Source organism: Phragmites australis, chromosome 5 (assembly GCF_958298935.1).
Source record: "Phragmites australis chromosome 5, lpPhrAust1.1, whole genome shotgun sequence".
Lineage (NCBI taxonomy): Eukaryota > Viridiplantae > Streptophyta > Magnoliopsida > Poales > Poaceae > Phragmites > Phragmites australis.
In genome coordinates, this window is record NC_084925.1 from 6610398 (window position 1) to 6681457 (window position 71060).

Here is a 71060-nt window from a genome sequence, read left to right on the forward strand (position 1 = left end):
TAAAAGTAGTTTTTTTTTGGAGAATTTTAGTTTTAAATATACAAAGGATTTTTTTGGTGAATCTAATTAAAATGAATTTCACATAGATTATGGAACACGTAAAAAAAGTTTTAAATTTTTTTAAGTAACAAAAGACCACTATTTTGAAAAAGAGGGAAAACGAAATTCGAACTACCTACTGTCACTGTTCATACGTGTTACTGTTTATGACCGGTACTGTTCATGTTAGGCACATGTGTGCCGAAAATGGCACACCGTGTGCCGAATACGGTGCTACAGTGCCATATTCAGCACGCCATATACCGAATATGGTATTTTCGGTGTTCAGTGTACGGTGTATCGAAAGTCAATTTTTGGTAAACGAGGTGCCGAATACGAATACTAAAATTGTAAATACGACGATATGTTGTCCATTTCGGTAAATACGGTCACATATATTATCTAATTTTATATTTTTGCCGTATAGAATGCACTGCAATACGTAGAGCTCTTGTGGAAATAAACATAGTGTATGTGCCATTGTTTTTGATGAAAGGTTTCCATGTGATGGATCAGAATTGGTTGCCTATATCCTTGCCTTTGATTTATACATGCTTAAATGCATATCAGGCCCGCGCTTTCTTGAGCTCATCAGTTTTAGTTATTTTTCTGTGGTTTGGCCAAACTGAATTCGCCTACAAGCCAACTTACATTTGGGCGATTTATCTGGACAAAAATTTAACTATTTCTTCCTGATTAGCATTTAAGTCTGCCTCCCCTCGGGAAAAAACTGATCCAACTTGGATGCTCAATTGAAATCATTGACGAGAAATTTAAGTGTTTTTCTTAACACAATAGGGTGTTCTCTCAGTAACTATCACAATTGACAATGACTAAAGCACATGCTCATCTTGAGATCTTCAACGGTTGCTCATTTTATCATGTATCACTATCACAGCTGTGTATTTCGTTATTCATATGTCTCACTTGTAGGAAGATATACAGACTAGCGCTTTCTAGAAAACAAAAAGACACCATAATCTCCCTCCTATACAGACCACCAACTCATCTTGCATGAACCCAGCCACCAATTAAAAAGGCAAAAATCAACTAGTCTTTTATATAAGGGCGATGTTATATTTCAACAATCTGATTTTCAATTTTTTTTAATGATAGTTGTAAGTCTCTAGATGGACAGAAATATGCTACACACCCATCTTGCTGGCGGACCTCGCACTCTGCCGCCCTAACCCTCCTCCTACCGTCTCCGATGTCGTCCCACAGCCGGATTTGCACGTATAGCCTGTTATCGCGCTAACCTTTCTGTTTTGAAGCTCCGTCATCCTAGCATCAGCCTATCTGACGGTGCTCTGTCGTCTGCGACTGATGACGTCCCCATCACCACACCCCCACGCCCATCTCCTCCGCCGAGCCATCCTATCGTCCGCCTCATCCGCTAGACTAGTCCATCACTCACCGATCTTTTTTTTTAAGTTAAAACAAAAAGAATCCTACTAAAAAAATCTATTGACATAGAAGACGTGCATTCACACCCATCACCTCAGACGTCGGTCTCTATCTCAGACGTATGAGATTTAAGATGCGTGTTTCTATAATCACCTCTTGTCGGTGATTAGCACTTCCAGAAATCATTAGCCAGCGAACCCAAACGAAAACTAACCAGAAATCGCCGAAACAACCCACGACCAGCTCACCGCGCACCGGGCAACCACCAAATACGCACCCCAACAGCCTATGCCATGCGGGCCCCATAAACCCCGGCCCCACCCTCCCTCTAGAAACCGCCTCCCGGCGACCGGCTGCAACCGGTCCCCGCCCGCGGCTGACCGGCAGCCTTCGCGCCCCCTTCTTCTCCCTTCCCGGTCACCTCCGCACTCCAAACCCCACGAGAAAAAAAAAAGGTTCTGTGAAACAACACGCGCAGCGAAGCGACGCAGCAGCAACAAACGCCGCCACCTCGTCGTCTCGGCCTCCGCACGAGCGCGCGCGGGGGATCTCGCGCTCGCGCACCCGCGCGCGCGCACCGAGGAGGCGCATCCGCAGGTGAGGGCTCGCCGATTGGTCGTGGTGATTCGGGGGCGGATCTGGCGGGTTCCGCCGGATCTCGGGCCATTTCGGTGGGTTTTTGGTGTGATTTTTTTCCTACTTCGGTGGCGGTGTTTAGGGTTTGGAGCGGGGCGATCCGGCGGCGATGGCGAACCGGGTGAAGGAGGACGAGAAGAACGAGCGGATCATACGCGGGCTGCTCAAGCTGCCCGCCAACAAGCGGTGCATCAACTGCAACAATTTGGTGAGTCTCTCGGCTGGGTTTCTTGAGTTCTCTTGCTAAATGTGGCCGGGTTTTGGGGACGGGGAGCTAGGGGGCAGGGAGAAGCGGTTTCGAGCTCGCTTTGCTTGACTTGGCTCCATCCACCACAATGCTTCGTTGCTAGGAATGCTTCGGCAAAAAAAAAAAAGACATTCTGGGACTACCCTTCTGCCCTTTTCCCTTTTTTCCCTGTCCAGTGTCCACAGCTCTGTCATGCTGGGAGGTGCGAGGCGCATGTTTCACTTCTGGCACTGCACTTTGTGAAGCTTGAGTTGTTTTTCTACTCCCTTAGTGGCCAAGTGCACATCATGTATGCCTTTGACTGCACTGCTACCTTGTATGGAGTATGACCGTGTGAAAATTTACTGTGGATCAGAGTTATTGATGAGGAAATAGATTGCCAGAGCCCATTTAGATTGGCAGTTGATGTCAACCCTGCTTTTGGAGTTTCCTTTTTTTGAGCACTGGAATTTACGTAGTGAATGCTTTGATTGATGCAAAATAAAGGTTTGCTTCACTTGAACTTTTATTCAACAGTTGGATCCTACAGTAATTTGATACCATCGGTTGTCATGAACTCATGATTGATTTATTTGCTGTTTAAAAGGGCAAATTTAAGCAATATTCACAACATTGTCCATTATATCAGACACTTTCTGTAGCTTGCTACTGAATCTGCAGTAGGATGGGGTGATTTGGAAGTCTCAATTCTTTCAATAATGCATCACAGTGAGACTACCCTAATTTTCTCTGCACCAAAGCTAAACAAATGCCAAACGCTATATTTTATAGTTCTATGGTGTGCCAACATAATGTCAAATTCTATTTTTCGAGAAACAAATAAAGAGCTTCGAAATGAATAAAACTGCATGAAATTGACAGTAGAAACTATTTGGTTTGCCCATTTTAAGTCATATGGAATATTCTACATGCTGTAGTTCTTCCTTGCAACAGGATGGATTTTTGAGCTAGTCTAGCTCAGATGTATGCCCATTGTTTTGCTTCAATCTAGTGTTCCTTGCGGAAATGTACACCACAGCGTGTTATAGGGCCCTGAGTGGCCCATGTGGTGTGGTGTGTTGGTGGGTCAGTCCCACATTGGAACTTTAAAATGAGTAGTGCTAGCATTTAATAACTCTTGACCTAAACATAGTTCCTCAGCTAACCTTTCTACGTGGAGTGACGATTTAAGTGTAAGCAGGTGCTATGCATGCGTAGACCCATGGGACTAGGTTTTGTGCGAACATTGGGCATAGGGTGTTACAGTAAGTGTCCTACGTATGTTTAGTTTTCTTTGTAAAGTGAATTAACAAGTCTCAGCTGCTGAATAACTAACTTGTCTTCTTTCCACTTTTTGTAGTGATTTGGATATCTTGTTCCCTTGTCTTGGTCCTGAGTAGAGCTGTGCACATTGGTACCAAACCGAAAAAAAAAAAACAGAACCAGTCAACTTGGTTTGACCGGTTTTCGGTTAGGTAGACAGAAATTTCAGTTTTCCAATGTTTGGTTTTTTCGGTATTAAATGGCTGAAAACCAAATGAACCGAAGAAACCGATTTCAGATTTGCTGTTGGGCTAATGGGCGCAATGTGCTGTTAGCTACTAGGCTCAAGGCCTCAAGCCCAATAGGACAATAGCCTATCTTCTAACCTAGCAGTCAGGCCCAATAAGACAATAGCCCAATGATGTGTATTGGCATGGATGCATGGGCGCATGGCCTTGGCTGCTACTTGCTAGCCTGCTGCTGTGCTGAATTGCTGAACTGCTGATGTGCAACATTCGCAAGGCTGTGCCTGTATGTGTATGCTATTATCATATTATGCTTTGCGTTGGCGCATTACGCCTTCTCAATTCGCGTCAACTTTGGTACGAATTGTATTAACCGACACCAAACCGGAATAAATTGGTATTTACCGACCGAACCGTATTTTACAAAATACCGTATTAACCGAAGTAACAACACCATATTATACCAAAATATACACCGAACCGAATTAAACGAACGAATAGCCCTAGTCCCGAGGACCTTCTGTACATGTCTTGTGTATATATTATAATAGACGATAGTAATGTTTCACTAGGGTCTCCCTACTGTTCTCAAAAAAAGAATACTGATGTACATATGTTGATTTGGACAGGGGCCACAATATGTCTGCACAAATTTCTGGACCTTCGTTTGTACCAATTGCAGTGGAGCACAGTAAGTATTCGGTCCCCTTTCAGTTTAGAATGACCAACCTCTCTAGCTTGCCTTTCTTTTTTGTTAAATCATGTGTTGTGATGAAGTAAACTAACAAGCCAACTCATCCCCAATTGAAATATGTTGTTCCTTTTCTTAATAAAGCACCTTTTCTTTTGTTCCTCCTAGTCGGGAGTTCACACATCGAGTGAAATCTGTTTCCATGGCCAAATTTACTGCACAAGAAGTTACTGCCCTTCAAGGAGGAGGAAATGAGGTAACTTGTATTTTTCGTGTTTTTCTAGTTTTCTATCAGCTTCATGTTGTCTAGCTAGCATGACATCGGTTTTGCTTGACCCGTAGCGTGCTAGAGAAATATTTTTCAAGGAATGGGATCCTCACCGCAATGCATACCCTGACAGCAGGTTAGCTTCTTTTTTCAGTAGCTCCTTTTTTTTAAGTTACAACGTTGTTACTTCATATTTGGAAGTATGACCTGTTTCTTTTGGTCTCAGTAATGCTGATAAATTGAGAAATTTCATTAAGCATGTTTATGTGGAACGGAGATACACAGGAGAAAGAAGTACTGATAGGCCACCGCGGGGAAAGGTGATATGGCTCCTTACTGCTTTAAAATTTTCTCTTCAGTAACCAATCTCTGTTTTTGGAAATGTCTTACTCTCTTCTAAATTCACTATGTGCTGTTTGATTGCCATCTTTCAGGATGACAAGGATGGATATAGTGAAAATAGGAGATCTGATGGAAATTGGGGTGGTTCAAGAAGTCCACCAGATGGAAGTTACTCTGACCGTCGGAGTTATAGTGGACAGAGTGACGACAGAAATTCCAGGTATTCCTATGGAGACCGTAGTCCTGGCTATGACCAAAATGACTATAAGAAAAGTCCCCGCTACTTTGAGGTTGTCGATGATAGATCTGGAAAAACGACTCCAGTTCAAAGGTTTGAGGACCGCAGGCTTTCCGAACCAAGGAAGCCAGATAGTGGGTCTCCAAACTTCCAGAAAGAAGCCGATGGGTCTAGTCCTGTTGTACGGCCAGTGAGGGATATATTGGGTGACGACGCTCCTCAACTGCGGGTTGGTGAACCTTCAAAGCCTGCTGTTGAACCTCCAAAGCCAAGTGTAGTCAGACCAATTGATCCTCCAAAGCCAAGTGTAGCCAGACCGATTGATCCTCCGAAACCAGATGGAACCGGGGCAATTGATCCTCCACCACTGACAAAGGTTGTTCTTGTTGCTACTGTTATTTTCTTTCTTTTTAGACATTGCTTTCAGATCTCTCTCGAAATATCAGCATATTCTTGTGTGCATGTTTTCTTTGAGCTGGGAATTCGATAGTGATCTTACTATTCCTGTTGCATGTTTATAATGTAGATGATGTCTACTGCCAGCAGTATTGCTTCTTCTGAGGGGACTTCGGAACAGACGAAGGTGGCAACTGCAGTGAGTTTAATTGATTTCAGTGCAGATCCTGAACCTACTGTATCTGTAGCACCACCACAACCAGTCCCTATGCCACAGCAGCTCCCTGTAAATGCAGCGGCACCACAGTCTGTACTTGAACAAGGGAAAAGTGTTCCATCAGTGAGCGGTGGTGACTGGGCAACTTTTGATGCTTTCGGCCAACAACAAACACCACAAGCAGGCAGCAGTGCAAATCCTCTTGAGTCTGCACTTGCACAACTGTCATTCTCTGAAACACCCTCTGCACCCAATGCATTAGCCTTTCCAGCTTCTCTTGATCCCACTCCAAAAGTGAATGATGGAGGACAGTCGTCCATGATCGACCAGTCGCATTCCTCGTTGTTTGATGCTCCCTTTGGAATCTCAGGTGGCCAGGTATTTACGTTTGCTGAAGAATTTTAAGATGTATATGCTCTACATTTTTCCTTGAAAGTAGTCTCCACTTGATTCCTTTTTCAGGCCTCAACAGTTATGTCCATCCAAGGATCTTCAGTTCAACAATCTCCTCTAGCTGCCCCTGCAGCTGGACTTCCATCTCAGGTGACTGCAAATCCACACGGAACCGATGTTATTCAAGGAGCACCATCTTCTACTGACAGCAGATCCTGTGGCCGGAAAGAACTTCCAGCGGTACGTGATTAACTGCTTGTAGAGTATTGAACATCTAGCTATGCAGCATGTCTGTATGTCACACCAGTGAGCTATTTCATGGTTCCTCACCCCTCTTTTGATTGGTCTGTTCAAATGATACCATAATATATCACTTAATGCATTAGTGACTAATTGGTTATTATATTAGGTTGCATTCAATGGGGAATAAGTAGCTATCATGTGGAGATAGAATATTCTGCAACAAATGCAGTTTCATAGAAACAATTCATGGCATGGTGGGGTCTGACTTGAAATAATGGTTTTGTTGTGATGTATTCGAATGTGGGAAGAAACCGATTGATACATTCAAACAAGTGGTTGAAACCACAATTAGGTGGCAAAATTATGATAGTTCTTGGTTCAAGCCTTCGGTTTCTGTTTGAATGCCCAGAAATATTCACTTCAACTATTTGTATCAAAATATTTTGGAGTTGAGAAGTATCCAAATGACATGTCTTATTTTACAAAAACTCATGTTTGTAGCAATGAAATACCACAACCTATCAGATATGATATATGAGAATTAGAATTCTCTATGATATGCCTTCCCTATAAAGGACCCGAAATACCTTGCTTGCATATCACTGGAAAGTGAATTGACATTAATACGGCAGTGCAAAGGTATGCAAACCATAAAAACGAGTCAAAGTGGGCCCACACTAGCACTTCCACGTAATAACTCCATTAAAGGGGATCGTATTACCGGAATCGCTTCAGGTACACCTGTCACAATTTTGACTGCATAGTAACCAATTTGATCCCAAGGCAAAGAATTACCAATTACACCAAATGATGTAGTCAATACAGCCAAACTTCCTATTCAACTCTTATGGAATAGAGTACCAGCATTTTACCAGAATCCATGCATAAATGGTTGACTGCACTTGTTGGCAACGCTCGTGTTCTCTTTGTATTATCACATGGGTTCATTTGCAAGATCATTACCTAATTGTCTGTTGAAGATAACTGTGCCATTCTCTTGATCCCGTGTTAGAAATGTTTGGGTATCTCGTGTTAGAAATGTTAAGGGTAAAATGGTCATTGTCTAGTAGTCTAGGGTTTGGGTGTCTCGTGTACTATATATTTGTCCAATTGGGGCTGTTCAATACAACTGACTCATTCATACACTCCTCTCCATCTAACAAGAAAAAATGGTGAGCTGATGGTGCTGACACCATGTCATTCAATAAAATCTTTTACAGTAGCATATTTGACACAGACCAAACTTTTTGCAGGATATCTTTACTGCACTATATTCAACAGGAGCTCCTACAATGCCTGGTTGGCAGAGAGCTCCCCAATTTGGAATGGGATATGCTATGCAATATCCTGCTGGAATGGTATCTATGTCATTCTCATATTTGTGATTTGTCATGCACCTGAATTGGCAATGTTTAGCTTACACAATGAATGCTCTGCCAGTTACAGGGAATGCAAGCATATCCTCAAACTGTGTTTCCTCAACCTGCATATCGACAACCTGTATATCCGCAACATGCATATCCCCAACCTGTGAAAGCTTCAAACCCTTTTGATCTTGGGAACGAGCCGGCTTTGGTATGATTAAAATGTCTATTCTAAACTGGGATCATTTTGCATATTCTGCATGCTAATTTTGTTAGCATTTAGCCAAAAATACTGTTTAGCTAATCATCTGGAGATATTTTATGGTGCACTCTTGACATTTGCATTAACCTGACTCTCACCATGTTCATTATTTGTTCCACTAACATAATCATTTTCTTGTCTCTGTGGGCAGCCCCTATCTGGGCCACTGGGAACATCAGCAGGCACAGCTCCCCAAGCCTTACTTGGCACCTCTAGTTTTGGTGTTCCTCCACAACAGCCTCACCAGCTGTATCAGTCATCTTCACCTCCAAGTATTTACATCTTTCCTCTTCACAATCTTTGCTTGCTGTTACCATATTTTGTATGCTGTGCTAATTTGTGGTTCAACTTCAGGCCGTGTCATGATGCAGCAAGTTCCAAATAGCATGCTCGAGCAGCAACCTAATAGCATGCATGCAACGTGAGTAAATATTGTATTTACTATATCTCGTAAGTTGGAATATGTAGTGCTATGCTTAATTATTATTAATTTTCAAATCTATATCATAAGAGAAATCAACTTTAAAATAGAAGAACTAGAATTGTTAATCCTGGCTGTTAGACCAGAATGGATGGTTGAGATCAACTGCTTTTACCTTTGAATCATTTAAACATTATTTTGCTAGCCAGTTCACCATCTAGTGGCATGGACAGTCCTTGGTTTGCATCTAAGGGCCCTTGTGCTATACTTAGTCCTTGCATAAAATGTCAATCCGCCCCGATACCCTGCGTACTGCATTTTCTGGTTTCAACACTGATGTCTGATGCGTGACATGACAGACATGGAGGTTTGGGTTCCTTCAACATGGGTTTTGATCAACAAGCTCCTCCCAGATACCCCCAGCCTAGCATCCCACCTTCCTATGGCTCTCTTGGGGGTAATCCTTTCGGGTAAAAGAACCATCAACTGTGGAAACCATATTACCTGCTCTTTTGGACTATTGTGCATCTTCAGACCAAGGATTTGCAGCACTCAGCGAGACGAACATGCATCCAAACCCTCGAGAGAATTTGTTTCATACCTGGTTGTGTATTTTGTCGGCCGTAGTCCGTTGTACAACTTGTTTCCAAAGGGATAATGATCGAATGTAACTCTATTTTGGAGGGCGTAAGTTCCAGGTGTGTGCGTGCTTACAGCCCCAATCCTTGTATATTTTGTGTTACCAGTATTCTGCTTGAATTGCATAGTATGTATTTTTTCTTCTTCTTGGTTTGGGACCTTGAACGGTAGCCGATCATGTATACTAGCTCAGAATGTCGTTTCTAGTGCAGTTGGTTATTCAGTTTAATTTGGATGATAATATCGGACTGTATACTCAATGAAGTGTATAATTGTGATCAGTCAACTTTGCGATTGCCTTTATCTAATCTCTACCCGAGATGGTCAGAAAGATCATGGGGAATCTTCATGTTTGCAACTAAAGATGCCCAATTCTAAGTTTTGCCAAAGAAAATTGACACTTGTTCTTTTTGTTCCCCCATTGTTCTGTAAGCTATCTGTTTTCCTTTTGTTGTCATCCTTGACTAACAGTACCGGGTCTAACCGTGACGTACACTTTACAACTCGTTCTTTTCCCTGTGGCGTGGCAATAACGAATAATGCTTCGACGGGATGCCACGATGTCTGCAACAGAAGTGGAAAATTTTGAATCTTGATCACTGACCCAATAAACTGTTTTCCTTGGTACCCAGAACATGTCTTCTTCAGATTTTTTTTGTACTTTTATATTTTTCTTGTTTTTTCATTTAGTAGAAAATAAATGTCTGCTTTTAAAAATTATAAAAATAGGCTCTGTCCTTCATTGAGCGGATGAGATTTAAATCTTTGCATGCTGAACAGGCGAGAAATGATGTGATAGCCCATGTGCTCGTGCATACAGAAGGTGTTTTTTATATAAAAAAAATTGTATTTCGCTCTCAAGAGATAGAAAATTTTACATAAGGCGACGATTTTTTTAAAATTTTGTGCAGAAGTTGTTTGATTATAGTAGAACCTGCTATTTTTATTGGTAGATAGATGTGGATACTAAGATGTCTAGGGTTAATACAAAGATTATGATATATGATTTAGATTAGTAGAATGATGAGAATAGAATAGAGAATCTACTACATGGAGTGGAGATATTTTCTCATCTCACACGTGTAGCTTCCCACTATTTTTCTTAGCCTGACGTATTTGAAGTAGTTTTTCACATCTTTAAAGTTCGTCCTCTTGCCTCTTTAATTTCTTCTCTGGAGACGATGTTCTTTGTCCCGTCTTTGAAGGACCTCATCCTGTTGCTTGCGTTCTTGTTCTTGATATTGACGTTCATCATGTTGCATTCGATGTGACTCGTGCCTCTGGTATGTTTCCTTCATCCTAATGACATACTCTCCTTTAAATTCGGTCTCTCTGATCCATCTCCTGTTGTACAGTGGCCTCACTATGTTGAACCATTTGCTTGGCCACAAGGCCATTATTGATAAACATGGTATAAGGAGTGTAATTCAGATTATGAAATTTAAAGGTGTGATAGAGTGGAAAAAGAAACATACCATGAAATCAGAGTCTAATCCGGGACACTTAAAGAACCTCCTATTAAAGTTCTCCACATCGAATGATGTTGTCATTTGGGCTTGTGACCACCCAAGCACAATGGATGCTAATACCAATGTGGCACTCCGAGGGGGTTATTCCTCCAGTAACCCATGACACTCGGGTAAGATGGGTGCATTGGAATTATGTGAAGGGAAGAGGAACCCCTTTTTTAGAGGACGGGTGAATGGAAGGCATATTAAATTTTATAACTTCAGTTGGCACGTCCTCTGCATAGGGTGGTAGTGTGGTACTATTAGGCCTTGGGAGTGTGAAGTGAATAGTCAGCTATTGTACAATCATTTCAACAAATATTTGGATAGCTTGCTTGCTTGGAGTCCTTTCTCGCGATGCTGACAGAGGATTGAAGTTGGACAAAGTATTATGATAGAAACAAAGTAGAAGAAACTGTCAAATACAAAGGGAACCTCATTTTTAGAGGACCAGTGAATGGAAAGCGTATTGAATTTTATATCTTCAGTTGGCACGCCCTCTGCATAGGGTGGTAGTGTGGTACTATTAGGCCTTGGGAGTGTGAAGTGAGTAGTCAGTTATTGTATAGTCATTTTGAACAAATATTTGGATAGCACGCTTGCTTGGAGTCCTTTGCCGCGATGCTGACAGAGGATTGAAGTTAGACAAAGTAATATGATATATGATAGAAACAAAATAGAAGAAACTATCAAAAATATTACAATAGTCCTTTTTATGACATGTGCCTAGAAACATCCGTACTTTGGGGCGACCCCCTTAACCGACCCAGGATTGGTGCCATGTGGCCCTGTGCTCTCACGTGGTGTTCCTCCTATGACTGTTGCATCAGTATGGGTGATATGCTGCCTAACTCGGACACACCAAGCACCTCATACGGAGCACCACAGTTCTAGAAGGCATCGACGTTCTATTGAGGAAAGTGCCGCACATAACACTCGGGGTGTGCCACCGCCTCGTCTTCCTCTTCATCCCAATCATTGAACCCTGCTTATGCACTACGGAGCAAAACATGTTACTACAGCAAGCAAATGCAAACTTTACGAAGTGGAGAATCCATTATTGATGGAATTACTTGTGTCCATGGGGGGGGGGGGTGCAACGATGACCCAGCAGAATATGTGGCAAACGGCTTGGAAGAACTAGCGTTGAACTGTTGCACCACTGTGGAAAGTGAAACAAAATTTTGTTATGTCCACCTACTTCAAATCCATGTAATGCAACATATTCATTATTTGACTTAAGTGCTCGGCGAGTACATTGGACATGGGATCGGAGGAGGCTGAGCCCTAAACATCGAGGACGAGTGAGGAAGCTGAGCAGTAGACATCGATGTCGGGTGAGGAGGCCACGGTGGAGAAACAATGTTAGTGCTGGTGTGACAAGAGGTCATCTTCAAGATCTTACTTGTCCGCTTGTAGATCCTTGTAAGTGACGCCAGCATCTATGATGCAAAGATCTCTAGCAGTGCATACTCCTCAATGAAGGTGTCAAACACTAGGGGCTTCCTAGTCAGCCAGTAGTCTATATCCCTGAAGCACAACAAACAGAGGTTATGGGGTGCATGCCTTTGGACGTCTCCCTCATTGAACAAGGGACCCATGACGGGTGCACAAAAAAGACTCATCATATGCATTAAATAAAAGAATCAATATATTGAATACATGAGACACATGGATTGAAAGAGAACTTACCCGTTGTCGGGTCCACAAAGAACCCATGGTTGGTTCATTCTCGTCATCCAGCCCGGTCATCATGGCAGGGTATGTGGAGTGGTCCAAAAGTGATCACCCTATGAAGAATTGCTTGTAGGATCACGACTGAAGAAAAAACAGGCAACCAGTGAAGATGGCGGTCACATGGGACTTCGTGTAGGCCTCGCATAGACCCCTATGATTCACGGCCATCATAGTTGAAGCTCAGTTGTACTGGAAGACCTCCTCTAGTGGGGCATTGACTATCTACTTGGCGTAGTGGATCATGTCCTTCCTCATCGAGTTGTTGTACATGTTGGTGAACATGATCCAACCGAATAGCTAGAGCTAGTAGGCCTCCAAATGCCTACACATGGTGGTGTCATCGGCCTAGTGGTGGATGTGATTCGCCTATTAATAAAAACAATGAAAATTAAGCACATAAAGCAGCACATAACAAAGAAAACACAAAATAGAAAATAATGTACCGTGAACTAGAGGATCCATTTCTTCGTAGGGTCCTACGTCTCCCTCGTGGCTAACGATCTGTACACTGGACCGTCGACTTAGTGTGCTAGGAGGTCTTTGTGCCAATTGGGTTCCACATCCACCGTGGCCTCTGCACAAGGCAAACCAATCATGACCAATACGTCATGCAGTGTAGGCGCCAATTATCTGTATGGGAGGTGAAACGTGTGTGTCTCAGGCCTCCCACTGGTATAGAAGCATTGCAAGGAGGACCCGTTCATAGGAGAATCGCCGCTTAGCCTTTGCTCACCCAATCGCCTCATCCACCTCAACCAATCTGCAGTAGGAATAGCCCCGTTGTGCGCAACCTGCAAAAAAAATGTTCTAATTTATGCATGAAGGAGACTTGACAAACAACAGACCGTAGGTACATGAAGACTATATTTTGCAAACCTAGGGATACGATTCTCATCCAACCTCATGACCTCCTCTGGAACCCGTGGACGCAACACTTAGAATAACTGCAAATTACATGATAATTATGAGTCACAGAACATGAATTTAACAAAACACTGTTTGCAACATCATTATGAATTACCTAACAATAAGTAGTCACACAACACCATCAGTCGCCCCATGTGCACAACGAGGACGTGGATGTCTCCCATCAGTTGTTGCGTCTAAAGGACCTGCTTCGACATCGTTGGCGCCTATCTCCTTTCTATTTTGGGGCAGTACTTATACGTGTATCCTGTTTTATTATACTTGATGCACCATTACACATGATGATTGGCTTTAGGCTTGTTCATGTCGTTCCGAATGCTCATAGTCTTGCGACGACCCGACTTATGCTTCATCGTGTTTGTATCTCAGGGGCGACACCACCTTTATGGGAGGAGGGTGACAGGCACCCCCCTCCCATCCAAAAGCACTACTAAAAATAGCTATAATGAACAGTAATTTAATATAGCTATAGTTAACAGTAAACACGCAGGCACCCCCTCCTTTTGATGTTGGCTTCGCCATTGCTGGATCTAGGATGAACCGTTTGTCCGGACAAAGTTCTTTTCGTGAACTTACCCATCTATATCAAACCCATATTGCTCACGGAACATATCACTCATGGTTCCATGTGGCCCTTCATGAAATACTCATATACATACATACGAGGCGTCAACCGAGTCTCAGAACAAGCAGCAATCTCATGTGAGCACGGCTTGTGAATCAACCTTGGCTTCTGGCATGAACATATGCATGCATCATTCATGAGAACACACTCCTGCACATTCCTCTCACGATTGTTGTAACACCCCTCCTCCAAAATTCGCTTACAACCTATCCCATCTATGGGGCATGCCCATAAACGCATAGCACATCTCTTACACTTTCGTCCTCACTTCGTGTTAAAGGGTTAACCTAGAGGTGCTATGTTTGTAATATAAAGGCTTATAAGCTGATCCAAACTTATTTAAACTAGCAAGGTAGTACTAAACTCACCACACCGGAACACTTAGACCACATGGATTGAAATCAAAAATACTAATGGGCCGGGGTATGACACTCTACCCCCCCCCCCCTCCTTTTAGGGTTGATGCCCTCGGTGGCTTACCGTGTACATGGCATACAAATACTTAGGATCTCTCCTCGGTGCCACAGCCATACCATGTCCACTCCATAGGCCGACACACATGCACTCATGCATTGAGAGTTAGCTCTGAATACCATCTGTAATACCCCGCCTCTAAAATTCGCTTACAGCCTAGCCTACCTGTGGGGCGGGCATGTATACGTATAGCACATCTCTTACATTTTTGTCCTCGTTTTGTGTAAAATGATTAACCTAGAGGTTCTATGTTTGGAACACAAAGCCTTATAAATCGGTTCAAACCTATTTAAACTAGCAAGATGGTACTAAGCCCACCACACCAGAATGCTTGGGCCACATGGGCTGAAACTAGAAATACTAATGGGCCAGGGTATGACATTTGCTCCCCCCGACCTTTGTCACTACAAATAATTTTAAATCAGTGCTTCGCAGTGCCCATGGGCCTAGCCTGGTGCATCTGTGACTTCTTCGTTGCATCGGTCATGTATTGAGTTACCTTAGACCCATAAATCGATCGGTTGTCATCCATTGTCGCGAACACTGCTACATAATGGTCCATGAAGTACTTGCATGTCCCATGCAGAATAAATTCCATAATTGCGACAAGTAGGAGTCCCCTCACACCATGTATGACCCAGTTATACACATCAGCTAAATCTGTCGTCATGATACCATACCTAGCCCCCTTAGTGTCATACAACAAAGCCCACTTCTCCTTTGGCTCATGCTCAATCCACTCGGCGGTCCAAATGATCAAGTGAGATCTGACCTTGTCCTCCGTAGGTTCGGATGATCAATTGAGATCTGACCAAGAGCCACATGGAGGTTCTCCTCTCCCGTCATCGGCCTTCCTGCTAGCTCTTCAATTTGCTTCACGATGAGCTCATTAAGTCTTTGCCACAGAGCATCAAACTTCCGCTACTAATTCTAACTACATAGCTTATTGAAAAGATTCATAAGTTGGCTGTTCTTGAACTGCCTAAAAAAGTTTGCACCTAAATACCTTATGCACCACCTACTCTTCAAGTCTAACCACATGGCTTTGACTCAACACGATGCTCAACCATGATGCATATCAATGATTCCTACATAATCCCTGCATGCCAGTCATGTATAACACAAACATTTAGACGATTCGTCACAACAAAAAAATTTATGCACTCCAGGGAACCAATACCAGCTATCTATGTTTGCACTCTCGACGAAGGCGAACGCCAATGGTAATATTTGGTTGTGTTTCCATCTACTCCAATTGCTGTGAGTATTTGACCTTTGTACTTCACGGTAAGGAACATGTCGTCGATGCAAAGGATAGGGAGGCAATGCTTGAAAGCTTAAATACAAGCTTTGAAGGCAAATAACGTGCGTTGCAGGACACATATCAGGATCTTTAACCGAGGGGTAGTGCATGATGTCATAGTAATTTCTAGGGTTCTTTTGACAAATGGTTGCTAGCAGATGTGGCAGATTATCATGCGATGCTTGCGTCCCCAACCTCATCTTCACTGTCTTTCTCTTAACTCTCCAAGCCATAGCATAGCTAATTATGTAACAAAATTTCACCTCAATTTCCCTAATTATTGATTTGGGCTCATAGTTTAGGATGTCCACAATTTGCACGTACATGACATTAGCAACAAAACTGGACGACAGGTTCTGGTGGTATTTCTCCAGTTACTCCAACTCACAATTGTGCCCCGTCACTATTGAGAGCTCCCAGAAATCAACCCACTTTCCCTTGAATGAGTGCATCCACCACGGGTAATCTGTCATCACGTACTTCACATCATACTCCTTGTTGCACTTGACAATCCTGGACTGCCTCCGAAGAGATGCCACCCATGAAATCACAACATCCTTAACAGTCTTGACGTCAGGGCACCTAGCCAGCTGTCACACCTTGTTCTCATTGTACTCTTACGTCATATGGTAACCTTCACTCACAACTAGGTTTGCAAAATCAGGATTGTTCCACTCCGCAAGGATAGGATCAACATCCTTTTCGTCTGAGTTGTCATCTTCAAGAGTTTGCTAGTACAGCCGATCCTCGCGCTCCATCAGTTGAACTATCTCAGGGATGAGTTCCCCCTCATCAGCCACACCTATTGGTTGCTTGGCGAAATCGAGGTCTGCCCAACAGCACCGTAGCTAGCACTGTTTCATCATCCTCCACTATCGTATTTGTTCCACCTTCGTGTTCAACATGCAATTTCCTAACTCCCTGCCTGTACCTAGCTTGAAAGCAACACAAGTGGCCAACTACGCTCAATTGCCACTTCCATATACCTACTCTGATTCGATGTTCCATTTAGCAGCATCAACTCCTAGAAAAAACTTCCCTTGCATGGCTCACTATAGCCTTAATCGTCAGCTCATGTTGCTCAGGATCCAGATTGTAACCCCTCATTAACCAGTTGTACAATCCCCCAAAAGTCCTTTCACTTGCTCTAACTATACCCTTATCTACTGACCGAAATCCTAACAAATCTACCCCTTCTGGATCAAAACCAATCTTCCCTTCTCTAAAGAAAATCTTGAAATACAATTAGTTTAACATACCTACCCACCATCGATAAAAAAAACTATACCATTATTTCAACCTACACCAACTAGATATGAGAATGAATAACCTAAACATAATAAAAAATACTAAACCCTAAGTACTAGATCAAAAATAACAATACATATAAAACATAGTTCAAATATTGTAACTCTAAATACCTCAAGCAACTAACTCTAACTATCAAATCCTAGGTCTCATTGTTACACTACCTTGCTCTAATAACCAACACTAATTTCTACAAAATACTACATCAAAAATAACAATAAAAATACCCCTAAATTACATGTTCCTAAGATCTAAACCTAGGTCTGATAGCTAGCCTAACAGGGTTCAAAAGCTAGTAACAAGATTACGTAAATTACCGGCAATAAACATCAAATCTGGCAGGGCTTCACCGCTCCTCTCATCTCAAGCTTTCTCTATTTTTTATTAAAATGAGAATTGAGACATATTTTTACCCTTTTTTTAATGGTCAGGTGTTTCTCACCCATTGGGAGGGCGAGAAATCACCCCGCCCCATTTCCACCCATTGAGAGGGGGATTTTACTAAATGCCATCGTCTCAGCGGGCGATCCATTTCTTAACCTCCGTAGCGGCCATGTAAGCAACGGTGAAAGGTCAGGTAGCCTCTCCTTGCCCTCTGGTTAGGCAATGAAATGAATCACCTTTTCAAAGGGTAAGAAATAAATCTCCCAGAGAGAGATTTTTATAAATCTCACCCACTAAACGGATGATATTTATTTCTCACCCTCTGCCTATTTTTATATTTTTTTTCAACTGGACATATATTTCTGCCAAATTAGAAAATAAAAATAGAAAATTTCTCTTCTTCACTGCCAATGTAGCAAGCGCTTGTTTTAGGCCCAGATCTGATGTCCCAGTTCGCGCAATTTACACAAGTTCGGGATATGGCCAGGTCCAGCATATTTCTCAGTAAGCCTCCCAAATGGCCCACCCAAATTAAGAGGCCCAGGAGGCAGAAGAGATCAGAAATAGGCCTAGTGTCACCCTCCTAATCAGCTCAGGTAACACTTCGTTCCATACCGAACTCAAGCGTCATAGTTGATCCACAATACTTGAACAAAAATTCCATGACTACAACTTTACTCAGAATATGAATCATCAAACACGAACCCATCATCTGAGGGCAAAACGACTACGCACAAGACATGATTAACACAAAGCAAATTACGACTACAGCAGGAGCTCAAGTTTACAAGCAACAAAGCAATCACTTATCTAAGCACAGGCTACTGGAGAATCACCACCAAATTTATTCACTTAAGTTAACAAGGTATAACACGATCATACACAGCTCCCACTAAGTCCAGTGTACATCACAGGTAAAACATTCTCAATTCAACAACCTACTACCCTATGTACCTTGTAAAATATTACGCCTCTGATCACCGCTCATACTCCATCTCAGCGAAACAGAATATCTCAAATGATACCCTATTAAACGTCGGAAAAGCCTAAGGACCTGATCTATATGTAAATAAGGAAGCAAAAAAATTCTATGGGCATAAATATGAAGTGCTGATTAATTGTGGTCAAACTTCGTAAGCGGATAAGCCAATTCTAGAGCACATCCAGTGCTTATACAGTTGGAGAAAAATGGCTTTTACATAGTCTCAGTATCAGTCAGCAACCTGCATCAGAAAATTATAACAGTTAAAAGCAAAAGGAAAAAAGGGTAAATGACAACCACAGTATACAAAGAAAAACACTTCACCTTTATAAACTAAACCAGTGAAGCAAAGTTGCTGTTCCATTGATCCACTACTGCTCAGGAGTCAGTACTGCAAAGATAAGACAGCATTAGAACCATTTTATGTTGAAGTAAAAAAAGAAACATTTTATATCGAACCGTGTAAAGCAAACACAAACGCTGATAGAACATGTCAAACCAACGGATTACATAGAATTTCCAAATAATGTCAATACAAGAGCATATACTATAACTCTTCTCTACCTATTCGGTTCAGAAAGACTCCTCTACCTCAATGTGGTTTGCCCATCGAAGACACTACTCATTTACCATATATACGCATTTATATTGCACACAATCAATCAGGAGCATCAATGGCTTTTACATGCAGTAAGGAGCAGGCACTAGTTACAGAAATAAAAATAATTTTAGTTTAATAGCCCAAGGGAGGACGAATGGTCTAGCAGGATACTTATAAAAAAAAAAGACCAAGTTTGTAAGAAACTTAATGGTATTCTACTTTGATCAAAATTCCCTCGAGTACCAATTTTCCTATAGAAAAGGGCAATTGGTGAGACAACTGAAGGATACATATCCAGAATAGATCATCCAGAAGGTGTTTCCTAAGACCATTGGTGCACTGGGAGGGAAAACCAGGAAAAAAAGGTTTTTAGGACTGTACACTTGCTCAACTACAGCTTTTATGCTGATGGTTCTTCATTGTTCGTACCCCACTGTTCCTCACTACTATTTCCATTCACAAAGACAGCACCATCAGTTGAACCATCAGCCTCAACCTCAACAGCATCGTCTTGACTCTCTTCTACTCCGTCATCCTCAGCATAAACCTCAACAGCATCTTCTTGACTCTCTTCTACTCCACTATCCTCGATTACCTGTTGAAATGGATTGGTGTTACCAGTTTTCCAAGAATAGTGAATGAAGAGGAGCAAAATAAGCAATAAGTTGTAGTGGAAAAAAAATCCTGAAAGAAAATGAAAAGTAATAACAGTCTTAAGCTTACACAGAAGCACAGAACTTTAGAAGTACATCCAACTAACCGCTGCTGAACTCAATTTAGATATTAGGTCATAAACCTTGACCAACTGGACACTGACAGGAAACAGTCTTATACAAGAACATCAGGTAACAAGCCAGCGAGGAATCATTTTTTGCGAGAACTATCAACTTTTCAACCGAGTGAATAGATTAATCAACCGGTGACTAACTGCATGAATAACTTTTGCTGCAACCCATTTCGGCAACAGTAATATCAGTACCTCGTGAACAGTGTCTTCGTTATCATCTGGTAGCACCTCTTCATGTACATGTGTATTTTTGAAAGCTTCCACTAGACTCTCATTTGACCTTTCAGCATGAATCATGTACTCCTCAGCCGGTGGATAGATACCCCTATTCATTTTTTTTTTTTGTGAGAGCATCAGTAAAAATACGATAGCTTGGGAAAAAGATGAGTATGGACATCGATTTCGATTCCATCAGATGACTCCAATTAAAGCAAAATCAAAACCCTCATCCCATGCATGGAAGAGAAAATTGGGTAAAACTTGTCAAAAGGACATAGCTATATAAAGATACAAAGAACAAAAACCTTTTGGGGGCGACGGTAGCTTCTACATTGAGAGCAATCTGCCAGTCTGGAAATAAGTTTGGGTACTCCTCAGGATCGGCCAACGACTCTGCTGCTTTTGGGTTTATCTAAAAAGCAAATGGAACAAAAAAAAAGTGCAAAATTTAATAAACATAGCCCCAGTGAAGCCAAGTATAAAAATGAGATAAATCAAATATTGCATGATTTAAGCAATTTTTTGGCACCCTAAAGCAAATAATACACAACCATCCTTAATTTAGTGTATTAAAATTATCTGGTGCATTGTGCTTATCAAATTTGAAACATCCTCATAAGTACATTCAGTATCAACTCCAGCAGTGAACCGTACCATGGTTATGCTAAACAACAATATCATGCTTGAAGTTGAATGTGTAAGTCAAAGTGACAATTTATGCTAAGAAGATACGCACTAACATCAAGTTATCCTAATGATCTGAAAGATTTAGCATAGAACTGAGTAGAACAGAAGCAAAGGAGATATATAACACAGAAGAACCTTTTGGAGATCCTTTTTCCATAATGCTACTATCTCAGGGACTTTGCTAGGAAGATAAGATCTCGCCATCAATGCTGCTTCAGGAATACGATTGCTGTATAAAGAATAGATGATCAACATAAAAAAATGTTGGATTAAGCATTGTATACAGTCTTGCCCAAATGCCTATACCTTTCTATTAACAGTTGAAGGCATTCTTCCAATTTTCCTAGCATGAAGAAACAAAGGAAAGAAACATTGTTCTTTCCTTGTTCTTTAGCTACAGATGCCAATCTTGTAATCCCTTCAGCATCCCCAAGGGATGAATACAGAAGCAATAAACCACTGAGGTCCATAGCATGTAGAAGACACTCCTCTGCCATCTCAAGCTGCAGAAAGTTGTATGACATGTAGGATACAGTATGCGACTTTAAGTTAAAGGTATACATGATTGCATCCTAGACTCATAATGCAAGGAAGAAAAATAACATGACACAGTTATCATCTTCGACACAGAATTCTATTTTTAAACCTATGGAAAGAGCAAATGATTAAGGTTAATAATGTCGCTGGTTCAAGTTTGGTGCTTGGCAATAAGCTCAGCACCTCCTTGCCATCAAAATTTTAGTATAGTATTTCTATTTACAACTGTCTTCATATTATTTAGATTGTTTTCTACTTGATAATAGCAATGAACTCATACATTATTTACAATTAAGAAACTTGAATATTATGGTAGAACAACCGTAATTTATCAGGACAACATAGATTGCACATACAAGATAAATGATACACCTGATGGCTGTACCTTTCCAGTTGACATAGCTAACTCCCCTAACTGCTTCCACTTGGACTCACTTTGCACCTCAGTAGCAATTGCCTGCAAAGTAACTCTTATTAACAAAATTTGAATAAAGGAACACTTTCTCAGAAATGTGGAATACAAATGAAAATCAACTGTACCTTTGCAATTTCGAGTCGACCAAGCTGCACAGCCAGATCAAATCTGTAGTTAGTGTCTGTTGCTATCTCAAGTGCTTCCTCCAACATTCCCCGTGATTCCAAGAAACGTGCCACACTGCAAATAGAAGATTATGTTAGTAAGCTAAACTTGATTTGCAGAGTACAGCAGTTAGAAGAAAATGGGGCACCTGTCGTATTGCTCCTTCGGTATAGATGATAACATAGAATTCGCACGATCAAAATCTCCACGCATTACAAGTGTTTTATACTCAATCAAACTAAGGAGTAAAGTATACCCAACAACACTGCAATAAGAAAATACATTAGCCACAGAAATTATGGATCAAAATTGCAAGTGAATATCAGAGCAATAAAGATGGAACTCACTTAAATTGCTTATCGATAAGATAGACACGGCTTTGGTTTGCAAGATATCCTAATAAATACATTGGCCGATCCAAGTGAAACAAGGTTGTGACCTGTAACACATGCAATGGTTACGACATGAGATAGCTCTAGTGATAGATGATTTAACTGAAAGGATACATAAGAATATCTTTTTATGTGACGAAAACACTCACCTCTCCTCCTACACAGTAATTAAGCCGCCATGAAGAATTATTGTAGATGAAACAATCACCAACCCATAGCCCAGTTCGGACGCGTTCATTGATCTCATGAAGCAGTTCAAAGGCATCTTCCACACCTTCCTCACCAACTGAACCTCCTCCATCCAAATGAGATGAAACTACATCCCTCTAAAAGGTAAAATGTGACTTCTGTATTAGTAAATTTACATTAATGTAAGAATTGCTGTTGTATTTATTAATACAATTGACAAAAAAAAGGAATATTTGTACATAAGCAGCAGATTTAACAGAAAGGACAAACTGTACAAAGGCTACAAAGATAATAACAGAACTCACATTATACTTCAAAATGTAGAACGATGTATCACTTGCAATTGTTACTAAATCACCACTGTCGGCCCAGTAGAGATTCTACAGCAAAGAAAACAGATCTTTTCAGTGGCATGACATTCCAAATGGCATGCATGCAACAACAGCTTTGAATCCATGAAGCGAAAACAATTACTCACCTTCACATTGACATCAATTCGACGTATCAACCTGCATTCCGCCCAATCGTAGAAGCAAATGAAGTCATTTGTACACATAGCCAGTAATACTCCACCAAATATGCGTTCTGTAGAAAATGATGGCCTTATGCTTTTCTTCTCCTGAAATTCAGCACCAATTATCAGATTATGTTTCAGGAACCATGGCAAAAGAGACTGACATACGGAATATAGTATGGTGGTTACTAAATGCTCGCTTAACAATTTGATCCTGAATCTGTACAGTAAAATACATCTTAATTACCAATATTTACATCGCACTTAACAAAAAGGATATTAACACAAACTATAATAATGTATATGGTAAGGATATTAACACAAACTATAATAATGTATATGGTAAGGATATTAACACAAACTATAATAATGTATATGGTCTCACTTTATTTAAAAGGATATTGACACAAACTATAGTGATGTATATGGTCTACAATTAATTTATAGTTTCTATAATTCATTTTTAGCAAATACTGAGGCCACAAATCAAATATGAGGTCCGACCAGTTTTACATTATCTTTTTATGTTATGATTCACCAGAGAATCCCACAATCGTAAAAGGAATGTTAAATATGGTACATGAAACTATTATATGGATGTTTGTCAGAAACACCTACTGCTGTATAGTAAAAACTTAACAAAACAGTAGCAGGGAAAAGTCAAACAAGTCATATTGAATAAAACCTGGAAATTTTTACTGTATATCTTTATCCTCGAGGTGCTTTCTCTGACAGCATATTCCCCATCAGTTGACCAAACGAATTCAAGTGCAGACCCAAAAGATCTATTTCTCCATGCTAATGCTGTGTATATTATGTATTCTCCATCTCCACATACAACAACAAATCTCCCATTCGGATTGTGCCTTAAGCTCTGAAACAAATATCAGTATTAGCAACCTGCTAATTAAAACCAGCACAAAAAGATATGTACGACCACAAACAAGTTTCACCAAAAAAAACAAATTCCTGACAGCTCAAAGTAACATTCAATATGCATCTACCATTACCCATCAGTCATAAACCCTCATGAACATTTTTGTGATCCCAACAAGTTACCAAAAAAATCAGTTCCACAAATGAACTATCAATAACCATGAAATGTAGACATTTCGTTTTGGTATTTGAGCTTAACGTCTGAACCGAATGCAGGTAACAGAATCTTCATACATAAAAGTTTTGTTAAACACAAAATAACCAACCAACCTGCCAAATTTCAAAATATAAATATTTTGGATGCACGATGAAATGATGTATTATCATGTCCACATTGTTTGAACACTAAAAAGAAAATCAAGAAGGTATTTTGAACTAATTTGCAAGTGTCTAATTGACTCGTGATGAAGAATATCACTATTGAAGTATGTATTCATTTAAATATCGAATGTAAACCTACTTGTGGGTAAAGGTCACAGCTTCCCAGCTCCTTCACAGCCAATGGTAATCGCTCACCATCTGCGATCTGAAAAATGAAACAGGTAAATACCATAGAAAAATTAAACAAGTCTACAGCATATTAGCATGGTGAACAAAGAAAACCTCATTGTCTGCACCAACAGTCTTGATATTAACAGTTTGGATTTCATTATGCTTTGCCCATATGATCTTTCCACTGCTGTCCATGCTAGCAACAGGAACTTCACGGCCAATTTTTATCATTATTGTCCCTTCATCATATCCAATCACGATCCTACACAAATTAAGATATTCCATATCATTAACTTATGCAGGAACGAAAAAGTTAATGAAAACATGAGACACAGCATGTTTCAGTGAGAGCGAATTCTCAAGTCCTTTTGGCAGACAAACAATTTTTTATTGTCACATCGTGTGAAATTGGGACACAGAAAAAGCATGGTAAAATACTTATTCCAGATGGCAATTGAGGACCAAATGTGAAAAATATAAATCTGTATGCAGTATGACTGGGGCTGTGGAGCTTTGATAGCAGATTATAAGACATGATATTCAGTGTCATCATGACACTTCACATGGAGAGAGAGAGAGAGAGAGTACCTTCTTGACCCCTTCATGTATCCTAAAGCCCAAACTCGCTCAAGGCCATAGTTAAGAGTGTTCTCAAGCCTGTAGAAGCATCAAGCAAATTGTTATTCCCTTGTTCTATAAGAATAAATAGAACTAGATGCTTGACAAAAGTGGAAACAATCCAAAGCATAGCAATAGGATTGTGTTTGAAATTCGGTGCCACCTAGGAATATACATGTACAGTAGCCAATTTATGAAAATACCATTCATCTAAATCATTAGCAGAATGTAATAGTTAGCCATGTATTTTGACTTTCAGAGTTTTGATGTAGAATGGTAATGTCATAATTTGGTATGAGAAACCGAGAACTCCAAGGGATTTCCTTGTATAATCACACCAATTCTGCAAAAACAATAGCTGCAAGAATTCTCTTTTTCTCAACACTTGTTAAAGGAGCTAATCACTTCGACAATCACCAATGGTTATAAGCTATTCTGATCATATATTTCATGATGGTTTATGCTCAACCATTACTATCAGCTCTGATAACAATCAGGATAGGTTTAGTATCAAGCATGTCTCTCGTTCATCCCTATTTATAGTTGCAGTGTTTTCTCTGTATGTTAACCATTTTTACTGGTAGGGAAGGACTAAGTTGTAATACAAAATCAACAGGTGTAAGTTTAACCCTGTCACGAATGTTTGTTCTACACTGAAGCATACAAGGCTGTACCAGTCGAGGATACACCACAGAATAAATCAATAGATTTTCAAATCGACATCTAAAAAATGCATATGGAAGAAAAAGAAATCACAACCAGTCAGGTCAGCACAGGATAGGACTACACTGACAAATGTTTAAACTTCTGATTTTCTTACACCCTGATACTATTGCCATACATCCAAGCACATCATAATATGAGAAAACTAGTGGTCACCCAAGTTTACTCAATCTGACTTAACTAAACTTGCTGTCACACTGTAAGCAACAAATTATGCATTAAGCTTTAAAACCTAGTGATACAATGGCACAAGTTAAACCCCGAATAAAAATAAATAAATATCAATGCATTTTTGTCCCAAGCAAGTTAAACCTCAAATAAAAAAAAATCTCAAAGCATTTTGTCCCAAGCGAATTAAACCTCAAATCAAATAACATAACAGAGTGCTATCATAGAAACTGTTGATAAACTTTGGTTCCTGCCATATTTGGCCTCAAAATGACAGCACAATTGCATTTATATGCAAACGACATGCATGCCAGGGGTACGAACTAGATGAGAAGCAATACCTGTAGGTAGTAGAGTGCCACATGCGAACTGTCCCATCCTCTGAGCCAGTAATTATTATAGGTAGCTCCGGATGGAAACATACAGCAGAGACATTATGTGTGTGTCCTTCAAGTGTTTGAACACAGCTCTTTGTTTGATAGTCCCAAACCTGATTCGACCAATAACGTCATAACAATGTACATACAGGCTCACAGGAGTATAATTCAGTGCATACAACAAACCTTTGCAGTCTGATCATCAGATCCAGTAATTAAATATGGCCGATCACCACCAGTGAAGTAATCAAGACAGTTCACACCTTTTGAATGGCCATCTAGTGTGAAGTTAGGGTCAGGAGAACCAAGACTCCATATCTGAAATATAAATTAGGATATCACAGTCAAGCTCAGAAAAAGATAATGTGGGCAAAATAATGCACAATTTTGGCCAACAAGATTTTCTTAAGGGGAGAAAACACAAACCTTAATTGTGCGATCAAGGGAAGCACTGGCAAAAGTATTGGTATCTTTTGGGTTAAGTGTGACTTGCATCACATAGTGAGAATGCCCCTCAAAGATTTGAGTACACACCCAGCCTTTGTCCCAATCCCATAGCTTAATAAGCATGTCATCGGAAGATGACAAAACAAAAGGCTGGGTTGGATGAACAACCACACACCTAATGTAGTCAGTATGAGCTTCAAAAACCTTGACCTTATCCATTGTATTGTAATTGTACACACGGATGAACATATCGTCGGCGCCAGCAACGACCCATTGCTTTCGAGCAATAAATTTAGACGAACGAACTGAAATTGGCATGGTTATATTAGCATGATGGCATATCAGGGAATACAAGTAAGCAGTAAATTGGGCAACCATACCTGGTAAATCCGTGACTTCAAATGACTTCACCATAGTCTGGGGATAAATTAATACAATTTCATAAGTTAAAGTTTAAGAACAAACCTACCGAGTAATACTTCTCAAGTTTCTTAAAAAAAAAAAAGTAGTTCCATCTCCACTGTCCCTATGTTCCCCTACAAGTCATGAATTCACGAGTTGCATGCTTCCCATCCATTACTGGAGTTTAGTTTTGTGTTTGCCTTTTTCTCGTTTCCTATATGTAGTCTGTGCACCCTTTGCAAGTTGGTTACAAGTTCTACTTATGCAACTAAAACTAATCCGCCTCAGCAATTACCTGGAAGGTGCTTGACTTTTGTCTTGACCAGTACTTTTTTGCAAATGCCATTAAACCCTTCCTCTGTGGGTTTTATGTGCGCTGGCATATCGCCAAGTTCATTATTGCGTACACCCTAAATCCCAGAATATTTTACTTTCTACAGTGAATGCAATGTACAAGTAATGGCTAGTCATCATTGCATAAACGTTCATCCAAGAACCCCGATTGGCCGATTCAACAGAAAATCAGACGCAAACTACTGTGAAGCATCAACAATCACCTACCTGCGTCTGATAGTTCCAGATGCAAACGCTCCCTGAGTACAGACTCGACAAAATCCTGCATGACAGCAGATGACAATAATGTAATTAACCATGGCTTAGTCGAAGCGCTCATAATTCATACGGCATTTCTGTACACACTATCCGCCACTCACCATGGCTCTGTCGGATGCAGATCCACGGACTTGACCCTCTCCGACCTCTGCGCGAGCTTCCTCTGATCCAACCAAACGGATAACCACCATCAGCGAAACGGCTCCAAAATACACACCATACCAAAAAAAACCAAACGGATCCGAGCGAAAGGCATCGCGATTACCTTTATATCCAACCGGAGCGGCTGCCGCACCACGCCCATCGCCCGCCCACCACCACAAACACAGCAAAAAAAAGGGGGCAATCACGTCAGTACAGAACGTCCGAAACCACCAGATCCACGCGGGATTCGACCAGCCTCGCCGCGGATCTCGCTACCTCGCGAGCCGCCGCGCGACACGAACGGCCTAGGACCACGCGGGCGTGATCTCGCGTTCGCGGCGAAGCAGCGAGGCGGGGCTTGGAAGAGGAGTTCGTCGGGAAGGACGACGAGGGAGGGAGAGGTAGAGGAACGTACCATTGTGGCTCCCCCGACGGCGGCGAGGCGAGGAGGGTGGCGGGCGGAGGCGCAGCCGTGGAGGCGATGATTCTAGGGTTCGCGGAGCGGGAGAAGCGGGGCCGCGTGGGTGGTGGCCTCTCGCCGGACGAGCAGGGGCAGGCGCGGCGCGGGGAGGCGGAGAGGAGAGGAGAGATTTACGAGTGCGGGGGAAGCGGTGGGACTTGGGAGGGGGAGGGGGAGGGGGGGGCGTGCGAGGTGGGAAAGCGGGTTAACGGGTCCCGGAGGTAGGGTGGGTTGGATCATTGGATGATTTGGATCTGGAGGTTGTGTGTTTTTCTAGTTAGCTTTTTGGATCGTGGGATGTTGATTTGTCGTGCTGACGTAGTGGTTAAGCAAAACTGGGTTGTCCTGTAAAGCTGGACAGCAACTAATGTTAACGTTAGATGCGAAAGGTCCAACATTTTTGTGATGTTCGATTGTTTTCTTCCGAAGTTACGCGTTGTTAAACCGAACTCGATTGTATGTTCCACCGGTTAATCGATACGGCTTTATTTTATCAAAAATAAAATAACTAAAAACTCTACATCTTTTACTAATTCTTTCTGCCAGTGTGTTTCAGATCTTTAGATGGGTTAGGTGGGGTTAGGCTAGAGGCAGGATGGTGGACATGGCCCTGTTATATTTGTGGGTCATGTAGGAGGACGGTAGACGGCAGTGTTAGAAGGAAGAGGGACCCTTATAGATGGAGAATAAGAGTAAGTAGTATTTGATTTATTATATGGAAATATATATGTACTAGTTGGTTTTAAATCGGAGTTTATCCTGTTGTTTGGTTTGCTAGATTAGATAATCTCATATAGGATAGATAGTCTAGATTCTAAAATATACTAAGTAGATGTTGTATGAGATGGTGTGGTAAATTTGGTGTAACCAACCGTATAGGATCGAACATCCACTTCCGAGTTGTTCCTATCACATCTGCTCTCCACCTTGTGTGCTTCACTGAATTCGTTGTTGCGCTGCTGACTGCCTCGTAGTCCACCTCTGTCACTCCTCTCAGCCGACCTTCTTGCCTGTCTGCCGTCGGTATCCCAGGAGACATCGCTGTCAAACTACGTCACCGAAGCTCGCCGCCAGAAGGTTGCCGGCAATGTCAAACCCCATGCCCCCCAGCACCGGCAAGCCCAAGCTCACCAAGCTCAGGTACACCCTGTCCCTGCACGACACAACTCGAGTTTTGTTCTAGTTCTTCTCACTTTGGTGGAGATTTGATTGGAACCGCCCCTCCGCTCTGCAAATTGCAGGTTAGTCATCACCCCTGGGACAATATTGATCCTTCTCGCGGGGCGCTTCATGGGGAGGAGAGTGGTGTTCCTCAAGCAGCTCAGTCCGCCCTGTTCCTCATTTCCAATTGGTCTGATATTGGGGGGTAATGGTTGGTGTCATTGCTTCCCCATATACCGTCAAATAGAGTAGTCACATGGATTTGTGGGTTGATTGCTAATAGACTATTGTTCTACCTTCCTGGTCATTGCTAATAAAGTAGATATTTGTGTTGCTAATATACATATATTGGTTTCATTGTAGACGCTGGATTCTGGAACCTGTATGTGTTAGCTTGTCATGATTATTGGTGTAGGTTGAGGTAAAGTAAGAATGTGAGATTGATTGTGTGCATCGTCTCTGTTGGATCATTAGAGGATTGGTTAGATGCTTTATTTGGAGAGGCTTACATGCATACATCTATTTTAAAATTACTGAAAACATAATGGATTATGATATTTGAGAAATGGAAATGGGAACTCCCCACTTAGGTGTTTGAATTTGTCATCTGTTTTAAATCACTTTGTTTTGTGTTGCCAATTGCAGGCTAGTGAAGGCAGCAACTGGAACTAGGAAAATTCTTAAATGCCTTGCACACATTGTTCACCTTCTCCATATGAGATTTGATGCTCTTCCAATGTATAGTCAGGTCATTATGCACTTTAGTTTATGATCAAAACTGGTGTCATATTAGTTGGTGTCAATTCTGAAGCAACTGGAACTAGGAAAATTCTTACATGCCTTGCACACATTGTTCACCTTCTCCATATGAGATTTGATGCTCTTCCAATGTATAGTCAGGTCATTATGCACTTTAGTTTATGATCAAAACTGGTGTCATATTAGTTGGTGTCAATTCTGAAGCTACTTGTGAATTTTCTTAATTGTTGTGATGGTGTATGTCATCTAACTTGTTCTGATTCAACTTGTGATTCATGCTTATTGTTGGTGTCTTGTCCATTGGAACTTGCGATTCATGCTTGTTCTTTCAGCCTGGTGAGTTCCTACCTGTATATTATTGTGACCTTGAGACTTCTTAACATTGTAGACTCATTTTGCATCTAAGTATGTCCCGGTAATCATCCATATTTGAGACTTTCAGTACTCATTGAACTGATGATCAGTTATCATATATTTTCATTCTGAAGACTAACTATCATTACTATATCCTTTGACAGTTGGATTGTGTCCTTCCTTGGTGTTCATGGACCCTTGTTTTGAGCTCAAGTCAACCGTTTCTTCACTGTTCAGACACTAAAAACTTCAAACATTCAATATATGCCGTATATATGATCAGAAGAAAGGGAAAAAAATAAAAGGCATAAAAGCGTAGCCATTGGTTAACCCAAATTTGTGATGGTTGCACGGTACTTGATCTGAATATTGCTGAGACCTTAAAATATGAGGTAACTTCACCGCAAGAAGAGAATAAGTGATCTTATTTGCACAAATTCAGTCAATCAAATATAAGCTTTTACGAGGTTATCTTATTCCATACAACAAACCAAACAGAAACAAATATTATTCTATATAACTAACTAAACATTTAGATTGTATTAACCCATCTAGGACCATTCCATCCACTGAACTATCTATACAGGTATGAGGTGATTTAGACATCCAAACACACCTTAGTTGGGACACCATAAAAGATGCGGCATAGTTGACAATGCTGCTCCAGAGGATAAAAGAGATATTACCAAAGCTTGAAGATTTGTGTTGAACCATCACATGAAAACCCAGTGACTGGTAATGATGGCTGAAATTAAAAGAAAATTCAGTCGACTGCTAAAGCGATGCTCTCTTGTTTCATCATTCTCTTATCTATTGCATGACCATTTAGTTAGACTTTGTTTTTTTTTCTTTCGTTCATCGTTTGAGAAACGAGGAAACCAATAATATCTAGTGCACAATAGTATCTTTTCTCATTGGTTATTATCCGACCAGGGACTACTAGTCACATCCCCTCTCTCTCTACATTATCTTTGATATACTGTCTCGAGGAGACTAAATAAAATATCCAGATCGCATCATTCTTCAGTACTTCAGTTCTTCTCCAGGCAGGGTTTGTTCTTGGCTTTGAGCTCCTTCACTGCCAAGTGCCAACCGTTAGTGCCGGTATCTCCTAGTTACCTAAAGATTTATGGCTTCATTGTGATCGTTTCTCATAAAGTCGCAGAAAAGAAAGGAAGTACTAGTCATACCCCGCAAAATTTCCAAAACAAATTATGTCAATTACAAAACAAGAAAAAAATGACAAAATTAATTAGTATGCATTCGCAGATGATTGCTGGATTCTAAGAGCTAAAGTCATGCACTGGCACCAATATATACAAAAAAACGAATTTTTTGCAGCTAACAATAAGCTAGTACACAGGCATCGATGTCTGTCTCCATACAAAAGGAGGGGAATGAAATTTTGGTACAGGGGAACTCTGCAACTCAGGCAGAAGCACAGCTCTGGCGCCGGAGCAAAAGCACAGCTCTAATGAAGCGCGTACGTGGCGACGAGGGCGGCGACCATGAGCGCGTAGGCGATCCCCCGGTCGACGGCCTGCCGGTCAATCCCCCGCCGCCCCGGCGTTGCGGCCACCGTCTCCTCCGCCGCGGACGACTTGCAAGCTGCCATGGAAACGCTGAGGATCCCCAGGAACGGCTGAGCGAGCTGCCACAACGTGCACCGGAGCTGCGGTCACGGAGACGGAGAAGAGATTAGCCAACGATGCTATGGTTGGATGAGAGCCAAGGGATCAGGGTGCGTATATATCTGCGCACGGGCGCCGTGTGCCGAGGAAGGAATACTTGCTCAAGTAAGTCCGGTGGCCGCCTCGTTTGATCGGGGAACGGGCAAGGTGTGCGCGTTTGGCTTTTCTGCGGCCGGAACTCGGACGGAAGGAGGTCGCGGGCTGACGGCAGGCCGCGTGGACGGCGACGCGGCATGTTTCTAGACGCGAAAGCGACGGCGAGATTCTGGACGATGCCGCAAGATCAGAGCGATGTGTGGTGGTCGGTCAGTGGAGCGAGCGTGTGGGGGAAAAAACTGCTGGAAATGGCGCGGGTAGCGCGGGCAAGGGGAACTGTGCAGCAGGCGCCGACTTTGACCGGCCGGCGCCGGGATGTTTCGTGATTCGACACGCCATGGTCCATTAGTCCGGCTCAGCGGAGCAAATTACCTGACGAGGTGAACCGGCCGGGCCGCCTCTCACCAGTCACCAGTCCCGCGAAGCCCACGCACGTATCATTTTTTGTGCACCCCAAGTCCATCTAATTTTGGGTTAAGCCAGCTTTAGTCATGCGATGCAAATGCACCCATCGCCGGATTTCGCGAATCCTATGTGTCAGTCCGCCGAGTGGAGCACCAGGCCAGTCAGGCCACGTGGTGGCTCCCGGTTGGTTGGCAAGGAAGGGTGGGTGGGGATTTTTAAATTAGTATTAATTTAATAGAAAATTACGAGAGTAGTATTTGAAATTATCAAATTAGTATCACGTCGGCAAGTGAGCTGTCGGTAGGGCACTTATCGGTTTTTCGCCCGCCGATAGGGATCTATCGATATTTGGAATGCTAAAAAGTGGTGGCCCACCTCTTTTATAGCGGTATGTAGTGTGATAGGATGCCTATCAGCACACTAGATGCCGACAGAGCTTATCACCACGCTAGGAGCCTGTTTGGTTCATATACTAATCTTGTCATTATTATCATATTTTTTTGTCACACTCACCTAAGTTTAGTCGATCAAAATATTCGTCACACTTTATCACATTAAGAGAATCTTGCCACACTTTTTAGTCACTAACGTGCAGGGCCATAGCAGTAGAAAGATAATCTTGCTATAATTGTGGCTACAAACCAAACAGATGTGTAAGCTAGTCAAACATGACTAACTTTTAAGTGTGACAAACCGTGCCAAGTTTTGACTATGAACTAAACATGACCTAGATGCCGACAAACACCTTTATAATGCATGGAGACTCGTGCCCATTTGTTTTGGTTCTGCGTAGAGAGAGGAGAAGACGTTGTGCGAGTGTGAGAAGAGAGGATAGAAGGAGGAGAAAGAAGAAGAAGATAAGAATAAGAGGTATTTTTTATTTTTCTTGTTCGTTGAATAGTTTAGAAATTTTAGAAACAGTTTTAGAAATTTTAGAAACTTTAGAATAGTTTTAGAAATTATAGTGTGATTTGCGAATTGTAGTGTTATTTACGAATAATTTAGAACGGTTGGAATAATTTTAGCAATAATAGTAACAATAAAACTAGGAATTTTAGCGTGATGTAGGAATAATTTTAGCATAATTTAGGAACAAGTTTAGCATAATTTAGAAATAATTTTAGGAATTTCAATAAATTAACAGATAATAATATGATTTTTTTATCAGTGATGCTAGGAGATGTGGCTTTTAGAGTGTTATTATGGGGGAAGATATGTTTAACAGTGTGATAGTGGAGTAGATTTAAGCAATTTTCAGTTTGTGGATGTTGGTATCAATAATCTTGGTGAAATGCGACACAGTCAAAGTGATATGGATGTTACATAATGTGTTGGAAATTAGCCTGTCAAAGCAGCGTTTGTCGAGAAGTGTTATGTTGCCTAAGAGGTGTGTGACTAGGTGGAAGTAGAAGTTTTTAGACAAAACAATGGAGGCAATTTATGAGGTTGGGATTGTACGGAGTTTTCGGCATGCCATGCTTGTAGAAGGGACAATGATAGGTTTTGGAGAAGATGAGTCAAGTGCCCTCATGGAGGTGGAAGAAATCATGGCAACAACGGAACAAGAGGATGTGGCTACTAAGTCGGTGAACGAGGTTAAGGCACAAGATTCAGATGATGAACAATATCCCTCCCTATTGTCTGTTGATTAGGCGAGAACGATGAGGAGGTTGTAGCGCACATGAAGTTAGACAACAAAGAGTTCCTCACATTTGTTGAAGGTTGTTGCCAAAGAACAAAATGGACATGAGAAGGATGTGCTAGATTAATATGGTAACATTTCTATGGAGAGTCTAACGGCGAACATGGCCATGATTCTTCGTGGGCATATGATGCATTTGAGGTTAGGATGGACCAGATGTTCTACGATAAGGGTCACTTATAGGATGCAATTAAGAGGTGTGCTTTCTCTAAGAAATGGAAGTTTATTGTGGTGATATCTAATAGAAGCACATACGATGTTAAGTGCGAAAATGCAGGGTGTCTGAAGGTATCTGAGAAGTCGTTAGATTTCTTCAGTCTACAAAGGACTCCACACAAACACATCAACACTTCCACCCTGGCAAGTATAGGAACCTGAAAGGACAATGATGTCGCCTAAAGGGAGGTGAATAGATGTATCCTGAAAAATTTTACAAACTAAATGTAGCGGATTAGCAATATACGGACAGTCCACAGATTTTTCTGAGTCTCCGCAAAAGTGCGGACATTTCGTAGAAATCTACGGATACTCCGGAGATTTCAGGAAAAACTCAAGAGATGCCTACGCAATACAATATGGATGAAATCCACTAATTACCCAGCACCAGTAGATGTATTCCAACATATTTTACCAAGTACTTGCAGCTCAAAGTTCACAAGAAAATAGATCGAGCAATATGCACAAATATAGAGCAAGAACTCAAGAACAAGAAACAAGAGAGGAGACACGTGATTTGTTTCCCGGAGTTAGAATACCTATACTAAAGGTTTCTACGTCTCTGTTGAGGGGCTCGGTCACCTTGAGCGAAGTCTCTCTTAACCCTTTTGCTCTCCAAACTCGGTCACTCTTGAGCTTGGCTTCCACTCTTGATTTCTTCCCTTATGGAGCCGAAATCGAAGCATTCACAAACTTTCCCGCGGCACACCACAACCTTGGGTGCTCGCCGATAACGCCTAGCCGCTTAGGAGCTCTAAGCTCCAAGAGTAACAAACGCGATGACGAACTTCTTACAGATGAACTAGAGTGCTCAATTTGGGATTTAGCTCACTTGCACTCAATCTATCAATTTCATAAGCTAACTCACTTTTCTTCTCAAATCTCACACTAGAATAAAGTGGGGAGAGCACAAATGACTTTAGCTTTGAGTTATTTCATGGAGGCATCAGCAACAACCAAATGAGGGGGTGAGGGGGTATAAATACCTACCCTCCCAAAACTAGCCGTTACACCTGAGAAAATACGGACTCTCTACAAAAATACGGAGTCTCCACAAAAATTTGCGAACCCTCCTGACTTTAACACAAGAAGTCTTTGTTTTTTAAAAAAAACTAGCTGTTAGACCTAGAATTTGCGGACCCTCAGCAAAAATATGGACTCTCCGTAAAAAGGTACGGAGTTTCCGCAGTTTAACAAAACAGCCTAGGTCATCAAAGAGAAAACGCCATAACTTTTGATCCCGAAGTCTGATTTTGACGATTTCGAACTCTATGGAAAGCTTATTAAAATGACTACACATCCCAACTTAATTCTTGATATTAAACCCATAGTATCAAACTAAGAACTCTCCAAAATCCAAGTCAGACACTTCTACACTTTCAACATCGGGCTCCTAAAGCGAACTCTTACTTTGGGTTTTGTTAGAAACTATTGAGCACTGAGATACGACAAGTTGTTCAACGTTGCATCCCTCTTAATAATGCGGTATACTTATACTCAACTTCAAAGATAAAATACATTTGAACCATTTTAAGTCTTTGAATACCTTCAAGTACCGCTTCTTGCCTTCAAACTTTAGATGGTTGCTAACTTTTATATCATCATCACTCTATCTCTTCTTGATTCTTCATGTGATTGATGTGAACCACATGTAGCTTCCTATATCCTCACACGGCATTGGCGTGAAGCCTTCACTCGCTCTTCACCACCGCCTTAGTCCTTCGGCATTAAGCCATTTGCTTGCCCTTCACCATTGGATGATCCATCGCAGCCGAGTCTTACTTTTCCTTCACCGTCATGCCATAGAAAACCATTTTGTATCTGACATCTTCAATAAATTCACTTTATCATATATGAATTCTAATCTTGTTCTTCACTCTTGGCATATATGATTTTAATTTAACTTATGCCATCTTATGGATCCTAACCCTAACTCACTCTCAAACGCAAAGCATGTGGGTTAGTCCATAAGCTTAATTGACAATGACATACCTTTAGTTACTTGATTTTTACATGTAACTTAGCATTCATGCTTATCACTAATCTTTAATGAGCTTTTCTTTCTTCTTATGAGCATTACTAAGATCTCAATGACTTCGATGCAATTTTTTAAACTCATGACATTTCTCAACTAATTCATACTTTATCATTTATGCATCTCCTACGGAATAAATGTGAGGAACCGTCCAAACAGTATTCTAATTAATCATCAGGAGGATCATTATTCATAAATACCACATCAATAATTAACCAGAATAACATCCCGGTAGTCCCGGCACGTGTTTTGTGTTCAAGATCGGAACACATGCCTTTCCAACATGTATATCGCAACATAGCTTAAGAAAGAGCGAGTAATTAAAGTTATATTACAAGTTCTTAAGCATGCAACTATTTGCAACAGTTTACATAAAGAGGAACTACGTAGCAAAAAAATAAAACTACAAAAGGAGAGTGGAACCATATGCCCTTAGGCTCCATCTCAAAAGCTACACCTCACCAGATTAGGATGCACTACTCTTGCCCACCACCTGCATAAGCGGGCACGAAGTAGCCAAACACCGTATCACCCTCACCAGCAGAACCTGAAAGTGCAGGCATAAGTACGAAGGTACTCGCAAGACTTAATCTATATAGAGCACATATACTTAGCTCGACTCCAAGGATTATGCATTGAGCTGTTAGCAAGAATAGGCCACAAGGTTAAGTAAAACGTATGCGGTAAGCAATCTAGACATATATGTGTAAGCATCTATACTTAACTCCAAAAACAACTATCTTTCAACCCTGTAAACCACAACTTGAACATGTATGTATAACAACCATAGTATCTCATCAACAAACTACCAATAAAAACCATCATACTATAACATCATCCCACATTCGTAAACTCTACAACCGATACAAATGAAACAATAGCATGCTCATGACAGAGAGCGCGACAATTCAAATTGTTCTTACACCCTATATGGGGTACAACTTTACCCACACGACTTGATGACCATTCGGCTTGTGCTACTTGTGAAAGTACACACAAGGGGGTACTCGAGTCAACCTTTCTCATACCCGGAACCACCCACTTGCAATGCCCCTATGTCACTGGGGTTACCGCGAGCGTGTCCCGGACACCTCCGGCTCCCCGCCACCTTGCTTCTCCTTTTCTTTTTCTCTTACGCGTCATAGATCCGCAAAGCAAGTGTCGGCACGGCATATGATAATCGGCTTACCTTACCATTAGATCAGCACGTGGTGAGTACGGTAAGTGCTAAAGACAACTGTACCGACGGACGGCCTTAAACAATGCAAGCGGTCTATGGCATCTGGGCTCCTCTCCCGAACTACTTAGAGGACTCCTCCTGGGCAGAAGATACTCCTAACACCGCCTACATCTTCCCTCAATCTCACACCTCAACCATTCATCTCAACCTCATCTTTGTATCTATAAACAGTGATTAAGCCCTAAGCTTGCGAACAACGATAGCACCGTCGCTTGACTTCTACCGATGACCTAAGCATTGCTAAGCATTTCGAATAACCCTTGAAGCTAGACACCAATTATATCATCAAGGCTATAAGGATAAAGATTCATCAATAAGTCAAGGTTCTACCGATACCAGCCCGACACTGGACTCAACACATGCAAACATACATAAAGCATAATTTATCAATTTTAGACTCTATTTAATTTGAACAAAGGGTGCAATATGCTTAGATGCTTGCCTTTCTGCTCTGGGGTTTGCCCGATACTTCCTGAACAGAACTCGCAGAAGTGGTGTGCATCGGTGTCACCCTCGATCACACTCGCGTCACACTCCGATTATTCGTTCACTATTGGAGAACACATGCAATGATGAGCATGAATAACATGCAATGATGGATACTCCACAATGCATGACAAGGTGGAGATGAAATGCATCATAACATGAGTTTTAAAGCCTCATTTTTTTTAATTTGGATTAATGTTAAGCATCTAATCATTTTCCTGGATTAATTAAGCTTAACACAAAGCTTAACCCTAAATAGGAATTTAATCACATCTAACATGAGGGTGATTATTTTTAATGAGCAGGGAATCAATTAACAAGATTTACAAAATTGATTTCATCAATTTTGGAGCTACCAATAATTAAATATGGATTAACGAAGATCAAACCCTATTTTATTAACCCATGTAATTTAAATACATATTTTATAGCTCCCAGTATTTTTAACATGTAGATAGTGATTATATAAACCTAATAAAATTGGTTTCATGATTTTTGGAGCTATATACAATTTTCTATGTATTTTACATGTTTCGGCCGATTTATTAGTGTAATATTAAATCTATTTCGCATTTTCCGGATTAACCAAATTAAAATAGGCCGAAAACCTTTTTGCACCAGGGGGCCTTCTAGCCGCAGTCACTGACCGTGGGCTCAGCGGTTTTGACCCGGGTCAAAATTGACCTGCGCCCGACGCATAGTGCCTCGCGGCTCGGGCGAGCTCGATAGCGACGAACGCAGGCGCGGCCAGGCCAACGAGCGGCACCAATGGCATCAACACGCCACGACGAGTTCACCTGGGCCATGTGTGGTCAACATCGGTGACTAGAGGATGGCCAGCGGCGGCATACATCAATGGAAGCACGACGGCGGCTCGGTCCGGCAAGCCGACGGCGAAGCGACGACGGGAACGATCTGGCCGAAGGCTCCTACAGTACTAACGCGTGTATACGGATCTAATAGCGCGTCTACTTGACCACTGGCCCGGCAGCAGCTCAGCCGGTGACGTGCATGGGCGGGCGACGGCGCACGATCGCGCGAGGAAGAGCACGCCGGCAATGGGCTAAAGGAAATCGGACGCGCGCAAAAGACTCACGAGGGCACAAGGAAGCTCACCGCGAGTTTGGATTGGACAGAGATGCAACGACAACTCGACGGTGAATGGTGGAAGGAAGGGCGCCGGTCTCGGGGAAGAAGGCGCGTGTGTGCGAAATCCGACTGGGAAGAATGGGGTCTCGGAGGGGAAACAACTGGGGGTGTTTTGGAGGCCTTCCTCCTCGCTTCACACGGCTCAGGCTCGAGGGAGCTCGTCGGTGGCGCGGCAGATTTGGTGGTGGTGTGGTGCTGCACTCTGCTTTGCTCTGTGCGCGCGACCGAGTGAGAGACGGGGCAGAGAGAGGCTTAGAGGGAAGGAGATAAGGGCGACGCCCAGCACCTTGAGAAGGAGCACGGTGCCGTGCTCAACTTGCCGGCGACGTGGCTGGCTTCCAAAGTCAGCAAAATCGGCGGCCGCCCAGAGCAGTGCTCGGCGAGAGAGAGAGAGATAGAGCAGAAGGAGAGGAGGAGGGGATGACATGTGGGACCGGTGAACAGTGCCAACCAAAGGGAAAATATCCCCCACTTTACTGATCTAATTGGAGATCTTCTCATAGTCCAAAATTTGTGGGATAAATTTTGTGTGAAACTACAACTCATATGCAACCCATTTCAACTAAAACCCTCCAAGGATGCTAGCTTTTCTAACTTGTGGTAATTTTTATGCCTGCAAAATAATTCCCAAAAATTTTGGAAATTTTATTTATATTTTTTACATGACATGGACTAATTTCTAAAATTATTTTTCACTCTAAGTTGTATAGCAATATTGTGAGTTGCTTAACAAGGTACCACTTAAAATAAATTTTAACTATTTATGTTTGATTTAAATTGCATGCCCAAAATTGCTCAAATCAATAAATATGATGCTACTAATGCTTAATAACTCGATTAATGATTTTAAGCTGTCACAAAACTTCTCCCCTTAAAAAGAATCTCGTCTCGAGATTCGGTGAAGTGCGGGGAAGAGAATGAGGAAAAGGAGTTTTTAGGACTGAGAGATAAAATGGTGGAGTACCGTTCGATGCCCATGTGTGTGAGGTGTGGTTGTGGGAGGCAAAGGCCGCGACCGAGTGTGGTTGGAACGATGTAGGCGTGCGGATCTACTGAGGAGCCTGAGCGGATGAAACCGGACCAGGTGGTTTCTCTTCGGTAATCGGTACAGCGAGTGATTCCATTGACAACGCCAAATGAGTGAATCTGTGCAATCAAAAACCAAGTTGAACGATCAAATGTACGTCCGTCCTTGTGGATGGTCGGCCTCCGTTCACAACACAGAAGGAGGTAAGCGACCCCTCCTGAAGAGAAAAAACATCAAAAACTGACCACACCTGCACGGCTGTACCTTGATAGAACAAAAGTCATAAAAAGAAAATAACTAGTGCACCAGCCGGGAATCGAACCCGGGTCTGTACCGTGGCAGGGTACTATTCTACCACTAGACCACTGGTGCCGTGGTGTCTCCCCAAGTTTACAAAGCCAAAAGAAATAAATATCCATGGCACTTGGTAAACATAAACTAGCCGGCACGCTGAATATTTGAGAGTGGTGGTCTGCTGCTGACCATGAACTGTATTGAATAATGCAAGAGACTGTAGTTGAATATCCGTCCGGAATGGCTGCCACAAAAACACCACCAGACGCCGGTTTTCTCTGGAGAAAACTCCATTGTTTCCCAACAGAAGTAGTCGCGGCGCGCATGTTACCTCGCCACATGTAACGTTCAACTAGTCTGATTGGCGTGCGTACGTCGCGTCTATTTTTGTTTTGTTGTGTAGAGCACGACAAAAGAAAACTAAAAAATTAAGTTCACAAATTTTATACATTTCAATATTTATTTATAAAATTATAACATGTAGGTGAAAGTAATACTAACCTAAAAAAATTTGTTTCATATTTTTTTGAGTTTTAGATATTTTTCTTTGCATTTTAGATTTTTTCAGCTGATTTATTAATGTAACTAATATTCATTTCAATATTTTTCTAGAATTTTTGGAAAAAAAATTATATATATATGTATATACGTATATATATATATATGTATACATGTATACCTATACGTATGTATATATATATATACATATAAGTATATATATACGTGTAGGTATGTATACATACTCAGGATCCACTGCTACAGTAGCAGAGCTCCTGAGAGGGCTCCAATTCCTCCACGGTTAGAATATAGTGATATGCACGATGGCCGTATGATATCTACGAGCTGTCTGGCCTCGCCTCAGGCAACTAACTTTTTTTTAAGAGAGAAAAATCTGGTTTTGTTGAAAGCCATTAAATAGTATCTAGGGACTACAACCCACAAATAAAAGAAATAGCTGGAGATGCTAGCTAACTAGATTAGATCAGAACAACAATTTAAATCAATACAACAGTTAAAGAAGCAACTCCAGAGATAGCTATCCTATTACACAGAGCTTTCAGGAGCTCTAAATCTCAAAAACATCAAACACCGGCCCCTCAACGGGAGTAGGGTTGTCAACTAGTCGAGCTCGAGCGAGTCTATCACCTCAAGCTTGAGTTTGATAGAAACTTGATCCGAGCTAAAGATCTGACCGAGTCTACAACTATACTTGAGTTTGGCTTGTTAGGGTCCCGAGTCGAGCTTGAATCGAGCATAGAGAGAGTCGAGCTCAAGTAGCTTGCGAGTCTCGATCTTTTTTTATGGTCTTATTTTTTTATGGTCTTATCTATGAGCTACATATGTATATAGTCACGTGGACTTGAGGTTAGACGATTGGACTTTGGGTTGGATGATGAGGTTAAACAAATGAACTTGGCTAAAGTGAATGGACACCTGCTTTACCTCGACGGACAGTAGTGGGAGTTGGCCGAGCTTTTGACAAGCTATTCAAGCTCTAGCTCGACAGACTCGCAAGCTTATGGCTAGACTGGAGCTTGTCTTGTTAAGCTCGAATCAAACCTATAGCGAGTCTAATTCGAATAGTTTGCGAGTCTCGAGTTTTTTTATAGCCTTAAATGGGAGTGAATCCATGCATTTACTCCCTGATCTTTGTCGTAGCGCTATCCACCTTAAGCTTATCATCTTCTCTAAGCAAGGAGCTATACTTATGTACGAATAACACAGCAAGGTGTAATGCCACCATGATTTGTCGCGCACGATCGATCAAGAAAAGAATCCAGCATGCACCGCATGTTCAATTGGTTACCTGGAAGTCGTCCATGAGGTCCTTGAGCTTCTTAACGAGGCCGGTGACGATGGAGGTGCAGTCGGTGGAGGAACTGGGCCCGTAGCCAAGGAGCTTACAGCTGGCGGCGTTGGCGTGGTCGAGGGCCTCAAGTTTGCCCTTGACAGCCTTGGCATGGCGGAGCACCTGCTCGATGTCCCCGTCCATGTGGGAGCGGAGGGCCTTGACTGTCAGGACCCCGATCTCAAGTTTTATGTATCTTCTGTATCAGTCCCTATATCAAGTAGCTAATACTTACAATTCAAAAGAATTAATTAAATACATATTTCAAATAAAATAAATATCTAAAAGACGCAAAAGATGGTATGATGTATAAGGATCCACAGTATATGGTCTGATGGACAAGGTTCTGTATAGCATAGCTCTAGTTCTATTTTTTTTTGAAGCCGAGTATTTCTGCTCTAAAAATTCGTGGAGTTGGAACTGTATGTATATTAAAGATATTTAGATGAGCTATTTTATTTATATTTTAGACAAAAATTAATACTTAAACTACTTTATTTTAACCCATGATCTCAAAATTTAATGTGGAGCTCTACCGAATATGATCTAAATTGTGTTAGCGTTATCAGCTTTGAGCAATCCTCGTCGTACTTGTTGTAGTAGAATTTTCTGTATTGACTGCTATATTTTATAGGTGCATCTAGTTTAAGGTGGCCTGGAATTTGCAAATCCCTAAGTCTGCCGTTTTGAATCTTTAGATCTAAAATCAATTGGCCTGATCAATCTTCACTCCTACCTTTCTCCTAGACCTAACACATCTCCAGGTTTTACTAGTTACAAGCTACCGGAAATTTTTTTATAGCCTTTTGGTATTGCTAGTTTGCTACACAATTTGGATATCGCATCAATTATATTGTGTTATTTACCTCAACTTAAGCTTGAATTAATATATCGCCTATATTTTCAGCGCTACACCCACGATCACGGTTGTTCTTTAAAAGATTTCTAGGCAATAAATTAATTAATTCGCAGAAAAGGAAATAATAAACTGATTTGCACTGAGGGAAGATTTATTTCCTTTTTTTGAGGGAAGATAGTTTTTTTGAGGAATAGGGTTTATTTTCTTTTTTAAAGGAAGATAGGGTTTATTTTCTTGACTTTTTCTATTTTGCAACGAGCTGAATCGAGTTCATTTACAGAACTTGGCTAACCCATCGTTAACCCAACACCCCGGCCCATGGCCTATCTCACTGGTTCTGCATCCGCCGTCGAAGCACACACGAAACCCCCAAAATTGGCGAGACGACGATGGCCGGCCGCGGTGGCGGCGATGGTCGCCGTCCTCGCGCCGTCTTCATGGCCTTTGGCACCCAAGGCGACGTCTTCCCCATCGCTGTACGCCTCTCTCTCTCTTCCCCCCTTCTCTCTCTCTCTCTCACCTGACTCCTAGAGCATGGTATTGTTTTATTTTGCTCCACTGGTTACTGAACAGTTCAGAGCTCTGAATAATGTTCACGAAGTGAATAGTTCTATTCATACTCTCTGTGGAAGTTGAAAAGAAGAAAGATGCCATAAGGAGACACCCTTTTCGTCTTCTATTACTATCCTTTGCATTGATTCCTCTTCTCTTCCTTAGGCGCTTGCTGCAGCTTTTGCGCGTGACCAACAGCAGTACACCGTGGTGTTCATCACTCATTCAGCGCACCGGGTACGAAGCTTGTATGAGGGAAAAATAATAATTCAAGCTTGCTTTACTTAATGTGGCATCATGAAATGATTTTGGCGCAGAAACTTTCGACACATCTAGCGGCCAGTAATGTCAGATACATGCCTGTGTCAAGCCCACCTGTCCTTGCTGCCGAACAACTTGAGAATGTTTCATGTAAGCACCAGGAAGCTAATCAAACCACATGTTCAATATATTTTGGTCAGTTATTTCCTGCAAAAAACGATTGGTCATGCAACTATCTTTCTTAGGTGATTCTTTTCAATCAAATCATGAGCATCGGTCCTTTTCGCTGCGGAAAAAGATCATTCAGATGGAGCACCGGGAAGAATGTTTGTCTTCTGTGGAAGAAGTTTTTGGAAATGATCCAAGCATTAATGGTGATTTTATTACGATCAATTTCTTTGCTTTGGTAAGTAATTAACTAATATATTTGTTCACGTATCAGTTGGAACTTTTATAACATTCTGTTCTATTATTTTCTTCTAAAAGGCTCTGTTCAATTGCAAGTTTTGGAGATGATATTAGAACCCTGCTGCACAATTCAAGTTGAAAACATGGAATTGTCGTCATAGATGACAGTGGACATAACCATGAAGCAATAAAGCAGTCAGTTCTATATGTAGGAATTTAGGAATAATAATTCCTAACGCAGCTATAAAATACATTGATGTTGTCATAATATGAGTCATCTCATGATTTAGGAAGGCTGGCACCTTGCAGAATTGTTCCAAGTTAAGTGCATCATTGCTGCTCCCTATTTTGTTCCATATAGGTAACTTGGGCTATATTGATTTCAATTTCAAACAGATACTGTCCATATAGGGGATTTATCCAATCTTCTATTGGTTTATTATATATGTGTCAATAAGTCTTTATGTGTTTACGGCTTTATGCCTCATTTTGAATCATTTTATATGCTTGCACTTGTTTTTCCAGCGCTCCTACATCATTCGAACACCAATTTAAACATAGCCTTCCTCTTCTGTACAAGTACTTCCAAGAAGCTCCCCCAAACACGGTACAGAATGATCCCTCTACTAACAATGTTATACCTCTTGAATTTTTGTTTGTTCACTTTGAATTGGTCAGTTTTGGAGCTTGCAAACATTTATAAATTTTCTACTCTATTTAAATGATCTGCCAGGGCGTGTGGAAATTGGCTCATCTCCTAGAGACATAGTTTCAGGGCCATTATCATTCGCTTAAATTTTCACATGGTACCTGTGTAGTGTAACCATTGCCATGGAAGAGTAGACAATAGAGCCATTCATCCTGTTTACAGCAAGCCCTGTAGGTTCATTGGGGTGTTCATTAGATCTGTCAAGCTGAACTCTTTTACCATTATAGTAGTCATCAAATTTGCCATCCTTATGGGTTCTTTCATTTCAATTCTATTATACTAGCTCACCAGCATAGACATTGCAGATTCTCATTTGTTACTGTCTGAAATGTGGGAGCAATTTTGTATGTCTCTTTATGACATTTGATGTAGTATCTGCCTTGGATTGAGGGGAAAAAGATAAATTGATGTTGTAAAACAATGGCAGGTCTGCTGGACAGATATTGTCCACTGGATGTGGGCGCTCTTCATGGAAAGTTGGGGATCATGGAGAAATGATTGTCTAAATCTTAGCCCTATTCCTTTCACAGTGGGTAGAAGTATCTATAATGGTTTTGTTTAGATGTGTGCCATTCCGTTCTAGTCATTGGAACTTTACTAAGGTCAGGTTTTTGGATAACTGCAGGATCCAGTAACAAATCTTCCTTTGTGGCATGTGCGAGAAGAGTCTCCATTATTGCTGTAAGAATCGTATAACTGATCACCTTTGAGGATAAATATGACGAGAGAATATATCAAGTTAATCCACCTTCGCATGTTATAATTTAAATATCTAATAGTAAACTTAATAAACTGAAATTTTGTGACGGTAGTTAATTGAACAAACTATAAATCATCCTTGAATTAGTTTATGCTGGATAAATGACTTAGAAGTTTGCTCATTGTTTGTTCAGGTATGGTTTCAGCAAAGACATTGTGGAGTGTCCAGGTGAGTTCTGTTGGCCTCCCACATCTGTTTAATTTCATTTCAGGTGTTTATATTTTGTCAGTTCTTATGTATCTAATTTCAATAATACTTTACATAATGTCATGACAGGGTATTGGCCCTCCAGTGCTCATGTTTGTGGCTTTTGGTTTCTGCCTATGGCGTGGCAATTTTCTTGTGACAAATGCTTGGTGTCGTCTGGAAATGTCAATTCTTCACTTGGAGGTGTTCTGTGCGCAAATCATTCTGCCCTAGAGAACTTCCTCATGGGGAATTATTATTCATCAAGACCTATATTTGTAGGATTAAGTTCCATTGGTAGGTGTGTTTCTTATCCGATAAACTTATGTAGGTATTTTTACTATTGAAAATTATCAGAGTATGGAGATTATCTTATCAAACTCCACAACTAAAGTTGATCAGCTCACTTTATTCATTTCCTTATAAATATGGCTGCTAATAGAAATTTTTGGACATGCCTTAACAGAACACTTTTGAATTCTAGCTCTGTTTAGGTATTTATATTATATTTTTAGGAGTCGAATTTCTATTTTGTCATCCAAACTTTGCAATAACCTTCCTCATCATACTCATTCATGACACCAATCTGCTGCAGCATGGGTTTTCTTAGAAATCCTAAAGCATTCCTAATGGTTCTTAAGGCTGCCATAGCGTCGACGGACTACAGATTCATCCTTTTCTCATCTGGATACCAGCCATTAGATTCTGCAATCCAATCTATTGCTTCTTCAGTAGCAGAATCAAGTGAGGCGGAGGCACCTTCTCTTGGTGTTGACAGCACACTCCTTTTCAATGGCCGGCTTTTTTGCTTTTCTGGGTGAGTACTAGAGTCATGTCATATGTTTGTCCTGCCACTTGGAAAAGTATTAAATGATATTACCTTTTCAGATCAATACCCTATAGCTGGCTCTTCCCTAGATGCGTAGCTGCTATTCACCATGCTGGCAGGTAAACAGAGCTCAATTTTTTCTCACAGTGGCCAAGTGTCTGATTCACAGGTTTCCATGTTACTGTTGCTTCCACAAAAATATTTATATTTTTGCTGCTTTGATAACAGTGGATCAACAGCTGCAGCACTACTTGCTGGAATCCCTCAGGTGATAACAATTGCTATATAGGTTCACCATATTCGATGCTTTGTCTTTCTGCTCTCCCATTTCCCCCCCTTTGCGCACTAGTGATATTTGAATGTATTTGGACAGTTCATTCTTTCTCAGCCATGCCGTGTAGTGACTACTAATAGCTATACATATTTTTTTATTATGTGAGTTATGAAACAATCCATGTTCTAGGCACAGAACCAACAAAAGTGGCCATTGTTCTGTTTGGAGTTGGGACTGAACTTAATTCGAAATAAGATATTTGTTCCACCTTTCGTAACTCATCATGATGATATCATCTGTTCCCTGAAATAAATGACAGTTCTCCTATTTCACCAATTATGAAGAACACTTTATACCATTCTCATATGCAAATGAGTCATTAAAATTTGAACACTTGCATTGTTCTAGAGACTGAAAGTTATTCTGATGTAAAAAGCAGCTGGCATTTGTTTTTGGGCATTGATATATTTTCAGTAATGAGATGGAAGTAGCTTTTGGCATTGATACCTTGTTTCCAGGGCTAGAAGCATCACGTGTGCAAAATTTTGTACAAAAAATTGGAGTTCTGATGCTTATTCAAACATGTCATCTTCCAGATTCCACAATTTCTTGACCGTTTCAAATAATACTGCTATTTGCTTTGGGATGGATCCATTTTGCTCAGCAATCTCGTAATGTAGGTAGTATGCCCTTTCGTGCATGACCAGTTTTACTGGGCAGAGAGGCTACACTGGTTAGGAGTGGCGCCTGAACCCCTACAAAGACAACATCTAATCCCGGAAGTAGACGACACCTCAAGCATTCACAACGCTGCAGATATGCTACTTGGAGCTGTTAGGTCAGCATTATCATTGGAAATTAAAGCTCAGGCGGCCATACTTGCAGATAGGCTCTCTTTTGAGGTGTGTTTTGTCAATGGAACTCTAAGTTGGCATTATCTTGCTTGTTTTCTTTTAAAAAAGCTGAAAGCTTAACTTTTGCTCACATTGCTGTTGTCTGCAGGATGGGATCGGCGAAGCCCTCAGGATCTTGAAGGAGAAAGTGCTGACTCAGAATTAAACTGGAGCAATAAGAAGTGGGAGATATAATACAGAGCAGCACCAAATGCATGTAAAATTACTTGTCTTAATCTTAGAGTTTGCGTCTGTGCCCTCATTAATTTCTGTGTTACATGAAGATGGTACATGCCTTGTCTTAGAGCAGTGAAAAAGACGTACTATTTTTCTTCATTCACAATGAAATAGTTATGTGATGAAGAACTAACACTGCGAGTTTCTGTTAGTATTTGATGATCATAAAGAAACGCAGTGTCAATCTATTCCACTTTTTTTTTTTGGACAGCAGAGTACTAGCGCCATGAGCGACGCCACGAACCACCACCCAGATCCACAGATCCACCCCAAATCCTTCGATTCCACGCCTTTCCATCCAGGGACCTTCAACCTCCAGCCATCCTCTCCACACCTCCCATCGGTTTTTGCCCTTTTCCCCGAGCTTGTCGCCCCAGCAGGTGAGCAAGCGGCCAAGCACCAGCCAGATCCACGAGCTTCGTTTCAATTTGTGGCCCAGCGCCCTCCGCAGGGGGCAGAGGAAGGGACGGCGGTAGTCCACGACAGAGTGCCGGAGCAGGGACACCGACCAGAGCCGTCCCCGTTAGCTCATGGTGCTCCTGCAGTGGGAGCAAAGAAGTCAATCCCTCCCCAGAGGCGGCACATATGTGACCGAAGAAGCAAGCAAAGTGTCACCTCGCCACCAAATCAAGACTCCAGACCAGAAGTACCACATTTGCCTAGAGGACAGCAGCATCAGGAGCTCGTCGCTCTTCAATTGCCCAGGTTGGAGTTTTCAAACCGCTGTGGTTCGAGTTTGAAATCTGCACACATTCATCAGGGCAACGGGCAAGGTTACAAGAACATCCCCTACGCCAAATCCTCCAAAGATGCAGAGCACAGGGCTCGTACTTTCGAAGATTCTGCTCCCGACGAAGGCTGGCAGCTAGTGAAACCTTCGCATTGGTGGAGAAAGCATAGACCCAGTTCTCTTCTCTCTGTTTCCAGTGTGAGTGCAACAAAAGAGCCTTCTTAAGCAGAGTTCGTGGTTGGTGCCTCAATTGTCTCGCCTCTAGCCACAAAGTTGCCTCCTGCCGTGAACCTCCGCGATGCTGGAGATGTCGTCGTTACGGTCATCGCTCCTTTGAATGCAAGAGTCATCCCAATTTCAGGCCAACAAGCAGTTCTTCGCAGCCTTTCGTCCCATCCTTGCTTGCGCCTCGCCATCAGGCTCTTGTGGTGACACGCAACACAATCCAGAGAAGCACGACCACCTGTACCTACAAGGAATCTCTCTTGTCCAAGCCGCCTGCGTACCACGACAACATAGAAGATCCTCCGAAGAAGACGCATCAATCAACAAATCTGGTGGCTGCTTTCCCGGGTGATCCTGAGAGCTACAAAAAGGAGTCATCCGAGCCGTCTAGACATCGTTCCGGTACACTGCCGAAGGCTCGCTGGGGAAGGCAGGAAGATGAAGAGGACAGAGAAGATGACAGGAGGTGGGCACGATGGCGCAAGAACAACTCTTTCGTGTCACGTGTCTCTTGCTATGACCCAAGGTTGGAGGCGCCGAGAATAGAGGAGCGGGGGAGGCCACTGCTCCGGGACCTCGGAAGGCGTCATGTTTACCCTTGCAGGTGTGTCACCTTCGACTCGCCGGTGGTGACAGTAATGAGTGGCGCTGGAGGTCGGCGGGGGCCGAGTCTCTGAATGGGGAATATAACAACAAGCATATCTTCGAAAGCAATCACCAGTCTGCCCCGTGGACGGAGCAACAGGCCGGGGGCTCTCATGCTGTCAAGCTGAGAGAGATTCACAGCAATCTGCAGAAATCAAAGAAGATGGATTTTTCCTCCAATCTGGGAGAGAAGCAAGAGGACCAACGACTGATGCATATCAAGAAAGGCAACGCAGACTATAGCTTCGAAGTCCTCCTGTCCAAGAAAAAGAGCGTGCCTCAGCTGCCTACAGCTTTCTTCGACCCTATGCTGCATGAGGCTTCTAATAACTACCTCTTCTCAGTTGCGCAGATTCAGCCGCCTTATGGGCTCATTGTGAGCCCAATCCCGTCTCCGGCGTACGCACAAAGTCAAGCTTCTTTACAGGAGGTCGAAGAAGATTGTGGACACACTCATAAGGCCAGAACCCAGGAGCATACGGTGAGGGCCGGCAGACCTCAGGGCAGCTCTAGCTGCATCAAGGACTCGTCTATTTCCCAACCTCCTTGCTCACAAGAGCTTTCAGAGGGGCCTGTGCCGGGTGATTGCTGTGGACTGCAGAGGTTTTCCTCTACGTTCTGTACAGGGCCTTCTCCACCAAGTGTAAACTTGCCAATTGCGCCTACCCCCACCTTGACGTTTGTCCCTCCCTTCCTTTTTTCGATTGCTGATCCGGTTGGAAGTAATTGGTTACATGCTAAGGCCATTAATGTTGTTGGTAATTCTGAGAATGTCGTACCACCAGCCACGAAACCCCTACTGGTCTACTCCAGACAAAGGCGTCGGGTAAGTGGTGTTGCTGCTGCTGTTTCTGCGAAGGTCCCCGAACCTGTATCACCCTCGCCATGCTCGCCAGATGTTTCTTCTGCAGCTTCATCCGTGCCGGTGTCTGCGGTGTTTGTAAGGATCAAAGAAGCCCTTCAGCTGCAGCCTTCCTCACCTCCTGTGTCGGTGGGCGACGTGGATCGCGCTCTGCAAACTTTGGACCTGCTGGCGGAGCGTCATGATGTGACGATGCCGGCTGGTCTCACCTTGCCGGAATCCCCTGTTGCCTGTTTCACGGACAGCCCCGCGGCTCCCCAGGAGGTACCTCAATATTTGGGTAGCCAATCGGCCCCCTCGCCAGTCTTCACACTGGCGTCTGCGGCGTTGAAGTGGATGCTGACAGAGCCCCACAATACTACTGCAGTAAGCTCAAATGGAGACATCTCCAGTCCGACTCCCACAGGCCAAAGTGATTTCCTCCCAGCAAGTCCAGGTGGACAGGTTGATTGCAGCAATGACAACAGCCCTCCAGAAGAGGTACCGGCGGTCCTAACCTTCATCCAATCGGTGACCCAAGCCTTACACCCCCTTTTGCTACAAGATTTTCCACAGATAAACACCACCGAGCCTTCTTCTTCGGCCCAAAATCCTTCTCAAACTCCACAAAGAAGTGACATACTGTCAAAAAAATCAACGCCACGAAAAAACACTTTGCAGGCTGCACAAGAAGTGCTCGCTAGCAAATTAGGGGAGCTTTCTCCCAAACAAATCTCCAAATCTGAGAAACTTTCCTCTTACTTGCAGCACTTTGAACAACCGCTGACCAAGGTAGCCATCGAAGTGATTACTATGTTGGTGGATAAGGGTGACGGTCAGCAAAAGAAGAGGAAGGTGACAAAGAAGATCGTCCCAGAACCACACCAGGAAGCGGAGCTAGTCAAGATATGAAGCTCAAGATGATCATCCAAGTTGCAGCCAGTTACCTAGTCATGTTATCTGGGTCTTTTTCTTGGTATCCTCTGCTCCTTCGTTTTAGGGTCGCCTGGTTTAAGTCATTCAACATGTGCTGCAGTGGGACTTTGCTCTCTGAGGACCTCCAGCCCTTCCAGACCATCTCCCAGTCCTTTAGTAGTTGCTGTAATCTCCACGCCAAGAGTCTCCAGAGGGTCATGAAAGGCATGCTAACTGATCAGCCACCGGCTTCCAGGGCAACACCCTTTGTATTCGGCTATGAGCTTGATACTTGTTCTCAGAATCTAGTTGCTGCACCTCTTGCTCATGTCACAACGTAATACATCCATTTTATGTTGGAACGTCAGGGGTCTGAACTATCCTGCGAAACGCATAAGTGTCAGAAACTTGGTGACGTCCACCAAAGCAACTATCATATGTCTCCAAGAAACCAAAATTCAGTCTTGGGCAGAAGCTCTTGTGCTAGAAACTCTTGGCCCAAATTTCATCAAATCCTTTGCAGCATTGCCATCGACAGGGGCGAGCAGAGGCATTTTATTGGCATGTGATGAAAACTACTTTACAATTACAGAGACCCACACAACAGAACATACTGTGTCAGCCACCATCAATCTGCTAGCGGAAGATAAGAGTTGGTCCATGACCACCGTCTATGGGCCTCAGGGGAAAGATCAAAAAGCTCAATTCTTAAAGGAGATCAGCACCCTTCGGCCTTTAATGAAGTCCCATTGGTTGCTTAACGGTGACTTCAACCTCATTTATCAGGCTCAGGATAAGAATAACAATAGACTCAACCTCAACATGATGAGACTTTTCAAAAGAACGATTGATGACCTCAATCTCAAAGAACTGAAGCTCCACGGGCGTAATTATACCTGGAGCAATGAACAAGCGCAGCCCACCATGACAAGAATCGATCGCTTCTTCTGCACTACCGATTGGGACCTTCTCTTCCCTGCTGCACACCTCTCGGCACTGTCCTCAGATAGTTCGGACCATTGTCCAATGTTCCTCAATGGAGAAGCTCTGGTGCACAAATACACAGGTTTCCGCATGGAATCATTCTGGGTGTCTATGCCTGGGTTCCAGGAAGCTGTCCAAAATGCCTGGCAACAACCGGTCCTCGTCTCTGATGACATCCTCAAAATTCATGTCAAACTAAGCAGGACGGCGAAAGCGCTCAAGTGCTGGAGGAAACAGAACGTTGGGGATTTAAATTTACGTCTGCAAATAGCACGTGAGGTAATCCTCAAACTAGATACTGCATAAGAGGGCTGGTTGCTTTCTCAGGACGAAAGAGACCTTCGCAGGTGGCTTAAAGAAAGGGTGACCGGCCTTGCTGTCCTGCAAAAATCTTGTGCGAGACAGCGAGCAAGATTGACGAGGATAAAATTGTCGGACGCCAACACAAAGTTCTTCCACATTTCGGCACATGCGAGGAGGAGAAAGAAATTCATCTCAACCTTAGCATCCAATGATGTCATGGCGGCCACCCAGCAGCAGAAGGAGATCTTATTGCATAAACACTTCACTGACCATCTAGGCACATACATACCACGGGAACTTGCCATCAACTGGGAAGCTTTGAACTACGAACCGTATGATTTGTCGGATTTGGAGGATCCTTTCAGTGAGGATGAAATACACAGTACCATCAATGAGTTGCACCCAGAAAAGGCACCGGGTCCCGATGGTTTCATCAGGCTGTTTTTCAAGAACTGCTGGGAAATTATAAAGGAGGACCTTGTACAAGCTTTAAACAGCTTCCATCGATTGGGCTCGGACAAACTGAACCTGATCAACGAGGCGCATATCGTGTTGCTTCCCAAAAAAGAAGGAGCCCAATTGGTTTCTGATTACAGACCAATAAGTCTCATTAGCAGCATATCCAAAATCATCACGAAGATGCTTGCAAACAGACTTGCGCCCCATCTCCATGATTTGGTTCCCAAATGCCAAAGCGCGTCTATAAAGAGACGTTGCATACATGACAACTTTCTGTATGTTCAGAATGTGATCAAAGAGCTTCACAAAGCGAAACGGCCGGCGCTCTTCGTCAAACTGGATATTTCCAAAGCTTTTGACTCCCTTAGCTGGCCTTTCTTGCTTGAAGTCTTACAAGTGCTCGGTTTCGGTCAGAGGTGGAGGAACTGGGTCTCGGCAATTCTGGCGACCTCCTCCTCACGGGTTTTACTAAATGGGATTCCAGGCCCTGCTTTCCGGCATGCCAGAGGCCTTCGGCAAGGTGATCCTTTGTCGCCAATGCTTTTTATCCTGGCTATTGACCCCTTGCACAGACTAATCACCGCGGCAGCTAGAAACAACATCCTCAAACCTATCCTTCCAAGAGCAGCTCATCTTCGCTGCTCCCTTTACGCAGACGACGCCGCGATCTTTGCCAACCCTGATAGAGTGGAGCTCCATGCCCTCCGCATGATCTTGGACACTTTTGCCAAATGTTCAGGGCTCATAACAAATCTTGCGAAAACAGAAATTTTCCCAATCCGTTGCGACGTCATCAATATGGTCAATATCACATTTGACTTCCTAGGGAAAATCGGATCTTTCCCTTGTAAGTATCTGGGACTCCCTCTTCATACAAGACGGTTACGAAAAGTTGATGTTCAATCGCTTATAGACAAGGTCGGAAGCAAGCTACCGGGCTGGCAAGGGAGGTTCTTCTCGATCGCAGGAAGGGAGACTCTAGTCAAAACTATTCTCTCATCACAAACAACTTATCATCTTACCGTTCTTCCTCTCCAAAAATGGCTCCAAAAGAAGATTGATCGCATTCGACGGAGTTTCTTATGGAAGGGTGATGAACCCGACAAGGTCTGCGGAGGCCACTGCCCAGTGAATTGGACGACCATAACCAAATCGAAAGAGAACGGAGGTTTAGGTATTGTCGATCTAGCGAGATTTGCAAGGGCCTTGTGCCTTCGTTGGCTCTGGTTCCTATGGCAAGATGAAGAGCGACCTTGGAAAGGGCTTCCTTTGCCATGTGATCAGACAGACCATGCCCTTTTCCATGCATCTACAATAGTTTCAGTGGGAAATGGAGAGAAAGCTTACTTCTGGAATTCTAGTTGGATTAATGGGAGGGCACCTAGAAATATAGCCCCTTTAATCTTCGCCAAATCTCGGAGAAAGAATTTCTGTGTTAAAAAAGGGCTCTACAATCATCAATGGTTATCCTATCTGGAGGAAATCACCACGCAAGAGGAGCTATTACAGCTAACGGAACTCTGGGAACACATCCAACATTTCAACCTTGTGCAAGAGGTACCGGACCAAATCATTTGGCGCTGAACGTCTAGTGGTCTGTACACGACGCGGAGTGCATATAGGGCTCAATTTCATGGATCCATGATGAAAAACAACATGGAAGCGCTGTGGAAAGCTAAAGTTCAACCAAAGTGTAAAACTTTCGCATGGATTCTTCTGCAAAAAAAGATCCTAACAGCAGACAATTTGGCTAAAAGAGGATGGCCACATAACCAAGCCTGCAACCTTTGCGACCAAGAAAATGAGATCCCAGTTCATCTCTGTAAAGACTATGTGTTCATAAAAGAGGTGTGGTCGCACCTCCTTCCCTTGATGCAGCTTAACAACTTACCGGGGATGGACCAGTTTCGCACCCTTACCGGTTGGTGGCGCGCGGCCGCAAGGAAGGTGGACAAAAATCACAGAAGCCAGTTCGATGGGCTTGTCATCACCCTTTGGTGGAGCATTTGGAAGGAAAGAAACGCCAGGATTTTCAAAAACACAAGCAGCTCGGCCCGGGAGGTGGCCATTAAAATCAAAGAGGCTTTTGATCAATATCTGATAGCTGCAGGACTCAGATAGTTGGTGGACAGCCTTCTTCACCCCCCTTACTCTTTCCTTCTGCCAGTTGTTTTTTGTGATTCTCTCGTTGATGTTGTTCTGAAACCTCAGTTGTGCCAGGGCGACCTGCTCTATTGTGAGCATCCCCCGTTCTTGTCTATACTGTTGTTGTAAGCTCCTGTTTCATTCCTTGTCTAATAAAATCGGCAAAGCTCTTGCCATCTTTCCGAAAAAATCTATTCCACTTTTTCCCACCCACGGAAATGAAATATGTAACAATGTCCTCACTTTCTTTTTCAGAAACTGAACTTGGGGCTTGGGCTGCTTGGTGGATATCAGCAGAAATGGCGAAGTATTGTCCATCTCGCCCCTGCTCAAGTGATATAAATTGAGATAATTTCTATCATTTCAATATCTCTGAAAAATCGTCATAGCTCATGATGTGACCTAATCCTTGTGGCATCAGAGCAGACCTGTCTTTTTTTCCTTGAAGGGTACAGCTAAGCACTCTTGAAATGTTCAACCTGCATACTAAAGAGTATGTGTATCTATTTCAGGCTATACCCAATTTTTAAACTTCTAGTCACAGCTTCAAATGTTCTACGGTAGTCCATTGGATTTGCTAGGCCTGAAACTGAAATGGTTCAGTTAGGACTTGGGGAAGGGGTGTGTTTATGTGTGCACGTTTTTTCTGGGAAGACCTGGGGAAGTTGGAAGTTGCAGAGCTAGCAAACCACTCCCCGAACACTTCTACGTTGCCACCCACCAACTCCATGCAGTGCAGCCCGTTGAAAGCAAAGCAAGTAAACTACTACACAAAAGCCCGGGAGATCTGCTGGCTCGCCTCTATATATAAAGCACCAAATCCAGCATGCTCCGAATGCAGCAGAGCAGTGGTCACTACACCAACGAAGCAAAAGCCTGCTCACTCAGAGGAACACACCGCGAAGTAAGCATGCCGCGCCACCTCGCGCTGCGCGCGATCAACACCACGCTGCCGGCGGCGTCCGCCCAGCTCGTCGGCGCGGCAGCTGCGTTCCTGGCCGTGTGCGCGCTGGCGCTGGTCCTGTGCGCGTCGCACTCGGCGCCGGAGAGGCTGCGGCGCGCGCTGGCCAGCGTGAGCCGGCGGAGGGCGGACCCTGTCATCGCTGCCGTTCACCAGGTGCAGCCCGGCGAGGGCGTGGCGTCGCCGAGCGTCTGGCAGAAGGGCATCCTCATGGGAGGGAAGTGCCAGCTCCCGGACTTCTCGGGCGTCATCAACTACGACCCCGCCGGCAACCTCGTCGCGCCCGCCCGCCCTGGCCGCGCCGTGCCAGCGCTCGGGTGGTGAAGAAGAGGAACGTGCACGCGCTTCTTAAGTACACGTGTCTGACAAAAAAAAAGAAAAAAAAAACTATGCAAGGTTTCAAGCTCCGGAGTACTATGGCAGGCTTGTTGCGACGCAGAGTAACTGATCTGAATGAATTCCTTTTTCTTAGTATTTCGTAAGAGGATTTGACCAAGGAAATTCGTGTGCTCCATTTTCTTGAAGTCTCCACACGCATCGATGATTGGTGGCTAATTAAAGCTCACCTATAATTTATATCATTGTGAGAACACCGGATAGTGTAAACTTGTACTCCGATTCTCAAGTCCATCCAACATTACCCACTGTTCTACAAATATATGTTAGACAGAAGTTCCAGACTAAGAATAGGGCAAATTAAGGATTATAAAACTAAACAGCTCAAATCAACAAAACAAACCTAAATATTTCTATGTAAGCATACTTTATATTTATCCAGTGTGACTACTCTATCGCAACAAAATTTGGCATTCTAGATTCCAATCTTAACAACTACATATGCAATTCTAGAAAGTTAAATGCGGAGTATAAAATGATATAATATAAAAATACGAAATATAAATAAGATAGAGAGTGTAAACTAGTATGATATCTATTTATTTACCTCTAGTCATTGTTCTCGATTAAAAAATACCTATAAATAACCTTCAATCACATGGCCTCGTTAGTATATAGGGATGAAGACGGCCTTCAGTGACACGTGGCAATAAGTATGTGGTCGGGAGCCGCTTGCCTTTCCTCTCCATGTGGATGGCGGCGTTGATCGCCATCCCCGCCTCCGCCTTGGCAGACGCAGCAGAGCCAGTGCATCCCACTCCCGAATGTGAGAGCTAGCCCCTCGAATCCAACCATCGATCGCATTTGCAGTACATGTCAAACATGCGTCTTGATTTCAGCATGCATATTTCTCACTTGAATCTTTGCGTGCGTTCCCATAAATTTTCAACTATGCTGCAGAATGTGAGTCGCCCAATCCACCACGACCAAGACCTTGGGGACGCTGGCCTCCCCTGTGATTGGTGCCATGTTGGTGCCTCCGCGCTTTCCGGGTTGCCTCCTAGGATCAATTGGGAATTAGGCGGGAACCAGGCGATCGAGCAAAGTTGAATAAAGAATTTCCCCAGGAATCAACTATTAATTACTCTTGCTATAAAATAGGCTCGTATTTTATCTTTCTTACTATTTCGTAACTATAAAAATAAGAAGTAATTTTAAGCTCAGTTAATTTCAATAGTTACTAATCCTAGACACAGAAAAAATAGATATATTCTTCAATTAACACAGAAGTTCAATTCCAATCGAAACTTAAGGATATGATTAGTTGCCCATATGAGTTTTGCTCACATGGACCTTATATGCAGGCTGAGGAGAAGCATGCTGAGCGGAGTTATATTTATTGAGAAAAGAGTGTTTAGTTGGTTGTATCTGTCTAGACAGGCTAAGTTAAGTTTCTGTTTGATCGACCAAATGCGAGGCTGCATGAGCGGATGTAAGAGTTGAGATTGTGATTGGTTGCTCGTATGGAAATAATTTTGTGATACTGACAAGTGAGCCCACTTGTATGAGCGGATGTAGGATCCTGCATCCGCTGGATCAAACTACGAAGGAAAGCTCCTCTCGATCCAGGTTACGGGTGTACATTTACATTCGTCCAGCTAAACTGAAACAGTACATACGAGCAAACAAACACGTATTTTTTGAGATTACACGTATCTACCGAACCAACAACCATCTGTGTGAGCAATCAATTACACTCTAAGAAACTCCAATGAGAATTAAAGAAACACTTTGTTTCCATCAAGTTTGATCTGATGCTTACTGTAGGGCAAATGAATATGATGATTAGTAGACTTATATTTGAAATTAAGCTTGTAACTTATCTGTGTGCCACTGTATTTGTATTTTGCAACATTTTTTTTGGCGACGTTGATTCCACGTGGTCGCTGGGTAGCGAATGGAAATGGTTGGGTAGGCCAAGCTAGACATGGTCAAGCACTCAAACAAGACTTTCATTTTCTTGCTCCGACGCGCAAAAGCTTGATTACCGAGTATAGCAACCAAAATCGATCACCATCAAGTTCAACACTCGTCTCGATCCTTTCTTGCCTTCACCAAGCTACATGTAATGCCCTAAAGTCAAAAGGTTATTTTTCAGGTTGTAGTTTTGTTTTTCGATTTTTCCAATAAATTATGAAAAGGAAAAATACTTTGATAAAATATTTAAAATAAGAAGAAATAATGTTTAGACTAGCTTTGAGCCCAGCCAACACCTTGTTCCCATTTGAACCCAACCTGAGTTTATACTGTCATCCCACTTTAAACCCAAGGTTCAAACCGACCTCTTTTTTTAAGTTGGCTACCTCTCCCTCCCTCCACACCTGGCTGCCACCCTGCTACAGTAGCCACACGATACAGTACTGCTGTGCTACAGTACCGAACAGGAAGAGAGGGAGAAGAAGGAAGAAGGAGGTGGAAGATTGGAGAGAGGAGTTTTTCCTCCTTAACTTGCTGCTCTAGGTTTTTGGAAAATTTAAAGTGAGATGAAAATCTAACTTTTTCCTGTAATTAGATATTTTGTGATGGTTTTAAGTCATGGAGATTAGAGGATTTGTGTGGAGAAACCTCGTTGGAGTTTGATTCTTGAGTTCCAAAGATTTTAGATTGTGCAATTGTGGTTGAGGCCTGTGTTATGAGATCTTAACGATTTCTTTTCTTAAAAATTAAAACTATAAAGTTGTAGAGGACTTAGAGATTTATCTACTGTAAATGTTTCATAAATTTTGTCTATGTGGTCTGAGCAATGGATGTCCAAAGTTGACTATTCTGCAGAGTCTGTCAATTTCAACAATAGATGATCAAGTCTGTATATATGCACCTTAAAAGCAGAACCACATTTAACCACTACGGAGGTTCTTATAGATCTCGTCAATATCTTTCCATAAAATCTTAGTTTGCATTTTTTTTTGGCAAAATGGTTTATTAGATATCGTCCTCTAAAATTTACCGTATGAAATTTTATACAATTATTATGCAAATTTTTAACTGCCGATTAGCCCTATTTAACATCAGAAATAAAAATAGTGTGTATTAATGAAAGTAGGTCTAGTTTTTTACTTTACAGAAGTGCTATTGGTTGCTATCATAGCTTATGTATTTTAAAAGATACGAAAAAGACAAGCAGTGCTGTTGTTGTTAAGCGAATAAGGTATTTGCTGTTTTATTTGTTCGATGGGTTGCCGGGCGTAGGACCGTGTTCTTTACTATTCGTATATTGTTTGGCGTATAATAGTGCTGATGTATGAATACTTGAGCAGGTGGTGCTGCGCTAAGGTGGGCATAGCTTGTCTTCATCTTCGATAAAGGCAAGTGAATGTAGCGATTGTTGCTATAATTTTAACCGGTTATTTTTATTACCTTCACCCATAAATGTAGTACACATGTTTGGACTTAATAATATGAAAGATGAGTTTAAGTGATGTTTTAATTATTTTAAGATGGTTGAGTATGTTCTATATGGTTATTTTCTATATGAGAACTTTTGTAGTTTAGATCGTTGTGGTCTGGTCAATCAATTGGGGAGCCAGGGACTCAACTAACATTAAGAACTTTTCATACAGGTGGAGTATTCACAGGGGTACTGCCGACCTTGTACGATCCCCCTCGAATGGAAAAATCCAATTCAATGAGGATTTGGTTCACCCCACACGTACCCTTTTGTTATATTTATGAAGATGATGTAATAATCTTTATTGGTTACATGGATGATGGAATTTAATGCAGTGACAATATTTATTTGTGAGTTTTAGTCATTTTAGCACATTCACACATTATATCTTTCAATGGATAGAATACATGAGGATAATAATGCGAGTCATGTAGAATCTTACAGAAGTGGTCATATTATTATCTTTGATAGGGTAGTGAAGTAGATTGAAAAAACATACTAAATGAAAGATAAAATAGACATATTGCCTCACTCATATCTAATTGAAGGTTGTATATATGTCCTTAAAGCATGAAGGTAGGTGTCCAAGTGAAGTTCATGACTTGAGCTATTTTATATGGCCATAAGTAGTATTGATAATACAGTCTTGCTATTTTATACTTGATGTAAAAGATGAAAGGGGTGAATCATAAGTTAGTACAAGTGTAGTACTTATCTTGTTGATGTTTTGCATAGAAATAATTTTTTTATATATGAGATCTTATAGTGGAGTAGTCTATTGGCCAGTTTTGAAGTATGCTATATCTATATTGCTACATATGGAAGACCATAACTTATGTCAGTTACCTTTATGTATGTCTTATATGTTGATATGTGGAGGATGTTGAACTATGTGGTTCTCCTTTCTTGCAATTGCACCGTATTACATTAAATTGCATTGGAGCCAAGTCGGTGAGAAAGGTATATAACTATTTCAAAGTGCATAAGCCAGGTCAGTGAGAAAATTATATGACTATTCCGGAGTGCTCTTGAAGTTGTGTTATGATCTTATAGTTGCGACCGTACCGGTACAACATTATATTTTGCCGTAATACGATGCAGCTTCTTACCTTGTTCAGTATGAAGGTAGTGGATATACGTATTGCACTGCATACATGTGCATTTTATTTATAATCACTGAAGATTATTCATGTGGAAGTGTTATATATCAAAGTTGCTATGGAAGTGAATATGGGAAGTGATGTTTCACAGAAGTTCATATACAGTGTGATTTAAATTGTGGATTTGAAGAAAATGTAAAGTTATATGTTGATCTGCATTGTATAGCATTCACATGCACCATATTGCATTGTAGAAGCTTTTACATTGATTTTGGTTGTGATGGATCGCATATAGTTATTTAAGTAATATTATTACTTGTGGATGGTAAGGGGTTATAATTGGATGATCTTTGTGAAGTTAGTATACATTGTTCATGTGATTTTAATTTTTTCATGATTTCCTTATTGGGATGATCCTCACGTTATACTTATTTAAGTCTTAGAAGTTTGGATTCTCATTTATGTGGTTCATACCATGTCATATGTCATGAGTGCTACTTCTAGCATCTTATGTCGTAGTTATTTTACTATGATCACCTAATGCTTATATACGAAGAAGTGCCTCTTTACATTTATATAGAATGAACTTGATGAATAATGATTATACCATGTATTATCTTATATATTTTTTGAAATATTAAATTGATGTTTTAATAATTTTGGTTTAAATAGCTTGTTAAAGTAGTTCACTTGCTGAAATTTTCCAATCTCACTCTTACAATTTCTTCCTCAGGTGTTCTGCTTGAAGCTAGCATTAAGGGAATAGATTAGCAGCACATCATTTACTTTTACATTACCCCAAAATTCTTTAATGTTGTGTTGTACTAAAAACTTAGATGATGGTGAAGTTCTTTGCTTAATAGGATCATAGTGATGTTAAACATGTGGCTTAATTATTTAATTTTACTTATTCATATCGTTAAGCTTGAACAATATCATGTTTTTAACATTCTTCTATTTTGTTGCTTCCGTGTTGCTCTGTATATATGCTACTGAAATTTTATAGTTCGACTTCTTGTAGTGTAGTTTAGTGGCATCCTAGGATTTTGTGGTTTCTAGGGTGTTACACTACTGCTGTAAACAAAATTACGGGATGGAGCTGGAGGTGAGTATATGGTTGGAGCTTGAACTGCACAGCGGAGGCAAGCAAAAATTTCAATTTTGTTTTACAATTCTTATCGACCTAAATTTATGAAATTTTTCGGTCATTTTTTGTCCTCTGCTTTGTGAGTCTCACATATCAGTAAAAAAGTTTCAAAATTAGGTATTTTATTGCCCTCTGAAATTTCCAAAATTTATGAAATTTCGCCAAAATTTCTCCCCGAGCAGCAAGGGTGGCACAGCGACTTCGCTGGCGATAGAGGCGAGCTCAGTAGTGGCGGCGTGCTCATGGCAGGACCGGCGGGTGGGACAGAGGGAAGGGACGATGGGTTGGGGTGGGACTTGTGAAATAAAAGGAAAGTTACTGGTGCGAGTTGCATGCTAAGACAAGTAAAGAGACTACTGTTATAGGTGTTAGCTACAAGGTTGCTATCGCTGATGTGGCTACTCATATAGACAAGAGGCTGTGTCTATTATTAGACATGCGCTTATGTAATGCTACCCGCCTACTACGCCCAGCCAGTGACGTTATTAGACAGCTTCATCTTCAGAATGTAGAAGTAGCACCGCATCTCTTCTCTCACGTGTGCCTCGAGTTCTACGAGGGGAGAAGAGTGGGGCGATGGGTTCGAACTACCTTGCGCAGACCGATGCCCTCTTCAAGAAAAATCTCCTGATCCAGGTGATGCATGCGTCCTCGGCAGTCGATCTCTTCGTTTGAATAGTTTTTTGCCTGAAATTTTTTGTCTTAGCTTCAAAGTTTGCTTCTTCCGTTCGTGCCCGAAAGATTTGCTAGGAAAGGGTGTCACACATTCATATATCAAGAATCTGTGGGGAACTGTACCCTTTCAAAGAAGTAATGTTCGTACGATAAATCCTAATGCATGTGTTACCCTCTAATTCGAAGGAATTTCTTTAAGGATTGCATCAAACGTTTTCACATTATATTGATTTTATAGCTATAAAATATATATGCTATGAGAAAATAGTGATCAAAGTTTAACTATGAAGATTGAACTAAAATAAAATACGTCTTATATTTTTGAACGGAGGGAGTATATTACAACGCTATTGCTTTTCATTATTAGTAGAGTAGTATCTATCACCGGGTTGATGCTTCACCCTGACACCTCCTAAACTGCATGTCAATCTTCAGAGGCGCGCTTGCAAGACGAACTGCTGCCTCATCAGCTTCCCGTTGCTCATATGCTTGCTGCTCGGGGGGACGCAGATGGTCGTCACGAAATTTTACAACCGTTCAAAGTCAGGCGCGCCCCGGGTCAACTGCGGCTACTGCACTGCTGGTACTAACGTCAGTTTCAGCGACAACGCAGTGGGAGGACTTGTTTGCCCAACCGAATGCCCGCTGCCTTTCGCCCCGAAATGGCCCCCTGTGCTACAACTGCCTGCAGATGAAGAACTTGAGCAGAAGGCTAGTCTCTCGCCGTCCACCCATCTCCCAAATGCGTTGATCAGAAGCGCGAAATCCCCCCCGGCAACGTTCCTTTTCACTGGCAACAACGAGTCATTGGCAGGAAGTATGCAGATCATATGAGTGCAGTTCATGAATTCTTTAGTTGTGTGATGCCACTTTGCCACTGGCTGTTTCTGTTTTTCCTAAGCCAGCCTCTCTGGTCCTTGCAGGTGTCATGAGTAACATGTTCCCAGCACACGCTTCGTCGAACTTGTCAGACGACATTTCCATCTTGGCTGATTTCGCTCTGGTCGGTTTCCTGGAGCTTCGTCGATCTGATGCTCATTAGTTCATTTGTTCTCTAATTTTGTTTTGTTTTGTTTTTGTTTTTGTTTTTTGCAGGGAACAAATGCGATGCCTCTTTCAGCATCTGGTGTCTCTGAAGGATATGGCTCCGCCTTTCTTAAAAACATGCCCCTTTATTTCCTTCAGAGCAAATGCACTCCGGACTCAACACTTTCCTTTCCAGTCCAAGTAGATCGTGAAAATACCACCATAGGTGAGATTCTTACATGAATGGGAGTTGCCTGAGTAATTGAGCTATATATGAAGAAAACAAATAATGGTGCAAGTATATATAGAGTTACGCTTAGCGCATAGCTAGTGGGTACACTATGCAAACTTTTTCTGCATAAACTCTAAGCACATGACATCAGGTATATAGAGCTGATAACGATTAGTGTTTGGTTACTATTCAAAATTTTACCCAGTGCATTGTCTCCATCGACATTCGTTGATTTTGGTAGACATATGAGCAGACTGCGTATAAACAACTTAAGCTTTTGGCCGAACAAGTTAGCACATGGAATTCAATATGTCATCAGAGAAAGATATCTTGAGTTCTGGACCCACTAGGATAATTTTTATTAAAAAAATATTTTTGGTGAATGCTTGACTAGGCTGTGCCTGTGCTTGTGCACTTGTAACTGACATAAATATCCACTCTGTGTTGGAGGAATAATTAAGAATTTTTTTGCATTGCGATGGTGTCCACATACCAAGTAGGCCAATTTGGTTTTGTAGGTTCAACTGCTAGATTGGTCGAAATGATGTCATCGTTTATTCCATGTTCCAACTTTACTTTACTTCACTGAGCTCACACCACAACTGCAAGAATTTGCAAATGTGTTGTACTGTGAATTTGCATTTGAGGTTAGCAATCCAGTTACTATTGCTCAATACTGGTTCGACAATTCCATTCTTTCTTGAAGAGAGATTGTAGGGTGTCTTTGGGGCTATTTACACTGAGCCATCTTGAGTGTCTGAAGTTTGCTCATTTTCAATTCCTTAGGGTCACTCTTGCTGCTGCAGTGAAAGATGCTAATTGGTTCCGTCGCATGCTTTCTACACGGTGAAAGATGGCCAGTTTAAGGAGATGTTCTAGTTTGAATCTTAAAATTTATTCAAAAGTGTCAGTGCCATTGACTTAAAATTTTTTGGTACTTATGGCTTACATACAAAATTGGTTTGTTAAGTAGATGACATAATCATTGCTAGTTTTGGCTAGAAAAGAGTTATTGTGAAGGTTTCATGTGTCTGTATCCTTCAGTTCTTTGTCATGATTTTTCATCCAAGCTATATGTTCATCTTGTGGCATAAGGGATTTAGTTATGTAAATTAGAAGTACATCACATTACATGAAATATAATTATACAGCCGTATAAGTTACACACTAGACTTTGACTAAGGCATGTTGAGATAAGATGAATCCTAACAGGTATTATTAACTGAAAAACCTGCAACAGATGCAACATGTACTGAAGGATTATTTCTCTGGCGTGAGAATTTGTCAGTCATGAACAATGAATTGTATAGAGGGAATAAAAATGGGAGCAAGACCCGTGAAATTTCTTCAGGTTTTACATTCCACTAACCATCCTTTTTAATGCCCCTAATTGACAACTCAAATTTGACTATGTAATTTCTATTATTCTGTTTACAGCATATGACCTGACAAACTCAGACCTCAACAAGCTTAACCTGATTGTCTCATACAACTCAACATACAAGGGTCTTAATCAAATTCCAGTTATGTTAGTTTCACTTGCACCAAACTTCCTTCGAGTTCCACGGTTACTGAATCTGGTAATTTATTTTCTTAAGTTGAAAGAGAATATCGTGTTATAAATCTCCTACAGCATGCTATCATTTTTTTCAGGCCTTATGTAAATGCAATAAGAAGCTAAGATGTAAACTTCAAACTTGCTCTCCCCTTTCCTCCCAAGGAACTCAGTTTTCTTTTCTCTTTATGACTTTAAGAGTTCTTTTAAACTCAAACTTTTTGTTACTAAATGAGTTTTTTCCTAAAAAGAATCTTATCCAAATATTTATCCATTGTCCCTCTTGTTTATCAATTTTCATTTTTATAGAGTTTCTAGCTACTCTGCAGGTCTCAAATGCATACTTTCAGTTGAGGAGCAATAATACTAAAATGCGATTTGATTTTATCAAAGACATGCCTAGAGCTGCTGAACCTGATATGCCTCCCGATATATCTTTCTTAGTGGGAAAGTTGGTTTTTGTGTGGATTATTATGCTTCTTTTCCCGGTATGACCTGCTTTACTATATTGAAACTGCTTTATTTTCTGATATAGACATTAGTTAACTTGGATAATTTGTAAATCTTAAAAATGGTGCTTTTACATGCAAAGCAACATAGTTGCACCACCTTATTCTGTATTGATTTTTCAATATCAGTTGGGTATTGCAGGTTATCCTGAGCAATTTAGTCTATGAGAAGCAACAGAAGCTAAGAACTATGATGAAGATGCATGGCCTAGGAAATGTGGCATATTGGACTATATCCTATTGTTATTTTCTTCTTCTATCACTACTTTATATGCTCTTCTTGGTTTTATTTGGCTCCAATGTTGGTAAGACGATACATTTCACAATTTTAATAAATGTGCTTCATTAATGTTTCAAATAAAAATAGTGCGAAGTATAAAGTGGTTATGTTGCACAAGTGGTTGATACTTGATACTATGTACACTAATTTAAGTTTCCTTTTCTAATAATATCTTCTTTGAGCTTGTGCGAATTTCACTTGGAATATTTTGAAACACACATCTGGGACCTTCGTGCATTTTTGAATCATGAGAATTTATTGGCACTGGAAGTAATTTGCTTGTCTTTCTGTTTCCAGGTATAAAATTATTCCAATCGAATAACTACAGTGTACAGTTCTTGATCTATTTCACCTACATAAACATGCAAATTTCATTTGCATTTCTCATGTCAACATTCTTTTCCAATGTCAAGACTGCTACTGGTATGCTTCTACTTGAGTGTTCATATTTTTGTTTCATATGGTAGCAGTGAAGGACTATTCCCCAATTAAATTTCGCAAAACTACGGATAAATTGACCAAACTACAACAATACTTTAGAATTCAGAAATTTTATCAGAGAGCAACAACAAATTTAAGTGAGATAAAAGAGCTATAGAATTGGTGAGAAATTTGTGGCAAAACTACATATTTAGGGGTATGAACTCTATCTCTGCACTCTTGTAGTGAATAACTCTTGACAGCATCTGGGAGAATGAAGCCGTTACAGCCCCCACCATGCTCTGGCGACTCCGTCGTCTCCCCCTCGATCCAACCCACTCCACCCAATATCCGCCGCCAAAATCCACAAATCGAGCCAGATCGCAGCTTGAGCGCCCTCCCCACCTCTGGATCCACCTGCCCCGGGTCTCTCCCCGCGTCTTCGCCAACAGTCTCTGCCGCTTCTGGGGCTTCCTGTCAGTGTGGCTCGGGAGCTCTGCTGTCGCGGTCGGCACAAGGTCGCCCCGCTCCGGCGGATCTAACGGATCGCTGGTGCATTACCTCTGCCTCGACCTTGATTCAACCAGATCAACCCGGCGCTTCAAAGCTTTTCCCTGCAGCAGATGGAGGTTCGATTCCTGCTGGCTCTTTGGATCTGCAGTCTTTGGTGCTCCATGGCTCCTCGCAGCAGACTTCCTCTGAGCTTGCAAGGCATCAACCGGCGTCGGTCGCACAAGCCAAAGATGAAGAAGGATGGCAGATTGTGAGACCCAAGTTCTGGTGGCGCAAGGAGAAGCCATCCCGGACAACGTCAGTTCCTCATACTCCAAAAGATCTGAAGACCCAGCAGAGAAGTGAGTTCTACAGACTGAAGATGCAAGGTAGATGCTTCAATTGCCTTGCGAAAGATCACATGGTTGCAGTTTGCAGAGACCCCACGCGCTGCTGGAGGTGTTGGGGCTCAGGCCATAGAGCAGTCCAATGTGCCGCTCCCACTGGGATCTCACAAGCTTGTCCTCGATGGAACCTTCTCTCACAATCACCTTCAGTCAGCTTCAGTTCTGCTTCGGAACACCGGCCTTACCTCCAGGCACTCCTGCACAACACGCACAAGCCCAACCTCTGCAAAGATGATCCAAGATCGACCCCAACTGAGAGATTGGAGATGATCCCTGCGAGCTTCAAGGTCTTGGTTCCGGTTGGCGGGGACCAAACGTCTAAACCTTCTGCCCAAGGTTTCGACAGCCCGCCGATGGCACGACAGGGATGGCACAGAGATGATGAAGACAGCGAAGATGATAGAAGATGGGCGCGACGGGACAGGAGCACCTCATCCTGGTCGCGTGTCGCTCGCCGTGACCCTAAGTTTGCTGCTCCACGAAGTGAGGAGCGGGGGAGGTCGCTTCACCGGGACCCCGGAAGGCATCCCTCTCGTTCTGGTCGGCCAACGCGCAGGCGCGTCACCTTCGCCTTGCCGGTGGCGACAGTGATGGGAAGCGCTGCAGATAGGCGGGGGGCCGGGGCTTTGAACGAGGGATTCAGCACCAAAGTGTGCTATCGCAAGTCCGGCCCAGTGCCACACCAGCAGGGTGCGGTCTCTCACGATGACATGCAGAGAAGGATTGACATCCACCTAAAGGCAAAGTCTCACAAAGGAACAAGGCGGAAGCAATTCTTTGACAGGAGTGTTGAAGTCATCAATAAGGAGTTTGGTGCATTTGATGTGGTCCGACCGCGGGAAGTCCTTTCTGACCCTATGTTCTTTGAGAGTTCCTTGCAGAAACCGAATTTTCCTGTTCATTTTCCCATCCAAGGAAAGTTGCAAGATGACCTTTGGCCGGTGCTTAGTAGGAATTGTATCACAGATTGCAGTTCTGTTTTCGCCCTCTCCAAGGAAACGAGCGTGCTGCACTCTTTTAATTTTTTCTGTGACCCTATGTTGTATGAAGCTTCTCTTGACCCTCTCCGTTCAGGTGTCCAGACACAGACACCTTATACAGCCCTGATCGCCTCCAACACAGCGTCCAGCTCACCCGGCCATATTAGCAGTGCAGATCCGACTGCTAAAGCTTCCGTCGCTGGTGTCTTTGTGCCAGCTACATCACCTATGTTTCCAGAGCACCTTCAATCATCGCCCTCTCTGATTGTTGACACTATCAGAATCCCACAGCTATCTCCCTCTTCACCAAGACGATGCAATGTGGTGCAGAGCGAACAGTTTGTAGAAGCTTGCTTCGGTGAAGTTGTAGCGCCACCTCTGTCACGCCCATCTATGGAGCCCCTTTGTTCAGTCTCTCCGCTGCTTCATAACATTCTGAGAAGCCCGCAGCAACACCCCTGCTCCCCAATACAAAGTGTTTGTGTTACTTTTAAAGCTCCTCCAGGCGTTCCCTGCGAACAGTTAGCGCATGGTCTTCTTCCCACGGGCGTCGACGGAAGTTGTGTCGCTTTTCAGCCTCCAGCCGATACGCCTTCGTGCTTCCCGACCTTTGCGTTACAAGGGAGTCCGGGGAATGTCGTGCTGGAAACGCCCGCTAGTGTGGGCTACGTCCCTTCAGGCGCCTCGTTGACGTCAAGCACCTCAGTTCTGTGCGTCGTCTCTGCTGGAAGTGAGACTCTGCGCGTTGAGGATGAGGCCCCCGCTGAAATGTACGGGAATGACTCTACGGTACCTTCGATTCCTCTTCTTGTGTACTCCAGGAAAAGGCTTCGGGTTAGAAGTGATGTTGCTCCGAGTACCACCAGTCAGGTGCTCCCCTTACTCCCCCAGGTGATTCCTCTGCCGGTCCACGCTGAGTTAGCCTCCAGCGTCGAAGAGGAGTACAACGTCACATCTGCTTCTGATGGACAAGCGATGTCAGTGCGAACCGCGAATCAACAAGCTTGCACGTATTCTCAGAATATGCAGCAGATGCGTCCGTCTGAAATGATCACTGTGGATGAATTTTTAGGCTCCATCACCACTCCCTTGCAACCTCCCTTAATCAGTCCCACCCCAGTTGCTCGTGCTCTTTCCACCAACACACAAGAGCTCTGTTTCACAGACTCGCCCAGGCGCAGTGACAGATTGGCCAGAAAAAGCGCGCCGGGCAAAGGTCAACTCAAGTTAGCGCAGGAAATCTTGGCAAAAAAACTAGGAGCATTAGAACCCTCTTCGCGTTCTGATGTTGATCCCATGGCTTCTTATGCGCAACGTTTTGTCCAACCGCTTACCAAGGAAGCTTGTGAGGTTATTAAAGCCCTCGTAGATAAAGGTAAACAACCCCAAA

General features: G+C 42.3%; 5 protein-coding genes and 1 non-coding gene across 9 annotated transcripts in view; 4 read left to right on the forward strand and 2 right to left on the reverse strand.

The window, feature by feature from the left end:
- Window positions 1–1865: 1865 nt before the first annotated feature.
- LOC133918609 (probable ADP-ribosylation factor GTPase-activating protein AGD14) lies at window positions 1866–9708 on the forward strand. The gene is made up of 14 exons (XM_062362562.1): window positions 1866–2043; window positions 2165–2290; window positions 4446–4507; window positions 4676–4763; window positions 4850–4911; window positions 5002–5095; window positions 5210–5731; window positions 5882–6346; window positions 6431–6601; window positions 7858–7962; window positions 8045–8179; window positions 8382–8502; window positions 8585–8651; window positions 9011–9708. The coding sequence occupies exons 2-14, from the start codon at window positions 2192–2194 to the stop codon at window positions 9123–9125; spliced, it is 2106 nt and encodes a 701-aa protein (XP_062218546.1). The 5' UTR covers window positions 1866–2043; window positions 2165–2191; the 3' UTR covers window positions 9126–9708.
- Window positions 9709–18297: 8589 nt separating this feature from the next.
- Window positions 18298–28592, reverse strand: LOC133918610 (coatomer subunit beta'-2-like). 2 transcript variants are annotated; one of them, XR_009909799.1, is made up of 26 exons: window positions 28379–28592; window positions 28085–28105; window positions 27921–27982; window positions 27769–27823; window positions 27186–27222; window positions 26785–27110; window positions 26545–26676; window positions 26323–26471; window positions 25061–25129; window positions 24584–24734; window positions 24441–24506; window positions 23730–23918; window positions 23009–23149; window positions 22836–22910; window positions 22491–22667; window positions 22297–22388; window positions 22098–22214; window positions 21910–22024; window positions 21755–21826; window positions 21139–21335; window positions 20968–21061; window positions 20451–20557; window positions 20119–20251; window positions 19521–19734; window positions 18863–18929; window positions 18298–18779 (listed from the first exon to the last, which is right to left on the reverse strand). XR_009909799.1 is itself a non-coding variant. In XM_062362563.1 (26 exons), the coding sequence occupies exons 1-25, from the start codon at window positions 28379–28381 to the stop codon at window positions 18910–18912; spliced, it is 2766 nt and encodes a 921-aa protein (XP_062218547.1). In that variant the 5' UTR covers window positions 28382–28592; the 3' UTR covers window positions 18298–18779; window positions 18863–18909. The 2 variants fall into 2 exon arrangements, 1 of the variants encoding a protein (XP_062218547.1); XM_062362563.1 differs by having other exon boundaries at window positions 19569–19734.
- A 12453-nt stretch (window positions 28593–41045) lies between these two features.
- TRNAG-GCC (transfer RNA glycine (anticodon GCC)) lies at window positions 41046–41116 on the reverse strand. The gene has a single exon. It is a non-coding gene; the product is annotated as a tRNA-Gly (tRNA).
- A 2945-nt stretch (window positions 41117–44061) lies between these two features.
- Window positions 44062–56563, forward strand: LOC133918611 (sterol 3-beta-glucosyltransferase UGT80B1). 3 transcript variants are annotated; one of them, XR_009909800.1, is made up of 16 exons: window positions 44062–44222; window positions 44464–44535; window positions 44616–44709; window positions 44805–44965; window positions 45258–45328; window positions 45493–45574; window positions 46104–46205; window positions 46302–46357; window positions 46570–46604; window positions 46713–46923; window positions 47218–47439; window positions 47511–47570; window positions 47680–47719; window positions 48406–48627; window positions 48728–48835; window positions 56358–56563. XR_009909800.1 is itself a non-coding variant. In XM_062362564.1 (15 exons), exons 1-15 carry the CDS (start codon window positions 44136–44138, stop codon window positions 48782–48784), a joined length of 1572 nt encoding a protein of 523 aa, XP_062218548.1. In that variant the 5' UTR covers window positions 44062–44135; the 3' UTR covers window positions 48785–48990. The 3 variants fall into 3 exon arrangements, 2 of the variants coding, with proteins under 2 accessions (XP_062218548.1, XP_062218549.1); XM_062362564.1 differs by lacking the exon at window positions 56358–56563 and having other exon boundaries at window positions 48728–48990; XM_062362565.1 differs by lacking the exons at window positions 45258–45328; window positions 56358–56563 and having other exon boundaries at window positions 44149–44222; window positions 48728–48990.
- Window positions 56564–56756: 193 nt separating this feature from the next.
- LOC133918612 (uncharacterized) lies at window positions 56757–57699 on the forward strand. The gene has a single exon (XM_062362567.1). The coding sequence runs from the start codon at window positions 56929–56931 to the stop codon at window positions 57385–57387; it is 459 nt and encodes a 152-aa protein (XP_062218551.1). The 5' UTR covers window positions 56757–56928; the 3' UTR covers window positions 57388–57699.
- Window positions 57700–65505: 7806 nt separating this feature from the next.
- Window positions 65506–71060, forward strand: part of LOC133917781 (ABC transporter A family member 8-like) — a 13394-nt gene continuing 7839 nt past the window's right edge. The window contains exons 1-6 of the mRNA XM_062361636.1: window positions 65506–65523; window positions 66240–66378; window positions 66465–66607; window positions 66912–67070; window positions 67234–67396; window positions 67669–67794. Coding sequence (XP_062217620.1) covers window positions 65506–65523; window positions 66240–66378; window positions 66465–66607; window positions 66912–67070; window positions 67234–67396; window positions 67669–67794 — 748 coding nt within the window. The remainder of the gene's footprint in view (window positions 65524–66239; window positions 66379–66464; window positions 66608–66911; window positions 67071–67233; window positions 67397–67668; window positions 67795–71060) is intronic.

What these genes read in the sequence shown, in the direction of transcription:
- LOC133918611 (XM_062362564.1), top strand. Translation starts at nt 44,136, where the DNA reads ATGGCCGGCCGCGGTGGCGGCGATGGTCGCCGTCCTCGCGCCGTCTTC. An exon ending in TTAGCCCTATTCCTTTCACA is followed by an intron (nt 46,206 to 46,301) that starts GTGGGTAGAAGT and finishes GGATAACTGCAG; the next exon opens with GATCCAGTAACAAATCTTCC. An exon ending in AGACATTGTGGAGTGTCCAG is followed by an intron (nt 46,605 to 46,712) that starts GTGAGTTCTGTT and finishes ATGTCATGACAG; the next exon opens with GGTATTGGCCCTCCAGTGCT.
- LOC133918612 (XM_062362567.1), top strand. Translation starts at nt 56,929, where the DNA reads ATGCTCCGAATGCAGCAGAGCAGTGGTCACTACACCAACGAAGCAAAA.
- LOC133918610 (XM_062362563.1), bottom strand. An exon ending in CTGATGATCAGACTGCAAAG is followed by an intron (nt 26,472 to 26,544) that starts GTTTGTTGTATG and finishes TGGTCGAATCAG; the next exon opens with GTTTGGGACTATCAAACAAA. An exon ending in TATACAGTAAAAATTTCCAG is followed by an intron (nt 23,150 to 23,729) that starts GTTTTATTCAAT and finishes GCTGAATTTCAG; the next exon opens with GAGAAGAAAAGCATAAGGCC.
- LOC133918609 (XM_062362562.1), top strand. Translation starts at nt 2,192, where the DNA reads ATGGCGAACCGGGTGAAGGAGGACGAGAAGAACGAGCGGATCATACGC. An exon ending in AATGCATACCCTGACAGCAG is followed by an intron (nt 4,912 to 5,001) that starts GTTAGCTTCTTT and finishes TTTTGGTCTCAG; the next exon opens with TAATGCTGATAAATTGAGAA. An exon ending in ATAGGCCACCGCGGGGAAAG is followed by an intron (nt 5,096 to 5,209) that starts GTGATATGGCTC and finishes GCCATCTTTCAG; the next exon opens with GATGACAAGGATGGATATAG.